The sequence below is a fragment of the Leptodactylus fuscus genome, chromosome 1 (genome assembly GCF_031893055.1).
Source record: "Leptodactylus fuscus isolate aLepFus1 chromosome 1, aLepFus1.hap2, whole genome shotgun sequence".
NCBI classification, from domain to species: Eukaryota; Metazoa; Chordata; class Amphibia; order Anura; family Leptodactylidae; genus Leptodactylus; species Leptodactylus fuscus.
In genome coordinates this window covers 98,615,584-98,687,672 of record NC_134265.1, presented here as the reverse complement: position 1 = coordinate 98,687,672, position 72,089 = coordinate 98,615,584, and positions in this window count along the sequence as shown.

The following is a 72,089-nucleotide window of genomic DNA, read 5'->3' as shown; positions in this document are numbered from 1 at the left end:
GGGTTCACACGGTGTAACATGCCGCAAAATCACGTCTGCAAACTAGCGCAGCGCATACGATCCCCGCTCCCATTGAAATTGTACGGCCCGCAAAAGGTCACACGGCGTCTACGTGCCACATCACGCCTCACGTTACACCGTGTGAACCCTCCCTAATAAAAGATGTTACTTTGTGACAATACTGTGAAGTAATATTGCCTTACAAAGTGAATTGTCTCATAACAAACAGTACAGACCAAACGTTTGGATACACCTTCTCATTCAAAGCGTTTTCTGTATTTTCATGACTATGAAAATTGTAGATTCACACTGAAGGCATCTGTCACGATATGAGTGGATACGCAGGAGGCCAGTGGTCCAGTTTCAGTACTTTATTGCAAATCTGACACAGGATAGACAAGCAGACAGTGAGGGCCGGCTGAGAGCGGGAAGGCGGTGCGTAACCAGGCAGAGGTCAAATGGATGTCAGGGCAGATAGAGTCTGTCGGTGGATGGGAATCCCGGAGAGCGGACCAGGTGGACAAATAGGCACCGGGGTCTTCAGCGACAGCAGGCGCAGACCTTTTGCACTTCCGTGCGGGCAGCGGAGTCGCCAGGTGCAGCAGCTAAGCTGAAGGACGTGTGGTCAGGTGACTGGGTCGGGGAGCCCAGCAGGGGTACAGCAGAAAGTAGAGATGATCCTGAGGTGGACTGCAAGACCCAGCAGGATTGGGGAACCAGCGGGATAAAGCCAGCTCCAGGAGCTTGAGGACAGCCAGAGGAAACTCCAACGGAATACACAAGCAATGTGCAGAAGATACCACGCCCCTTAAAAGGCATGTGACCAGAGGCATGTGACCAGGAGTCCAGCCCAGCTGCAGGAAACAGGAAACTTAGTTCAGCGAAGCCCTTCCCGCCATCTTGCTTCAGGGCACCTGATTCCAGTACACACGGTATACAAGGCAGAATCCTAACAGTACTCCCACCCTAAGGACGGCCTCTGGACGGCCCAGGACCTGGCTTCCTAGGGTACCTCTGATGGAACTGAGTGATCAGACGAGGGGCGTTGATGTTGGCTGGTGGCTCCCAGGAGTTGTCTTCAGACGGGTATCCTTGCCACTTGATCAAATACCGCCGCACCCACTAGAGCCACGACCCTGTAGGGACCCATGAATTTTTGAGCCAACTTCCTCGATGGGACCTTGAGTTTTAAGTTCTTGGTGGAAAGCAAGACCGCATCGCCCACCTTGAACGTCGGGGCCGGTCGCCGGTGTCGATCTGCTGCTCTCTTGTAATGTTCCTGGGCTGCAAACAGTGTTTGTTTCAGGACCTCCAGCTCCTGCTGCAATGTAGCCACCCTCTCCGAAACAGCGGGAACCGGACCATCCACAGTTAGTCTTGGCACGACCTTTGGATGATATCCCAAGTTCGCATAAAATGTCGACATCTTCGTGGAAGAACTCTGTGTATTGTTATAACAGAACTCTGCTAAAGATAGTAGCTGGACCCAGTCATCTTGCAGCTGTGAAATATAACAACGTAAGTACTGCTCCAACGTCTGGTTCGTCCGTTTTGTCTGCCCGTTGGTCTGCGGGTGGAAGGCAGAAGATAGTTGTACCTGAATTCCAAGAGCTGCACAGAAAGCCCGCCAGAACCTCGCGGTGAACTGGACCCCCCGATCAGAAATTATGTCGTCCGGGACTCCATGAAGACGAAACACGTTTTCTACAACTAAATCCGCTGTCTCTTTGGCTGATGGTAGCGCTGTGCAAGGAATGAAGTGTGCCGCCTTTGTCAGATGGTCCACCACCACGAGGATCGTGTTCCTCCCCTTGGAAACTGGAAGCTCCACAATGAAGTCCATAGATATAGACCCCCAAGGACGTGAAGGGACCGGCAGGGGTTGTAGGAGGCGCGTACAAGCGGATCGTGGCACCTTGTTCCTGGCACACACTTCACAGGATTTGACATACTTCTTAACATCCCCTAGGAGTTACGGCCACCAGAAGAATCGCCCGACCAGCTCTTGCGTCTTCTGAGTTCCCGTATGCCCGGCCAACCTGGAATCATGAAGAAATTTCAAGACCTTCAAGCGTGCCCCTTCTGGAACATACAGGCGCTGCCCCACCATCCATACGTGGTTCTTGAACCTTAATGACATGTCCGTAGATGGCTGAGCAAGGAAGGGGTTCGTCTCGTATGCCTCCTTAATGTTGTTCAACAGGTCCTGATCATGCAACACTGCCACGAAATTAGAATCTGGAACAATCGTCTTCGTAGGGACCTCCGCTGTGGCTTCCTCTGCAAACATACGGGACAAGGCATCTGCCTTCCCGTTCCGCGAGCCTGGCCTGTAGGAAATCAAGAAATTAAAACGAGTCAAAAATAAGCTCCACCGCGCCTGCCGGGGAGACAAACACCTGGCGGACCGCACAAATTCTAAATTCCGGTGGTCTGTTAACACAATAATCTGCTGAGAGGTCCCTTGCAGAAGGTGCCTCCACTCCTTAAAGGCCGCAATGATAGCTAACAGTTCTTTATTCCCGATATCATAATTCTGTTCCGCCGCAGAAAGTTGCCGGAAGTAGAAAGCACAGGGATGCAACAACTCCTTCTCCCCGACCCTCTGGGACAGTATGGCTCCGACAGCTGAATCGGAGGCATCCACCTCGACTATGAAAGGGCGAGACGGGTCAGGGTGTATCAATACTGGTGCCGATGTGAACTTGTCCTTAAGTCTGTCAAAGGCCTCCTGGGCTTGTGGAGTCCAGCTGAAAGATGCTGCTTTTCTTGTCAGTTTAGTGATAGGGGCCACAATTTCCGAAAAGTTCTTAATAAAGCGTCTATAGAAATTGGCAAAGCCAATGAACCGCTGAATCTCCTTGATGGATTTGGGAACCGGCCAGTTGAGCACAGCTTGGACCTTGCTATCGTCCATGCTAATACCTTGAGGTGAAAGGATATAGCCCAGGAATTGAACTTTAGTCGTGTGGAACTCACATTTCTCCAATTTAATATACAACTTGTTCTCCCAGAGGCGCCTCAAGACCGTCTTGACATGCTCCTGATGATCGGCAATGGAATCGGAAAAAATCAGGATATCGTCCAGGTAGATGATGACGAAACAGTCCAGTAAGTCTCGAAAAATATCATTGGCCAAATGCTGAAATGTGGCCGGCGCGTTACATAGTCCGAATGGCATCACTAAATACTCAAAGTGTCCATAGCGGGAGCGAAATGCGGTCTTCCATTCATCCACCGGTCGGATGCGTAGCAAATTGTAAGCCCCCCGGAGATCTAGTTTGGTAAAGATCTTGGCATGCCGGACCCTCTCTAGAAGTTCGGGAATCAGGGGTAACGGATATCGGTTACGTACCGTCACTTTATTAAGGTCTCTGTAATCAATGCACGGTCTTAAGGACCCGTCCTTCTTCTTGACAAAAAATATCGGGGCCCCAGCCGGGGACGAGGAAGGACGGATGAATCCCTTGCCCAAATTCTCCTCGATGTAAACTTTCAAGGCCTCTAATTCCGGCCCCGCAAGCGGGTAAATATGTCCAAATGGAATAGCCGCTCCAGGTAGCAATTCAATGGGGCAGTCATACGGCCAATGTGGAGGCAGAGAGTCTGCCCTGGTCTTATCACAGACATCTGCGAAGTCCGCATACTCCGGGGGGAGAACACCAGCAGTATTTAACTCAGCAGCCAGTACCTCGGTAGCTGCTGTATTCACTAGGGGCAGCGTTGGAAAGGTCACCTGCCCTGTTCCCCAGTTAATTGAGGGATTATGCGCCTGAAGCCAGGGGAGCCCAAAAATGATGGGGAAGTGAGGAGATGTAATCAACATGAAGGACAGCGTCTCCTTATGTTCCGGTGGGATGTAGATCTGTAAAGGTTCTGTTTCTAGATCCACTGGACCCGAAGCTAGGGGGGAACCGTCTACCATCTCCATTAATATAGGAGCCTGTCTTTTCTTGATCCCGATCTTATTCTGAGAGGCAAATGTGGAGTCCATGAAATTTCCACTGGCCCCGGAATCAATCATGGCCGATGTCTCCAACCAGTCAGATCCCTTCTTAATGCGGACGGACACAAGGCAATGCGTTCTCTTGTTCCCGAGCTGAGGAGGAGGCAGCATAGAGGAAACAGTCTGAATAATTGCGTTTAATGGTAGATTCTGATCTGAACTGACAGACTCCTCATCTGATAACTCGCGATCAGCTACCACGGCTACCATTTTAGGAAGTCGTATGGGACAGTTCAATAACATGTGACTGGGATCACCGCAGTACAGAAAAAGTTTCTCCCGCAGCCGGTGCTCTCGGCGGTCATTCCTCTCGCGATGCTGCAAGGAGTCGACCAGCATGGGTTCGGCCTCCGGCCGCTGGGAAGGCTTGCTAGTAACCTCCCTTGGGAAACCCCATGAGGATGGGTCACTACTGCGATTTAGAGCATTCCATCTCTCCAGCCGGCGCTCCGACATCCGGGCGTCAATCCGGACACAATGATTAATGAAGTCATCCGAATTGTCGGGAGCCTCGGCCTGGGCCAATTCATCTTTCATAGCTCCTGATAAGCCCTTACGGAACAACGGAAGTTGGGCATTGGCGTCCCACGTGGTGTCCACCGCCCATCTCCGGAACTCCATGACATAATCGATAACCGGACGTCTACCCTGTTTGAGCGCCAATAAGGTGGTTTCTGCCGTAGCCCTCCGGTGGGGGTCATCAAATATCCGTGTCATGGCGGCTAAAAACTGATCAAGGTTGTTGAGTCGAACGTCGTCTGTCTCAATAAGGGGGTTAGCCCAAGCAATAGCCTTGTGGGTTAGTAATATTATTATGCACAGCACCTTAGAGTGATCTGTGGGAAATTGTGCTTCATGAGTGCCGAAATATAAATGGCATTGATTGATGAAGCCCCTGAACTTGTCCCGATCGCCGCTAAAGCGAAACGGGGGCAACTTAGGCGAGATTGGTGCTGGAGGCGTAGTAGGGCCCCTGGAAACGTGATGCTCCAACGCCTGAGTACGAGCGCTTAAGTACCTGTAAAGCAGTTCCAATCTGCTGCGTCTGGGCACACATCTGCGCATTTTGGTTGACCTGTACCTCCAGGAGAGCCAGGCGCTTCTTGACGTCCTGGACCTCCGTAGCCAGCATCTGCGTGAGACTGCTCACCTGTTTCAGGCGAGCGTCTAGGGACTGAAGTGTGACGACCTCCATGATGGCTTGTGTATCCTGTCACGATATGAGTGGATACGCAGGAGGCCAGTGGTCCGGTTTCAGTCCTTTATTGCAAATCAGATACAGGATAGACAAGCAGACAGTGAGGGCCGGCTGAGAGCGGGAAGGCGGTGCGTAACCAGGCAGAGGTCAAATGGATGTCAGGGCAGATAGAGTCTGTCGGTGGACGGGAATCCCGGAGAGTGGACCAGGTGGACGAATAGGCACCGGGGTCTTCAGCAACAGCAGGCGCAGACCTTTCGCACTTCCGTGCGGGCAGCGGAGTCCCCAGGTGCAGCAGCTAAGCTGAAGGACGTGTAGTCAGGTGACTGGGTCGGGGAGCCCAGCAGGGGTACAGCAGCAAGTAGAGATGATCCTGAGGTGGACTGCAAGACCCAGCAGGATTGGGGAACCAGCGGGATAAAGCCAGCTCCAGGAGCTTGAGGACAGCCAGAGGAAACTCCAATGGAATACACATGCAATGTGCAGAAGATACCACGCCCCTTAAAAGGCATGTGACCAGAGGCATGTGACCAGGAGTCCAGCCCAGCTGCAGGAAACAGGAAACTTAGTTCAGCGAAGCCCTTCCCGCCATCTTGCTTCAGGGCACCTGATTCCAGTACACACGGTATACAAGGCAGAATCCTAACAGCATCAAAGCTATGAATTAACACATGTGGAATTATATACCGTATATACTCGCGTATAAGCCGACCCAAATATAAGCCGAGGCCCCTAATTTTACCACAAAAAAACTGGGAAAACTTATTGACTCGAGTATAAGCCTAGGTGGGGAAATGCAGCAGCTGCTGGAAAATTTCAAAAATTAAAATGGTCAGAGTTTTTGGGTGCAGTGGTTGCTGGATGTTGGGGAAGGGGAGGGGGTGTTTTGGTTGTCTGTCTGCCCCTTCTCTGAGCTTGAGGACTGTTTTTTTTTCCTCCCACTTGGAATTCAGCCTGGCTGAATATAGGGTATCTGCAGTGCTCCTATTAACCCCTTCCCGACAGAACAGGAGCACTGCAGATCCCCTATATTCAGTAGACCTGGCACTTTCAGACACAGGAATACCTAATGTGTATGTGTGTCACAGTAATTTTCTACTTTTATATGTATTCTAGGGAAAGGAAGGATTTAGAACTTTTATTTACTTTATTTTCTTATTATATTTTTTTAAAGCTTCTTTTCTTTTTTTCACTATTTTATGGGAGATTCTATACATTACTATTGTGGCTAGTCAAAAAAAAAAAAAAATATATATATATATATATATATATATATATATATATATATATATATATATTTTGCTTGTCTCGAGTATAAGCCAAGGGGGCTTTTTCAGCACAAAAACTGTGCTGAAAAATTCGGCTTATACTCGAGTATATAGTACTTAACAAAAAAAGTGTGAAACAACTGAAAATATGTCTTATATTCTAAGTTCTTCAAAGTAGCCACCTTTTGCTTTGATTACTGCTTTGCACACTCTTGGCATTCTCTTGATAAGCTTCGAGAGGTAGTCACCGGAAATGGTTTTTAGAGATGAGTGAACAGTGATATATTCCATATTCGTTATTCGTTTCGAATAACCCCTCAATATTCGACTATTCGAACGAATATCAAACCCCATTGTAGTCTATGGAGAAAAAACGTTCGTTTCAGGGGAACCCACAATTCGACTCAGGAGGATTACCAAGTCCACTATGACACCTCAGCAAATGATGACAACACCTCTGGAATGCAACTGGGACAACAGGGGAAGCATGCCTGGGGGCATCTAACAAGCCCAAGTCACAGTTTTACCCCACCATCACAGCCTATCAACTACACACTTGCCCCATTCAAAAAAACCTCTATGAAAGTGGTAAAATACCTGGAAAACTTCTTTCCTCCCCAATTGTATGGACAGAAACCCAAATTTTACTGTAATGAAACCTTAACAAGCACCCCTTTAAATCACATTGCCCATGACAACCACAGATGGAATAGGCAATGGGAAATCCAACAATACCCACCCTGAACTGTCATTGTGGATGTGTATGTGTGTGTGTGTGTGTGTGTGTGTGTGTGTGTGTGTGTGTGTGTGTGTGTGTGTGTGATGTGGTAAGACCTTCAAAAATTCACTCTTCTGGCCCTCATCGTGAGCCCTTCCAAATTAAGTTAGAGGCCCATAACCCGTTCGCTGCCAGGCACGTACACTGTACATGCTCCCAAGGTGGCACTTCAGTAGCGGAGGACGTACTTAGTATGTCCTCCCTACTAATGCCGATATCTCTGGACTGCTTCAACATATCTTGATGCTTTAAAATGCATTTTAAAGAAGAGACTCTCATCTTTAAAGTGATATCAAGAACTCGATGATTGGATGCACAGTCTTGGAGCAATTCACTGTTGAAAACACTATTTGGCATTGAGATCCAACTGCAGATCTCAATTCCCAACAGCGTTTCAACAGTGAATTGCTCCAAAACTGTACATCCAATCATCGAGTTCTTGATATCATTTTAAAGATGATATTCTCATCTTTAAAATGCAATTGAAAGCATCAAGATATGTTGATGCAGTCCAAAGATATAGAGCTCCAAAGTGTCCCCCCCCTCCTGTCTAAGCAAGCAATTTGCGATCTAACAAGAAAGGAAGAGGGACACGGAGCAGTGCAGCAGAGAGAGAGAGAGAGAAACGATCTGACCTCTGCATAACTTGTATGTGACAGCAGGAGGGGGGTGGCAGGGACTCTATTGTCCCTATTAACCCTTCTCCTGCCAATTAGAGCGTATACTATACATTTGTCTCTGATTGTCACAAACAGTTATAATGTAATTCCCCTCTGAGCTTTACTAGTGGGGTATTCTTATGTAAAACCCCCTGAACATAACCAGGAAGTTTGTTGGCACTGTGAACCAGACGTTTACCATTGTCCAGGTCGCAGAGCCAAAAAAAAAAAAAAGTCGCACCAAACACTTACACAACATATACATAAAGTCGCAAATAAAGTTTATATTTCACCCAATCCCTGTCCTGTCTATACCTGAGCTTTCTACAGTAAAATACGTCTCTAGTGATGTCCGTTACACACTAAAATAATAGTAATAAGGATTATCACTAGAGATGAATGTATAGATTGCTAAAATTATTATAGGGGGATGGAAAATAACATTTTTATGTAAAGTCCTATTTAATTTGCATGCACAAAATGGGATGGCGCATTTCTGCGATTTTGGCGATTCTTTAACACCCGCCCCTGTAAATATATACATGTGTGGTATGTATGAACTCCTCACATATTGCAGTTTTATGGACAGTACATTATGTTTGCAGAAAGCGATTTCTTGAGCTGCACTTTAGTGGCAAATTTGAATTTTTGCGCAATTTTTGCTAGCAATCTCTGTTTACGGCAAAGTTGAATGAAGGTGGTTGTATATATAAACTATTAAATTGTGTTTTTATATACGGTATGCTGTGTACTCTGAAAAAAGTTAGATTTTGGTATCACAGTCACAGTTTGGTAGGTGCAGTATAGCTTTTTAACATATTAGTGAACAACAGCAAAATCCTGCTTGTCTTCTGTATTCGTGTTTTTGGGAGTCCAAGCTCTTGTAGTTGATGTTTGCGGTACATATAGTATATATACACATTGTATACACCATAATCTATTATTTTAAAAGTATTTTGTATATGAATGTGAGATTGAACATGAGTTTTAGGTGCAAATATGTGTTTTAGCGTATTTTTTCAAAAAATTATTTGTGTTGGTCCAAAGTTGCATGAAGGTGGATGTGGCTATCGATGACCCATTAAGACATTTGTAATCTTCAGGTTGTCTACTTTCAAAAATATATAGGGTTTAGGGGTTCACTTACTTTTCATGGTGTGCAATCTCTACATTTTATAGGATGATACTTTTTTAACATTTCCAGCTTCAAAGCAGATTTTTGTTCCTTCCAGTTCTAGCGATTTTCTGAAGACACGTGCATGCGAGTTCAGGCCATACTGATATGTATGAACTCTGCACATGTTGAACTCTTATTTTTAGGAGGTTTGGTGCATTTAATTTTTTGTTTGGTTTCCGCTTTTAACAACTAATATACATTTATTTGATTTTTTCATAAAACATTCACTTTAAATCAAAATTGCATGAAGGTGCCTGATCATATACAGTACCAAGTGGCATTCTGACAATGCTGCAGGTGTCTACTTTAAGAAAATATATAGGTATGGGGAGTTGGATGCTTTTTTAATGTTGCAATTTAGGTTTGATTTGTCCATCTCAGAACTGTGAAAATTGCTCTGGCTACTGGAGGTGCAAAATTTCCAGAGACCCTTGGCAGCGAAAAGGTTAAGCTGAGCTACCAGCAGAGATTGAGGCCCTTTAGGTCACTTCAGCCTTTTACCAGCAGTGTTTTAGTCCCTTTAACTTAGTTTAGCCTTGGACCAGCAGAGTTTTTTCCCTTTGGGTGAGTTGAGCCTTGCACCAGCAGAGTGTTAGCACCTTTAAAATTGTTAGTCCCTAAAATGGTTCCAAAACCATCACTGTCATTGTGTGGGATTGATGCAGTGGACTTGACCACCGACACGTGGACAAGTGCATACAGCCAGGTACGCTGCATCTCAGTCGCGGCACACTGGCTGAATGTAGTTGAGGCTGGGACCGGGTCACAAACTGTGGCGGCCTGTCTTGTCTCCCTGCCCAATATTCCTAGCAGGAGTGCTGAAACACCACCCTCCTCCTCCGCCACTGCCGTTAAATCAACCCCAGCTACGAGCTGGAAACGCTGCAACACTGGCGTAGGGAGATGTCAGCAGGCCGTGATGAAGCTCATCAGCTTGGGGGACAGACAGTACACTGCCTCCGAGGTGAGGGATGACATCCTGGATGATATGGCAATGTGGTTTTCGCCACTGCACCTGGGCCCAGGCATGTTGTCATGTGTGATAATGGCCGGAACCTGGTAGCGGCTCTGGAGCTTGCCAGCCTCCAATACGATCCATGCTTGGCCTACGTTTTCAACTTATTGGTGCAACGGTTTTTAAAAATGGACACTTTCCACTGGACACTTTACAAACTCACTAGAACCTCTATGAAAGTGGATAAATAATTTGAAAACTTCTTTCCTCTACATTAATATGGACAGAAACATAACTTTAAACCGAAAGAAATATTAGCATGCACTCATCACAATTCCTAATATGACAACTGCATTAAGCAGGGTATAAAGCAGACCAGGCGCGAGCACCAGGAACAGGTATTACAATGGCTAGCAGATAATGCTTCCAGCTGCTTTTCCAGCAGCCCTTCAGCCACTACCTGCAGTTGTGTTCATACCCACGAGTCTGCCCCTCCTTCCTCACAACATGCCCAATCTTTCCAACAGAGTCATCCCACTCTCCCAGTATCTTTTTTCGGGTCCTTCTACTGTCTCTCCCTCTGTTGAACCACTTCCCAAATCACAGGAGCTACCAGACGACTTTGCATGTCCTGATGCCCAAATACTGGAGCATCCGCCATTTCCTACCAATTTTCTGGTTGTGGGCCTGCAACGGCGTTTCTCGGCCTCAGTGATGATGATGAGACACTGTTGCAATCAGGGCATGCTGTGGTTATCTGCAGTTTGCAGTAAGAGGAGAGTGAGCAATTGGAAGAGGAGTTGGTGGACGACGAGGCCACCGACCCGATATGGACAGGGGTGATGTCTAGCGGGGAAAGCAGTGTAGATGTGGAGGCAAGCTAAGCAGGATAAAAGGTGGCTACAGGCAGAGGCATGGACAGGGGTGATGTCTAGGGGGGAAAGCAGTGTAGATGTGGAGGCAAGCACAGCAGCAAAATAGGTGGCTAGAGGCAGAGGCATGTCCAGAGGCAGCAAGGCCAAAGATTTTCCGTGTGCTAGCCACTTGTGCAAAACTCGCTCATGTTGACAGACTTATGCGAGATCTTGCGTGTCTTTGAGGAGTCCACGAAGAGGGTCAGCTGTGACGACGCATTAGTGACTATAACAATCCTGCTCCTGTGTTTGATGCAAGAATCCCTCATCGCCATCAGGGATAACGCATTGTACGCTGAGGAGTCGGGCATAGGAGTAGAACCATTCCAAAAGGATAGTCAGTGCACACTCCTGTCCGCTTCACAGCGTATATTGATTGAGTAAGAGGAGGATGACGAAGTGTCAGATGATCTCATTGTCAAACAAGAGGCTAGCAGCACCCCCTGGCCAAACTACCGCCACTGAGGGGCCTAGTGTCACCAGGAGGGACAAGTATAGGTGCATGTTGTGGGAGTACCTGGCCGACCACAGCTCTGTCCTCTCTGATCCCTCTGCGCCCTACACTTAGTGGGTCTACAAGTTGGATTTGTGGCTGGAACTTGTGCTATACGTCTTGGAGGTCCTTTCCTGCCCTACCGCCAGCGTGCTATTGGAAAGGGTCTTCAGCGCAGCTGGTGGCATCATCACAGATAAGCACAGCCGGCTGTCAGCTGACAGTGCTGACCGGCTGTCTTTCATCAAAATGAAAAGCCAAAGGATAGACCCATCATTTACATATCCACCAGTGTTAAGCACCCCGACATGAAGTTTCATGTGTGTGCTCACCCTCTACAATTCCTCCTCCTTTTACTCCTCCACCATGAGCATTGCACAATTCTGCTGCTACTAGGCTCAATCTACCCTGATTCCCCTAATTCTGCTGGTTAAAAGCTCTTTTGAAGTTATGCCAAGTAACACACTGGCACACATGGCTGACTTCATGTTGGGTTGCTTTTCAAGAGAAAAGGGCATATTTCACATCATGGAGAGCAAAAAATACTGGATTTTTGCAATCCTCAACCCCCGGTATAAGTAAAAAATCTCATCCTTTGTTCTGGTAGGGGAGAGGAAAAAAATCGCAAAAATGATATGTAGATATGGAGGCAAGCTAAGCAAGAAAAAAGGAGGCTAGAGGCAGAGGCATGTCCATAGGCACAGGACAGCTGCTTCACAGAAGCCAGGCCTGAGGGAGCAAGGCCCAAGATGTTCCCTCTTCTAGCCACCCGAGAGAAACTCCCCCATTGAGGCCATGTTCCTCGATGGTGTTGAGATTTTTCATACACGGAGGACAAATTTAGTGTGGTTTGCACACTTTGCAAGTCTAAACTGAGTAGGGGCTCTGAAAAGAGCAACCTTACCACCTCTTGCGTGCGCTGTCATTTGGAAGGCAAGCCCTGGGCTCAGTGGCAGAAAGCAAACGCAGAACAATTGTCACCCTGCGTTGCCGACACTGCCTCTTCCACGGTTTACAGTGCTGGTCCTGCAGTCCAGACCACCAGCCTGGACACCTCCATATCTGTCTCTGACACTTTGGGGAAAGCCTCTCTGAAAGCCTACTCCTGCACTGCAACCTCAACCACACCTGCGACCTGTAAGTGCTTCAGCACTGGGGTGTGAAAACATCAGCAGGTCGTGCTGAAGCTCATCAGCTTGGCTGACAGAAAAAACACTTCCCCCGAGGTGAGGGATGCCATCGTCACTGAGACAGCAATGTGGTTTTCCCCGCTGAACCTGGGCCCAGGCATGTTTGCATATGTGATAATGGCCGGAACCTGGTAGCAGATCTGGAGCTTGCCAGAGTCAAACATGGTCCACACATGGCTCATGTTTTTAACTTGTTGGTGCAAAAGTTCTTTGAAACCTACACCATTGTGCTTGATATACTGGTCAAAGTGCGGCCATTTTCATAATTGAAAAGTAGCCTCTGCTAGGCTGAAAACATACTGAGCCACTCTTCTACTTGTAACTGCATGATAGAACCTGCGTGTGTATGCTCTCTTGAGTTAGAGATAGATTGGGGCCTCTGCATTTTAAGTGTATGCCCCATTCAGCTTCAGCCCATAAACAAAGATGTTATTTTGTGCCCATTAGTGCCAATTCAGCCGTGCCACCCCCAGGATTAATTCTTTTACCCCTCTTTTGTAGATGTCACTTGCACCAGCAGCGTATAGAGTGTCAGGCCCACCATTCAACTTCAGCCCTTAAACAGAGATGTGATTTTATATTTAGCTGTATACCACTTTTATTTGGGAATGGAATACAACCAGGAAAGCTGGATTCAGTGTATATAGACTGTACTCAGCTTTTCTGTATACCACTTTTTGGGGGTAGACCCTTACAAACTGGATTGAGCGTATATAGCCTGACTGACTTGCTGTGTATCCCACTTAGCTTTTGGGGGGTACAGCATTAAAAACGGGATTGAGCATATACAGCCTGACCGAAATGCTGTGTATCACACTTAGGGCTCGTTCCCATCTGCGCCTGGTCTCCGTTCTGCAGATTTGCGTTTCCTGCACAAAACAGAGGCAGGATACGGAAACCTGCAGGACTCTTTCTCACCTATTCATTTGAATGGGTGAGAAAGCTGTCCGGCCGTGAGCGGCGGTGAGTGTTTTATGTTCTCCGCTGCGAAACCTTTTTTTTTTTTTTAAATCCAAGCACAGAGTCGGACATGCAGTACTCTGTGTCCAGATTTTAAAAAAACGGTTTAGTGGCAGAGAGCATAAAATGCTCAACGCCGCTCACGGCCGGACCCGGTCTGTGGTTTCCGTCTTCTTACACGCAGAAGACGGAAACCACAGAACGGAGTGCCGAACGCAAGTGTGAACCTAGTATTAGCTTTTGGGGGCTACAGTATTAAAAACTGGATTGAACTTGTATGGACTGACTGATTTTCTGTGTATCCCACTTAGCTTTTGGGGGGGTACAGCATTACAAACTGGATTGAGCGTATATAGCCTGACTGAATTGCTGTGTATCACACTTAGCTTTTGGGGGTGGACCCTTAAAAACTGGATTGAGCTTGTATGAACTTACTGACTTGCTGTGTATCCCACTTAGCTTTTGGGGGGTACAGCATTACAAACTGGATTGAGCTTGTATGGACTGACTGACTTGCTTTGTATCCCACTTAGCTTTTTTGGGGTACAGCATTAAAAAATAGATTGAGCATGTATAGCCTGACTGACTTGCTGTGTATCCCACTTAGGTTTTTGGGGGTACAGCATAAAAAACTGGATTGAGCTTGTATGGACTGACTGACTTGCTGTGTATCCCACTTAGCTTTTGGGGGTTACAACATTAAAAACTGGATTGAGCTTGTATGGACTGACTGACTTGCTGTGTATCCCACTTAGCTTTTGGGGGGTACAGCATTAAAAACTGGATTGAGCGTATATAGCCTGACTGACTTGCTGTGTATCCCACTTAGCTTTTGGGGAGTACAGCATTACAAACTGAATTGAGCTTGTATGGACTGACTGACTTGCTGTGTATGCCACTTAGCTTTTGGGGGGTACAGCATTAAAAACTAGATTGAGCGTATATAGCCTGACTGACTTGCTGTGTATCCCACTTAGCTTTTAGGGGGTAGACCCTTAAAAACTGGATTAAGCTTGTATGGACTGACTGACTTGCTTTGTATCCCACTTAGCTTTTTTGGGGTACAGCATTAAAAAATAGATTGAGCGTATATAGTCTGACTGACTTGCTGTGTATCCCACTTTGGCGTTTCAGGGTAGACACTGTGGAAAGCTGGATTGAGCGTATATAGCTTGACAAGTGCTGTGTATCCCACTTTGGTGTTTGGGGGGAAACATCGTGCAAAGCTGGATTGAGCATACATCGACGCCTCTCCCTGCAGTATATAGCTCTGAAAAGAGCTGTTGTTCTGCTTCAGTTTTTCCCTGCCTAGCAGAAGCTAATTTCTATCTAGCCCTCAGGAGATCTCTCTCCCTATCTCTCACCGCAAATGTGACGAAGATGGTGCAGACTATTCTTACGAATCCAAGGTCACATGTTTTCGGCAGCCAATGGGTTTTTTCAATTTTTTTTTAATGCTTACGTTGTCATAGTTCCTGTTACTGCGTTTGCCGCGTGGTATTTGATTGAAATCGAATACCTCGAACAGCCTGATATTCGATCGAATACCAATTCGATCAAACGCGTTCCCTCATCTCTAATGGTCTTCCAACAGTCTTGAAGATTTTCCCAGAGATGCTTAGCACTTGTTGGCCCTTTTGCCTTCACTCTGCGGTCCAGCTCACCCCAAATCATCTCGATTGGGTTCAGGTCTGGTGACTGTGGAGGCCAGGTCATCTGGCGTAGCACCCCATCACTCTCCTTCTTCGTCAAATAGCCCTTACACAGCCTGGAGGTGTGTTTGGGGTCATTGTCCTGTTGAAAAATAAATGATGGTCCAACTAAACGCAAACAACATGCCACTGCAAGATGCTGTGGTAGCCATGCTGGTTCAGTATGCCTTCAATTTTGAATAAATCCCCAACAGTGTCACCAGCAAAGCACCCCAATACCATCATACCTCCTCTTCCATGCTTCACGAACCAGGCATGTAGAGTCCATCCGTTCAACTTTTGTGCGTCGCACAAAGACACGGTGGTTGGAACCAAATATCTCAAATTTGGAATCATCAGACCAAAGCACAGATTTTCACTGGTCTAATGTCTATTCCTTGTGTTCTTTAGCCCAAACAAGTCTCTTCTGCTTGTTGCCTGTCCTTAGCAGTGGTTTTCTAGCAGCTATTTTACCATGAAGGCCTACTGCACAAAGTCTCCTCTTAACAGTTGTTGTAGGGATGTGTCTGCTGCTAGAACTCTGTGTGGCATTGACCTGATCTCTAATCTTAGCTGCTGTTAACCTGCGATTTCTGAGGCTGGGGACTTGGATGAACTTATCCTCTGCAGCAGAGGTGACTCTTGGTCTTCCTTTCCTAGGTTGGTCCTCATGTGAGACAGCTTCTTGGGAGCGCTTGATGGTTTTTGCAACTGCACTTGGGGACACTTTCAAGGTTTTCCCAATTTTCCGGACTGACTGATCTTCATTTCTTAAAGTAATGATGGCCACTCACTTTTCTTTACTTAGCTACTTTTTCTTGCCATAATACAAATTCTAACAGTCTATTCAGTAGGACTATCAGCTGTGTATCCACCTGACTTCTGCACAACACAACTGATGGTCTCAACTCCATTTATACGGCAAGAAATCCCACTTATTAAACCTGACAGGGCACACCTGTGAAGTGAAAACCATTTCCGGTGACTACCTCTTGAAGTTCATCAAGAGAATGCCAAAAGTGTGCAAAGCAGGAATCAAAACAAAAGGTGGCTACTTTGAAGAACCTAGAATATAAGACATATTTTCAGTTGTTTCACACTTTTTTGTTAAGTATATAATTTCACATGTGTTAATTCATAGTTTTGATGCCTTCAGTGTGAATCTACAATTTTCATAGTCATGAAAATACAGAAAACGCTTTGAATGAGAAGGTGTGTCCATATTTGGAGATAAGATAATCCTTTAATAGTCCTACTATGGGGAAATTCAGTGTGTTACAGCAACATGGATAATACAGTAATATACTGTTTCCCCGAAAATAAGACAGTTTCTTATATTAAATTATCTAACAAAATATATGACCTTTCTTATTTTCGGGGGATGTCTTATGCAGCGGCTGGAGCGGGGAACAATCGGCAGTCATGCTGATGCTTCCTTAGCGGAGCGCCGGCATGACTGCCGGTTGTATGTGTTCCAGAAGGTGAAGGGGGGGGGGGGTCTTATTTTCAGGGAAACAGGGTATATTACAAGAAAGAACACATACAAGCTCATATCACATAGAAAAAAGATACTAGGAGTCACAGCAACTAAAAAGAAAAGACGACTTCAGGATCATTTAGTTCTCTGTGCGAATTGCTCTTCGCTTGGCCTGATTTTGATTATACAGCCCGACCGTGGTTGGGAGAAAAAACCTCCGATAGGGCTCCTTCTCACACTTGGGGTGAAGCAGTCGGTCACTGATAGTACTGCTAAGTGCTGTCATGGTCTCATACATGAGATGGGAATTATTCTCCAGCATGGAGCTCACCACGGACAGTATCCTTCTGTTATCTACCACCTGAACCGGGTCCAGGGGGCTCCCCAGCACAGAGCTGGCCCTTCTAACCTGCCTGTCTTCTATTTCTGTCCCTGTCTGGTTTGCTACTCCTCCAGAAGGCCACATCAAAGAAAATGGCTGATGCTGCTACAGAGTTGAAAAAGGCTCTAAGAAGTGCCCCCTGGACGCCAAAGGCAGTTTACTCGGCATTCAACGAAGAGCCCTTAGAACTCATCATAATGTTGTGGTCCCGTCAAACAGCTGATATATGGAGATTCCTTGCCGATCACATACTGATGACTTTGCCTAGGAATAGGTCATCAGTATGTACATTACCTCCTAGGAAACCCCTTTAATTCGTTTGATAAATGTTACAACAGTAGTTAAAAATATTCACAATCATTTATAGTAATGGAAGTATAAAAAATGAAATAATACAGTTGAGATAAACCTGATCATCATGTAAAACCGTGCACGTGTCACACTGTCACATATTCCCCTGTGAAGGTAATAACAAGATCTCTAATTAAGGTACAATAGTCAAGCATAACACATTCATTAGTAAATAATGGTCTGCCTGTAATGCTCAGCTAGGAGTTTATACAAAGCTGTACGATATGGGCTATGGATACCTCTTTTGCAGGAGATGGATTATTGTTCTTTTTTACTAGTGTATTATAATACTAATAATAAGCTTCATTTCTTCAGCAGCAATCTATTCTACAGCGCTTTACAATGGGAGGTGGCAGTAATTGACATCATTAAATATATCCGGTGAGGCAAACGGAGACTCCCTGTTATTTTCACATCTCAGAAAGCTGGATATTGCAGGTGATATATGAAATATGATATACACAATTTTATGGTGAATATTGATGATTTAGACTTAGTGCTCATACTACCAATGGCCTCCACACTGTCTGGTTTCTGTTGCTTTGTAACTGCAACAATAATGAGGGCTGTGGTGGGATTCTGGCCATAAATGAAACAACATGAATAGCTGACAATATCCTGATGTTCCCATTATTATTCAATGGATCCAGCAGGATTCATTAACCCATTAATTACACAATCTAGTTTGACACTTAAAGGGGTTGTCCCATCACAAGGATCCTATCTATACTGCTTGTTAATGTGGATGTAAGACTTTTCCTAAATACATTGCTTTAGCAAAACTGCTTTGTTTGTCCACTATCTTACTTTATTCAATTCTTTGTGGCCACAGCCCTGACTTATCTGCTCAAAAGTCAAGTGATGTATCTGCTGCTCTCAGGGGGGAGGGAGGAGGGGCTAAGTGCAGGGAGCCAGCCTGTGTATCTAGCTATTCCTGTTTCTACACCATCTGACCTAGCTTCCTGTTAGCAGATAGGGGAGAGGAGCTGCTTTCATTTCTTCTGTTCTCCCAGTTATCAGGCTAGCTAACTCATTTGTGTTCATTATAGCAGAGACAGGCAGTCTCTGTATGTAACACAGAATGGAGTTGCTACTGCCTGTACTTCATAGTCCAATATGAATTTGGGGGCAGAGCTTGCATGTGAAACCCCGCCCACCAAATGATGCAAGAAACCAGGAAGAAAGAAGATTTTACAGCAGTAAAGTCTGATGAGAATGTGAGGTGGGAATACCCCTTTAAGGACAAGGTTCCTTTTTTTTCCCATTGTCACATTCTAAAAGCCATAACTTTTACATTTTAATGTTGACATACCTGTATAAAATACCAGCCAATGACAATGAGCCAAATGCACTCTAGGGAATAATCCTCATATGCATAAATTACAACAGATATTATCTCAGGAAATCCATACACTGTTGCATATTAAAACTTAACATTTATTAAACACCATTTAAAAGTATAAAATGGAAGGTACTATTGCAATTGTTCCCCAAAGTTCTTTGGGATATATACATAGGAAGTAAATAAAGGTGACACGTATTTAAGGTGGCACCATGTATCACAATTGTCAGTTATGGTTACAAGCAAAAAATATTAAACGGTTTCACCATTTGTTGAGGGTAGGGCAGGAGAGCATCAATTGAAGCCAGGCATATCACAGGAGGTTCCGTTTAACAATCCCTGTTCTCAACCTGCCGATAGCCCTTATACCCAATATGACTCCCGCCCTTACAAGGGAAGTCCTATGCTGTCCCTAAATGGTAAGACCCTAGTAATCCCTAGTCCCTATGCATTTCTTGGTATATTGGCGCACCAGTCATCAGGGGACCTGACTTAACTGACTTGTGGCTAAGGACAGCAGCCCCTCCAAGAGGAGTCAAAAGCCCACAGTGGTAGGACTTATTGAAAAGGCCAACTTCCCAGCTCTAACTTAGCACTGACTTCCAAGTGGTGACATTGGCAGTCAATGAAACCAAGAAACGCGTAGGGACTGTTGGCAAAATTTTATAAAGTTTCTTGTAAGGGTGATGAGGGGGCGATCATTATACCCCTGGTCACCATAGCAATGAATTAGAAGCTTAGGAGATCCTTTATACCTATTGCTACTACTGTATATAATGGCTCTTTGTGAGGTAGGATGGCCAATTGATTACCAAGGGATTAAGAGGAGTATCGGACTACAATGTTATATCTGTATGAACAGATATGTTTTTACCTATACTCTGTGTTTATATGCTGATGTTCTCTTGTACTGATACAGTACTAAATTTTCCTTTCAGGGTTAATAAATTTCTATTCAAGTCAATATTAGAAATCTCATCAAGAACAGTATTACACCTTTATCTATAGACACAATAAACATGCACATATAGACAGCCAGGAGAAAAAGCCATCCAGCAGAAGAAAACAATACTGAAATCAATTACTGTGCACTCATATGTAAGTTATGCATAATTATGTGTTAATTAAGAATTCATAGTACAGAGGAAGTAAAAGTAGGTCACCAAGTGGTGTAAACAATAAAAAAAAAACACTTCTAGATTATACTAGGCCAATTCTCTTATGTAATTGTATGAACTTGAAGACCATTTAGCAGGTACCCCCACCATTTTAACCGGTTAAGGACCCAGCCCAAAAGTGCATTAAGGACCAGGCCTTTTTTTCACAACTGACATGTGTCACTTTAAATGGCAATAACTTTGAGACGCTTTAACTTACACAAGTGGTTTTGAGATTGTTTTTCATAACACATTATACTTCATGTTAGTGATAAACACTAGAGATGAGCGAACATCGTTCGACCGAATAGGTATTCGATCGAATATCAGGCCGTTCGAGGTATTCGTTCCCAATCGAATACCACGCAGCATACGCAGTAAAAATTCATATCCCCTTCCACCTTCCCTGGCGCGTTCTTTGCACCAACAACTGTGCAGGGGAGGTGGGACAGGAACTACGACAACGGAGGCAGTGAAAACAATTGAAAAAAACCATTGGCTGCCGAAAACATGTGACCTCCCATTTATAAGAATGCCCGCCGCCGTATTCGCCATTTTTGCGGTCAGAGATAGGGAGAGAGAGAGATCTGCTGAGGGCTAGATAGGGTTTAGCTTCAGATAGGCAGGGAAAAACCAAAGAACAACAACAGCTCTTCTCGGAGCTATACAGTACACTGCAGGGACAGGAGTCCAGCTTTCCACAGACGGTGGAAAACAGGGATACAGAACAGTTACTTCTTGCTACATACGTGACAGCTTTTGTTAGGGGTCCCCCCCCAAAAAAGAAAAAAAAAAATAGCAGGAATCCACAGCAGGCAGTTCTTGCTATTTACGTGAAAAACATCTTTTCTCTGGGGTCCCCCCCAAAAAAATAGCAGGAATCCACAGCAGGCAGTTCTTGCTATATACGTGAAAAACAGCTTTTCAGGCACTGTGTAACCCCAAAACAGGGATACAGAGCAATTAGGTCTGACTATGTACGCTCAATCCAGATATCCAAGGTGTATACCCCCAAAACCTAAGTGGGAGACACCGAAATTCAGTCTGGCTTTGTACGCTCAATCCAGATATCCAGGGTGTGTACACCCGAAACCTAGGTGGGAGACACCGAAATTCAGTCCGGCTATGTATGCTCAATCCAGTTTTCATGGTGTGTAACCCCAAAACCTAGGTGGGAGAGACATAAATTCAGTCAGGCTATGTACGCTCAATCCAGATATCCAGGGTGTGTAACCCCAAAACCTAGGTGGAAGACACCGAAATTCAGTCTGGCTGTGTTCGCTCAATCCAGATATCCAGGGTGTGTACCCCCAAAACCTAGGTGGGAGACACCACAATTCAGTCAGGCTATGTCTGCTCAATCAAGTTTTTCAAGGTGTGTAACCCCAAAACCTAGGTGGGAGAGACAGAAATTCAGTCGGGCTATGTGCGCTCAATCCAGATATCCAGGGTGTGTACCCAGCGCCGCACCTCCCATGAGGCAACCTGAAGCGAGCGCTATGCCAGGGCCCCAGGGAGGGCGGCATTTTTGATTACCTAAGCAAGTCCAGGACAAGCTGTCCTGGACTGGCTTAGCACCGAGCGGTGGTTTGGGGAGGCCACTGGAGCAGCGCTAAACTGCGCTAAGCCCCGCCCCCCTTTGCTCCACCACATCCCTTCACTTGGTCACGCCCCTTCGCTCCACCCCCTCCTCCGGGGGGGGGGGGGGCTTTCTGTAGTTCGCCTCGGGCAGCAAAAGGGGTATGTACGCTCAATCCAGTTTTTCACCATTTGTAACCCCAAAACCTAGGTGGGAGAGACAGCAATTCAATCAGGCTATATCAGCTCAATCCAATTTTAAAGGAACTACCCCCCAAAGCTAAGTGGGAGACACAGCAATTCAATCAGGCTATATCAGCTCAATCCAATTTTTAAGGGTCTACCCCCCGAAGCTAAGTGGGAGACACAGCAATTCAATCAGGCTATATCAGCTCAATCCAATTTTTAAGGGTCTACCCCCCAAAGCTAAGTGGGAGACACAGCAATTCAATCAGGCTATATCAGCTCAATCCAATTTGTATGGGTCTACCCCCAAAAAGCTAAGTGTGATACAAAGCAATTCAGTCATGCTATATCAGCTCAATCCAATTTTTTGTTCAATCCAGTATTGTTTTCTCTCCATGATGTAAACTATGCCTTTGTCTCTTGAAAAGCAACCCAACATGAAGTCAGCCATGTGTGCCAGTGTGTTACTTGGCATGACTTAGCTGCCCCCAACTGTAAGGGTCACTCTCCATTTCCTCCATTTTCCATTTCCCTTCACACCATCCGTGCTGAAGCAATGGGACGCACTGAACTTCTCCCTCAAGCCTCATGTGGGACAGTGACATGAAATGCCACTTCATCCCCCTCATCTTCCTCCTGCAGCCAACGGTGCGAAGATGACAGGAGTGTGCTCTGAATGTTTTCAGCCTAGCAGAGGCTACTTCTCACTTACGAAAATGGCCGCACTTTGACTATTATATCAGGCACAATGATGTAGGTCTCAAAGAACCTTTGCACCAACAAGTTGAAAACATGGGCCATGTGTGGACCGTGTTTGAGTCTGGCAAGCTCCAGATTTGCTACCAGGTTCTGGCCATTATCACATATGCAAACATGCCTGGGCCCAGGTACAGCAGGGAAAACCATATTGCCATATCATCCTGGATGGCATCCCTCACCTCGGAGGCAGTGTGCTGTCTGACCCCAAGCTGATGAGCTTCAGCACGGCCTGCTGACATCTCCCCACACCAGTGGTACAGTGTTTCCAGCTCATAGTAGGGGTTGAGGTTGCAACGCAGGAGTAGGCTTTCAGAGAAACCCTGCCATGAATTTTGGGCTGGGAGAGGAGATAGGTTACCCCAGTTTGTACCCTGTGCCCAGACTCCACTACATTCACCCGGTCTGTCATTAAAGATAAGCAGCATCCCTGACTCCAGGCGCTTGTCGATGCGTCGGTGGTCAAGTGGACCTTACAGCAAAGGGTGGGACTTTGGGCCCGACTGATGTTATGGGACGCGTGCAGGTGCAAGGCGGGGACAGCACACCAAGAGAATTAGTAACGGCTAGGCCGAACATAGGGAGATGCCCCAGCTGCCATCTGGTGACGGAAGGCCTGGGTATCCAGAAGCATAAACGCCAACATCTCCAGAGCCAGCAGTTTTTAGATGAGGCCGTTAAAGGCTTGGGCATGTGGGTGGCTTGCGCTGTTCTTCTGCCTGCAATGAAATGCCTGAGAGATGGGGAGTGGCTGGGAAGAGTCCCATGATGGTGCAGGCCAAAAGGGCGGATGAGGGTGAACTCCCCAATGTGTCAGAGACAGATGTGTAGGTGTCCAGGCTGGTGTAAACAGTGGAAGAGGCAGTGTCAGCAACACCGGGCGACAATTGTCCTGCGTTTGCTCTTTCCCACTGAGCCCAGGGCTTGCCTTCCAAATGACAGCGCACACAAAAGGTGGTAAGGTTGTTCTTTTCAGAGCCCCTACTCAGTTAAGACTTGCAAAGTGTGCAAACCGCACTAAATTTGTCATGTAACTGGTGACACTAGGCACCTCAGTGGTGGTAGTTTGGCCAGGGGGTGCCGCTAGCCTCCTGTGTGACAATGTGACATCTGCCACTTTGTCATCCTCTTCTTCCTTCATCAATATACGCTGTGAAGTGGACAGGAGTGTGCACTGACTATCCTTTTGGAATGGTTCTGCTTCTATGCCCAACTCCTCAGCGTACAATGTGTTATCCCTGATGGTGATGAGGAATTCTTGCATCACACACAGGAGCGGGATTGTTAAAATCACTAATGAGTCATCACAGCTGACCCTCTTGGTGGACTCCTCAAAGACACGGAGAGATATTGCAGTCTGGTAACATGGGTGAGTTTTGCATGAGTGGCCAGTACATGGAAAATCTTTGGCCTTGCTGCCTCTGGACATGCCTCTGCCTCTAGCCACCTTTTTTCCTGCTTAGCTCGCCTCCACATCTACACTGCCTTCCCCGCTATACATCACCCCTGTCCATTCCTCTTCCTGTAGCCACCTTTTTTCCTGCTTAGCCTGCCTCCATATTTATATATCATTTGTGCGATTTTTTTCCTCTCCTGTATCAGAACAAAGTATGAGATTTTTAACTAATACTGGGGGTCGAGGATTGCAAAAATCCATTATTGTTTGCTCTCCATTATGTGAACATGATGTGAACTCTTGAACAGCAACCTAACATAAAGTCAGCCATGTGTGCCAGTGTGTTACTTGGCATGACTTATAATGAGCTTCTAACCAGCACAGTTGGGGGAATTAGGGTGGATTGAGCCTCTAACCAGAAGAGTTTGTGGGCATTAGTGTGAATTGAACCTAGTAGGAGCAGAATTGTGCAACACTGATGATGGAGGAGTATGAGGAGGAGGAAGAATTGTAGAGGGTGAGCACACACATGAAACTTCATGTCAGGGTGCTTGACACTGCTGGACATGAAAATGATGGGTCTATCCAGTGGCTGTTCATTTTGATCAGCGTCATCCGGTCAGCACTCTGTCAGCTGACAGCTGGCTGTGCTTATCCGTGATAATGCCACCGGCTGCGCTCAAGACATTTTCCGATAGCATGCTGGAGTCAAGGCAGGCAAGGACCTCCAATGCGTAGAGCGCAAGTTCCAGCCACAAATCCAACTTGGAGACCCACTAACTGTAGGGCGCTGAGTGATCGGAGTGGATAGGGCCAGGTACTCCCGCAACATGCGCCTATACTTGTCCCTCCTGGTGACACTAGGCCCCTCAGTGGTGGTAGTTTGGCCAGGGGGTGCCATTAACGTGTCCCAGACCTTGGAGAGTGTGCCCCTGGTGGGTGTGGACCGGATGGCAGTTGTTAGCCTGTTGGAGGAATTAGTCTGGCAACATGGGCAAGTTTTGCATGAGTGGCTAGTACACAGAAAATCTTTGGCCTTGCTGCCTCTGGACATGCCTCTGCCTCTAGCCACCTTTTTTTGCTGCTGCGCTTGCATCCACATCTACACTGCTTTCACCCCTAGACATCACCCCAGTCCATGACTCTGCCTGTAGCCACCTTTTTTCCCGCTTAGCTTGCCTCCATATCTACACTGCTTTCCCCGCTATACATCACCCCTGTCCATTTAGGGTCGGTGGCCTCGTCTTCCACCAACTCCTCTTCCAATTGCTCACTCTCCTCTTACTGCAAACCGCACATGACAACAGCATGCCCTGATGGCAACTGTGTCTCATCATCATCACTGAGGACGGAAAATGCTGGTTGTGGGTGCACAACCACAAAATCGCCAGGTGATGGCGTATGCTCCAGTGTTTGGGCATTAGTACACACAATTTCATCTGGTAGCTCCTGGGATTTGGGAAGTGGTTCAACAGAGGGAGAGACAGTAAAAGGACCTGAAAAGAGATCCTGGGAGGGGACAAGGGTGAGATGACTCTGTTGGGAAGATTGGGCATGTTGGGAGGAAGGAGGGGCAGACTCTTGGGTATGAACACAACTGCAGGTAGTGGCTTTGACTGGCTGGTGGAAAAGCAGCTGGAAGCATTATCCGCTAGCCATTGTAACGCCTGTTCCTGGTGCTTGGGCCTGGTTTGCGTTGTACCCTGCAACCTACTTAATGCAGCTGTCATATCAGGAATTGTGATGAGTGCATGCCAATGTTTCCTGTCCAGTGGAAAGGATGGGATAGGATTTCACATAAGTTTGCCACCCATGGAAACTCATGGTGCAGACACTGAGGGAGCTGACTTTGATGAACCCTTGTGTTTTGTAGATGCAACTTCATCAAAGGTCTCTGCTGCTCACATACCCTGCTCAACATATGGTATCTAGGGTTTAGGCGTGTGGTAACCTCGCACAACAGCCTGTGCTTCAGGCAGATGTAGGCGTTGCTGGAGTTTATTGAGGCTAGCACCAGGTACTGTAGACTTGCCAAAGTGGGAGCACAAGCGCTGCACTTTAACCAGTAGCTTGTGTAAATTGGGGTACGATTTTAAAAACCGTTGCACCAATAACTTGAAAGCGTAGGCCAGGCATGGACCGTGTTGGAGGCTGGCAAGCTCCAGAGCTGATACTAGGTTTCGGCCATTATCACACGAAAAAATGCCTGGGCCCAGGTGCAGCAGCGAAAACCACATTGCCATATCATCCAGGATGGTATCCCTCACCTCGGAGGCAGTGTGCTGTCTGTCCCCCAAGCTGATGAGCTTCAGCACAGCCTGTTGACGTCTCCCCACGCCAGTGTTGCAGTGTTTCCAGCTTGTAGTTGGGGTCGATTTAACGACGGAGGAGGAGGTTGGTGTTTCAGCACTCCTGCTAGGAATATTGGGCGGGGAGACAAGGCAGGCCGCCACAGTTTGTGACCCGGTCCCAGCGTCAACTACATTCAGCCAGTGTGCAGCGACTGAGATGCAGTGTCCCTGGCCGCATGCACTTGTCCACGAGTCAGTGGTCAAGTGGAACTTTGTGCAAAGCGCAGAACTTAGGGCCCACTTGATGTTACGGGACACGTGCTGGTGCAAGGCTCAAATCACCCTAAGGGCCAAAAACACTGCTGGTGAATTTTATTCAGTTCCAAAGGACTCTGTGTTTAGATTTGGCTCAGTCGCAGATCCAGAACATGCATTTGAAGGCAAGGTTTCCTTTAGTGGCTCCATCTCAGCAGGATGATGATGATGATGATGATGATGATGATGATGATGATGATGAAGCAGCTTGGTTAAATCTGGTGTCGGATGGGAAAGTGGTTTCTGACTACATCTAAAGTACTGGAGCATGTTGTTTGGACTATTAACACCTGATCAGAACCCTGTAGAGGTAATGTAGAGTCCGATATTAGAGGACCATTACCGCTAGTAGTGTTTGCAGCCAATTCTCCACCTTTGCGGTCCTCTAAATAACAGTTAGCCCCAGGACTTGATACCAAAATGTTATTAATTTCCCAATCAAAATCAAGGTCAATGTCTGGGTCCTCAGTCCAATCCACTGCATCAATCCCAGACAATGAGAGTGATGGCTCTGGAACCACCGTTTTAGGAGCTAAGAATTTTAAAGGGGCTAACACTCTGCTGGTACAAGGCTCAACTCACCCAAAGGGCAAAAAACTCTGCTGGTGCAAGGCTGAACTAAGTTAAAGGTTCTAAAACTGTGCTAGTAAGAGGTTGAAGTCACCTAAAGGGCCTCAATCTCTGCTAGTAGCTCAGCTTAAGGGCCTCTAACTTAATTTGGAAGAGATCTTGTTAAGGGCCAGAAAAGTGAATTTTTGAAGCTCTTACCACATCACACACACACACACAATGACAGGTCAGGGTGGGTACTGATGGATTTCCCATTGCCTATTCCATCTGTGGTTGTCATGGGCAACATGATTTAAAGGGGTGCTTGTTAATGTTTGTTGAGCTTTAATTGGGGTTTGTGTCCATCCATTTGGGGAAGAAAGAAGGTTTCCATGTATTTTCCAACTTTGATAGAGGTTTTTTTGAGTGCGGAAAGTCTGTAGTTGATAGGCTGTGATGGTGGGTAAAACTGTGACTTGGGCTTGTTAGATGCCCCCAGGCATGCTTCCCCTGCTGTCCCAGTTGCATTGCAGAGGTGTTGTCATCATTTCCTGAGGTGTCATAGTGGACTTGGTGACCCTCCTGAGTCGAATGGTGGGTTTCCCTGAATTGAAGCATTTTTCCCCATAGACTATAATGGGGTTCGATATTTGATCGAATAGTCAAATATTGAGCGGCTATTCGAAACGAATATCGAATATTTTACTGTTCGCTCATCTCTAGTGGTTAATAATACCTAGAACACTCTTGTAGGAGTCAGTAAAAGGGAAAATGGATGGTGTAGTTAAAATGAATAGGGGTAGCCCAACCTGTTAGATAAGGAGCACAGGTTCTACAAAATAGGACCATCAAAGTAACTTTAGTTTGAACTGTAAATATCATTGTTAAAAGGAATAGTCCATGGATTAGCATTCTGAATGGGTTTAATACAATGCAGCAAAGATATTTTCCTGATTTGTATAGTAATAGTGCTCCATCCGAGCAGAAGGGTTATTGCTAGAAATTCTGCAATGTAGCCTTCTGGTATTCCAAATGTGAATAAAAATAATTAACCAATTAAATTCAAGTGCAGTTTATAGCATTTTAAAAACTTGCAAGTTAATTAAAGCGACGTTTGTGGGCAAAACGCTAAAAATATTTTGGCAGTAAAATGGCTTTACTCATTAGTGTACACTTTCTGGATATAACTCATTTGTTGAGCATTTCTTTCCACTTGGTTAAGGACAATGTGTGTTAGTGAGAATTTTAAAACCCACTGCAAATTGTTAGTGTATCAGACGACCTGCTTTTAGTACTGAAATTAAGCCAAGTCTCGCATGTGATATGTCACTACTCCAACTGCTTAACCCCTTCCTGCTCAGCGCTATACTATTATATCGCCAGAAGCTGTGCCTGCAGCATGACTTCCAGGTTACCGCTGTATTACACAGCTGGTGCAGCATCCCAGAAGGGCTTCTGTTAAATATGTTTGTCTATTGTACTTCTGGGTTATGTTAGTCTGGCCCTGGCCAATTACAGGCCATTGGGTAGAGAAGACTTCTAAAGGTAGGTAAAGAATAGCCTTTCTTAAGGCTATTCCTACGTATTAGTAATAAAATATGGGATTCTTATGATGCAATCCTTTAAAAGAGTGTGTGGATACTTATCTTTATAAAGACAGCATACCATGCTGTTTTCAAGGCTAGGAGATGCCAGATACATGCATGATACACAATGCATGAATATGATTCTCTTACAATTCTAAATTAAAGGGATTGGCCACTTTCAGACCAATATTGAGAGACTATTGTTTGCATAATGAAAAATTGTACAATTTTCCAATATACTTTCTGTATCGATTCCTCATGGTTTTCTAGATCTCTGCTTGCTATCATTCTGCTTTCTTCCAGTCAATAACAACCAGTCCATGGTCATGTGATATACAGTCCATGGTCATGTGATAAGCACACAGGCGCACAGCTCATTATAGACTGGTAATGACCTGAACACATGTGTGTTTATCACATGACCATGGACTGTATATCACATGACCATGGACTTTTTTTTATCCAGTGGAAGTAAGCAGAATGAACAACATCAAGCAGAGATCTAGAAAACTGTGAGTAATTGGTATAGAATGTATAACGTAAATTTGTAGAATTTTTCATTATACAAACAATAACATTTGTCTCTTAATATTATTCTAAAAGTGGCCAACCTCTTTAATACACATGTAAACAGATACGCTGATAATAAGGCATAGAAACTCTGGAAAGAATAGGGAAATAATAATAGAGCGACAGTACAGCCCTTTGTTACTGCAAATAGAAGACCCAATGCAGAGCATAGAATTATCAGACTAGTGTTTATGTCTAGTAGAGGGATTGTTTAATAATGGAATAGATTAAAGGAGTTTTCCAAGCAAAATGTATTTTTTTTATTTTTTTTTTTAAACAAAAGGTCTGTTAGTGCTATTAATAATTAATTAACAAGTGAACCCAAATACATTTAGCAGTGTTTTCAGTGATTTCTAGGTTTCTCTGGGAGCTCCTGGCATCTTCTGCACTTGTTTACATGGTGTAGCTTCTTGTTGTCTTAGCTAATACAATGCATCATGGTACTTGTAGGCTGACTCACACTACAACCCTATCATTATCACCCCCTCCCTATCTCACACCCGCAACCTGTCTCCCTAGCTATCCTGCCCATTACAATCCCTTCCTAACCAACTCTCCCGCATAGTAGAGGTGGACTGCCAGACACAGTACAGAGCCAAGACTATTGCAGAATCAAGGAAGAGAAGGAGCCGTCTCGCAGAAAGAAGTCTGGAAGGAAGACAGGTAAGTATGATGGGGTGGGGTGGGGGGGTATTGGTGACGTTCCGCTTCTGGAAACGGGGAAACGGAACATCACCTAATAACCAGAAATTGCCCAGGGGGGATATGGGTAAATATAATTTTTTGCTAAATTATGACATTTAGAAAGTAGGCGGGGGAGGATGTTTAGATTTGTCCGTTTCATTTTATGAAACTCATAGGGGAAACCTCTATTGGGCTGCATATGTTCTCTCTGGTGCACTATGGAATGCCCGCTCCAAACATAATAAACTAGATTACATCCATGACCTTTTCATTCTTTATGAATTTTAATTTCTCGGTCTCACAGAAACTTGGCTGACACCCTCAGACATCATCTTCCCCGCCGCCCTCTTCTATGGAGGTCTGGAATTCTCACATACTCCCCGCCCCAACAATAAACCTGGTGGAGGTGTAGGCGTCCTCCTGTCAGACAATTGCTCATTCGCTCCTATCCAAGTGCTTCCTGCCCTCACCCTCCCCTCCTTTGAAGTGCACTCTGTTCGTATCTACTCACCCTCCAACCTCCAACTGGCCGTCATATATCGACCACCGAGACCTACTGCTGCCTTCATCGACCACTTCACCACCTGGCTCACACACTTCCTATCCACAGACACCTCCACCATCATCATGGGTGATTTCAACATCCCCATTAACGCAGACCATCCCCCCTCTTCCAGTCTCCTGTCCCTCACCACCTCCTTTGGTCTCTCCCAATGATCCTCCTCTGCCACCCACATAAAGGGGCACACGCTAGACCTCATATTCACCCACCTCTGCTCCATATGCAGCCTCTCTAACTCTCCATCCATGCTATCTGACCACAACCTGCTGACATTCTCTGCTCTCTCCTCTCCAATAGATACCCCAACCTCTAAACCAACACGCCCCCACAGGAACCTCAAACACCTTGACACCTGCACCCTCTCAGACTCTCTCCTACCACTCGCTGACATATCCTCACTCCAGGACACAGATGCCACTGCTGCCTTCTATAACGCCACCATTACTTCAGCCCTTGATTCTGTAGCCCCCTACACAAACACTAGAGCCCGATCGATCAATAGGCAACCCTGGCACACCGACCTGACTAAAAAACTGGGACGTGCCTCGCGGGTTGCAGAACGCTTCTGGAAGAAAAGCCACTCCCAGGAAGACTTCCTCAGTTACAAAGAGGCAGTTCTCACATTTAAGAATGCACTCACCTCTGCGAAGCAGGTCTACTTCACCACACTCATATCTGCACTCTCTTGCAATCCCAAACAGCTATTCACAACCTTCAACTTCCTCTTCCATCCTCCTGCACCCCCTTCGACGTCACTTATCTCAGCTGACGACTTTGCCTCTTACTTCAAAACTAAAATTGACACCATCAGAGACAGTCTCACCCTACACCCCCGATAACCCCTCCACCCAACTGCCCACTGCTCATCATCCTTGACCTGTTTCTCCACCATCACTGATGACAAACTCTCCTCTCTAATCTCTAAATCTCACCTCACCTCCTGTGCACTTGACCCAATCCAGTCACATCTGATCCCCAAACTCACTGAAGTCATTACTCCAGTCCTAACCCATCTCCTCAACCTATCTCTAGCCAATGGATCCTTCTCTGCCTTCAAACACGCCACAGTCACACCTATACTTAAGAAACCGTCCCTCAACCCATCCTCTCCAGCCAATTATCGTCCCATCTTACTCCTCCCGTACACCTCAAAACTGATTGAGCAACAAGAACTCTCCACTCAGAACTCTCCTCCTATCTCTCATGCAACCTGCTCTTTGACAGACTACAGTCAGGCTTCAGACTCCGTCACTCCACTGAAACTGCCCTAAAAAAGTCACTAATGACCTTCTAAACACCAAAGCCAAGCGCCATTACTCTGTCGTCCTCCTCCTCCTTGACCTCTCCTCTGCCTTTGATACAGTTGACCACTCCCTCCTGTTAGAAATTCTCTCATAACTTGGTATCTCAGACCTGGCCCTTTCCTGGATCTCCTCATACCTCACCGACCGCACATTCAGCGTCTCCCACTCGCACACCAGTGGCTCCGTCCTAGGACCCCTCCTAGGACCCCTCCTGTTCTCCATCTATACCCTTGGCCTGGGCCAACTCATAGAATCTCATGTTTTTCATGCCGATGACACCCAAATATACATCTCTGGACCAGACATTACCTCCCTGCTGGCCAGAGTTTCAGATTATTTAGCAGCTGTAGCCTCCTTCCTCTCCTCCCGCTTTCTCAAACTCAACATGGAGAAAATGGAGTTCATAATCTTCACCCCACCCCCGTATGGCCCCTCCTCCTGACCCATCTATCAAAGTTAATGGAACCACAATTACCCTGTCTCTTGGGCCCGATGCCTTGGGGTAACCCTGGACTCCAACCTATCCTTCAAGTCACATGTTCAAACCCTCAACACTTCCTGCCGCCTCCAACTCAAGAACATCCACCGAATCTGCTCCTTCCTCACCCCTGAGACCACTAAGATGCTCGTCTAGGCCCTCATAATCTCCCACCTAGACTACTGCAACACCCTCCTCCATGGATTCCCAGCAAACACCCTCACCCCTCTCCAGTTCACCTTAAACTGCTCTGCTCGTTTAATTCACCTCACCCCCCGATCTTCATCGGCTGCTCCCCTCTGCCAGACCCTCCACTGGCTATCCATAGCTCAGCAAATTGAATTCAAGCTACTAACGTTAACACATAAAGCCATTCACAACCAGTCCCCTCCATATATCTCCAACCTAATCTCCCGCTACCTGCCCACACGTAACCTCAGATCCTCCAATGACCTCCTACTCCGCTCTGTTCTCATCCGCTCCTCACACATCCCCCATACTCTGGAACTCCTTATCAAGACACATAAGACTGACCCCCACAATCACAGGCTTCAAAAAGGCCCTGAAGACTCACCTATTCAGGAAGGCCTACAACCTCCAATAACACTGGTCAACAGCCAAAATGTTTCGGGCATCAAACCAGTTGTTCTTAACTAATTTTGGGGTGCTGAGATTGAAATTGCTGCTAAAATTTTAAAATTGGCTTTACTTTTCATGATATAGACGTGCATTTTATATTTCTATTTAGTTAAGAAAGCCTACCATCTGTATTTTGGCTGCAAAATAGGCGACCAGGACAAGAGTTGGGCTCCACACATATGCTGTAATACATGTTCTTCAAATCTCAGACAGTGATTGAACCGGAAGAGACAGTCTATGCCGTTTGCAGTGCCAATGGTCTGGAGAGAGCCATCTGACCATAGTGACAATTGCTACTTCTGCAAGGTGCCTCCAATTGGGAAAGGAATTTCAAAAAAGAAAGAAGTGGACTTTACAGTATCCGAATATTCCATCTGCGATACGCCCAGTAGCTCATTCTGAAGAATTGCCAGTTCCAAATGCTCCAGAAACATTCTTGCTCGATTCCACTGACGAGGAAGAAGAAGGAGTTTGTCATGAACCATCTACCTCGTCAGATCCAGACTTTCCTGCATCACTCTCCACTGAACCGCACCTTATATCGCAAAGTGAACTTAACGATCTTGTTAGAGATCTAGACCTGCCCAAGAGTAAGGCCGAGCTCTTAGGTTCCAGACTTCAACAGTGGAATCTGTTGGCAGATGATGTTCGAATTTCTTTCTTTAGGAACCGTCAACAGTCTCTTGTCCAATTCTTCTTCATGGAGAGTGATCTTGTTGTATGCAATAACGTTTGTGGTTTAATGGATGCTCTCAAAATCAGCTATAACCCCGATGAGTGGAGGCTATTTATCGATTCATCAAAGCTAAGTCTTAAAGCTGTCTTACTTCACAATGGCAATGCACTACCATCAGTTCCAATTGGTTATGCTGTTCACATGAAGGAAACCTATAACAACATGAAAGAGCTCTTGAGATGCATAAACTATGATCAACATGTGGTGCCTCTGTGATGACTTGAAGGTGGTAGCGCTAGTGCTTGGTCTACAGGGAGGATACACCAAGTACTGCTGCTTCCTATGTGAGTGGGACAGTCGTGCAAGATCAGAACACTACAAGAAAAGAGACTGGCCACTCAGAAAGTCACTGCAGCCAGGGACTAAAAATGTGATGCATCCAGCACTTGTTCAAGCAGGAAAGATTCTGTTACCTCCTTTACATATCAAGCTTGGTCTTATGAAGAATTTTGTAAAGGCAATGGATAGAAATGAAGAGGCATTCAAATATCTCCTCTGTAAGTTTCCAAGGTTGAGTGAAGCGAAGATAAAAGCAGGAGTCTTTATTGGTCCTCAGATTCGTATGCTTCTTCAAGATGACGAGTTTTACCATTTGCTGCGTGGCAAAGAAACGACTGCATGGGAAGCATTTAAGTTAGTCATGACTAATTTCTTGGGAAACACCAAAGCAGATAATTATGAAGAGTTGGTTGAAAATCTCCTGAAGGCATATAAAAGCCTGGGATGTAACATGTCTTTAAAGATTCATTTCTTACACTCTCATCTAGACTTCTTTGCACCAAACTGTGGAGCGGTGAGCGATGAACATGGTGAACAATTTCATCAGGAAATTGCGACTATGGAAAAGAGATATCAGGGTAAATGGAACCCATCAATGCTTGCAGACTACTTCTGGACAATTATCAGAGACAATCCCATGTCTGAATACAAGAAACGTGAGTAAAGGAGCCGAATAGCAATTCAATAAGGATCTACGTTCCAAAGTTCAATAAACATACTTCATTTGTAAAAAATTCTTAGATATGACTATAAATTATAGTTGATTTTAGATAGAACTAAGTTTCCTAAGAATATATTTCCAAAATTTTAAAAACTGTAAACTTGCACCTCTATTATTGCAGAAGTAATAAATAAATATGTATCATATTCTATACAATTCACAAAACAGTAAAATGAGAACTCTTCGATATCATAGAAACTAGAGCCAATTGACAGTTTTCCTTGTGATATTTGAATTCAGCACATAAAAATCATTAGGGAATGACTCATTTCATTTCAGAAACAAACAACTTTTGAAAATTTGTTGACCAGTGTAACACTATCACCGCACTGCCATCTGAACAGTCTCCCCCCTCTCCTTCTGTCTCTATCCCCCTTCCCTCATAGATTGTAAGCCCTCACAGGCAGGGCCCTCTACCCCACTGCGCCAGTCGGTCATTGTTAGTATTATATCTATCTGTATATTTTGTTTATTGTATGTAAACCCCCAAATTATGGTCTACCTCAATAATTATTCCCTAATACTGTACTGAAAATATTTATGTTTTATATAAAAGTTATTGTTTTAATATCATTGTTCAATGTTCCCAAATATTTACAGTGCTACATTATAAAAATACTGCAGTACTTTGCACTGGGGGTCAGGAAATCCCCGATTAAAAACAAAGTTAAAAAAGTGGAAGAGAAAGGACGCATTCACACGGGCACAGAGGGGGCGGATTATGGAGCGTAATCCCCCTCACAATGGTCGTCTATGGAGACCGTGAGGCTACTTTTTTCCGTGAGCGGCCACAAGCGGCAAAGAAGTGGCAAAGAAGCGAGCTGCCTTTTACCATCGTCACGGGCAGGGATTCTTTACATTAATAGCAGTGAGACTATGGAACTCACTGCCACAGGATGTGGTGATGACTGTTATCTTGTACATAGGGGGTCTGTATGCCTTTCTTAAATGAAAAATATCACAGATTATGGGAACTATAGTTGTTGGCATAAAATATCTAAGATAAAGAAAATAATCTAGGGATTTAGTCCAATTGCCATATTTGTCATCTACCTTATGGTGTTTCTTACCTTCCTCTGGATCAAATTGGCAGGTTTATAGATTTAACATGATAGACTTTATCCAACCTTATCATCATTATCTGTGTCACATCATTAACGTCTTTTTGCAATATCCAAAGTAATTTAATAACTGGGGTAGTACATTTGTCAAAATGTAATGTAGGGTCCTAAGGCAAGTTTAAGGTGAACAGAAACCTAGTGTGGAAAAGAAGGGTTATTTATCCCATGTGTATTTATGTGCTGTGAACCCAGCCGATGTGTTAATAATATGAAACATAGAATGAAATTATCATGTTTTGGGGTCTTTTTTGAGCGAAGGGCCCAAAAGAGGTGGCGAAAGGTGAATATAAATGTTTATTTTATTTTTTTCATGTTCCCTAAAAAGTTGTCTACCAAAAAATGTGTCATAAATTTCAATTATTTTTAGTTGTAAAGTTAGCCAACAAATAGTTGGTGTAAAGTTAAACTACACATCCAGTATCAGCCACGGGTATAAATGTGGCACATTTTAAAACTGTATAGTCTAAGGTTACTCTGTCTAATTCAGTGTTTCCCAATCAGATGCAGGGCACTCCTAGAAAACAAAATTCCTTGAGGCACGTCTTACAAATAATTTTTATCACAAAAGACAAAAAAAAAAAAAAACGACAGCCTTTAAGCATTTTTCAGAGTACTTTTTGAATTTACAATAGAAACATGGAAACCAGAAGAAAACTGCATGCACAGTGTGAATGTACCATCAAAGCTACACCATCTAATACTTCCCACTCAGCACATATAAAAATTCTCCTTTTACCATCACTATACTCCCTTACTGACCCCCACATAAAATCATGATCTACAGTGGCCTGACATGAAGCATATGTTTCCCCAGTGGTGCAACACAGTGTAATGCTCCACAGTGGCCACTCCAGGCACATAATAATGCTCCCCAGTGGAACTCAAACACAAACATAGCTACATATTGGCCCCCATATACCTAATAATGCTCTGCATTGGCCCCATAACCTAATAATGCTTCCTAGTGGCTCTAAGCACCTAATAATATTACCTATTGGTCCCCAGACATTTAATAATACTGCAAAGGGGCCCCTGATATATAATAAAGCTACCTAGTCATCCTCAGACAAATAATAATGCTCCATAGTGGCCCCCCAGACATCTAGTAATGATCATCAGTGGCCCACCAGACACATAATAATGCTCCCCAACTGCCCTCAGATAAGTAATAATTAGGGTTGAGCGATCGGGTTTGGAAAAGATCGGATTCCGATTGGCGATTGAGTAAATTTCACGATTGCAATCGGAATTCCGAACCTGATCTTTTGTGGCGGGATCGAGTTCAGAGGTTATGTTCCCACAACGCTTGGCTACTGGCCAATCATTGTGGGAACAGCTAACATGATGCCTGAAACTCAGGCACCATGTTAGCTAAGAGGAGTAATTTCATTGGTTGTCGGCAGCATCATCAAACTCCTATATAAGGGCGTTGATGATGCTGATTCCACCATGTTGCTGCACATCCTAGCTAGGGAGAGGAGCTCAGTTGTAGCTAGGGTCAGTGTAGGCAGGTGTTTAGCTGTGCTAGTGATGGTTTTATTAGCTCTGTCCTCAGACTATATATACCTTTGCCAAAAAGGTATACGTTCATTTCTGACAACCAGCGGCTGTCCACATCCAATAGGTAGCTCTGTCCTCAGATTTATATACACCTTTCACAAAAAGGCATCCATTCATTTCTGATAACCAGCGGCTGTCCACATCCAATAGGCAGCTCTTCCTCAGATATATATATACCTTTGTCAAAAAGGCATCCGACCAGACATTATATTCTAGTGGTAGCGCAGGTGCTTAAGATTGAATAGACTGGTGTTTGAATCTTATGACAAAAAAAAAAAAAAAAGGCATCTGTTCATTTCTGATAACCAGTGGCTGTCCACATCCAATAGGCAGCTCTGTCCTTAAACTATACTCGCCTTTGAAAAAAACGTATATCTACCTTTTTTTCTAAAAAACAGAGAGGCTGTTCCCATCAAAAAGGGGAACTCTCCAGTCACTGAACTAAATAAAAACTGCTTTTTCACTTGAAAGTTTCTATTATATTAAAAAATATGCCCCCCAAAATGAAAAAAGTAAAAAGGACCCAACAGTGGTGCTCTGGCCAGTGCTCAACCACCTGCCGTGAAAGGGAAAAAACAGGCGTCAGTATTGCTGATGTGTGGCAAATCCAGTATTCTGAATGCTGATAAGCCAGTCCACAGAGAACTTATTACTTCATATATTGAAGCATCTTCTTCTGGAAGGAATTCCTCCTCATATTCCATTGAACAAAGCTTTGGGTCATCTGCTGTGCAAAATGTTCAATGGGGATCCAGTTCACCCCTTTCTACATTAACCTGTCCAACAAATTTGGCAGAAGCTGAGGGATCTGCTGCATTATTTGATCATTCAATATCCAAGTTCACAGACATACTGCTGTCATCTGACGATGATGAAACACAAATTCCAGATACGGCTCCCTTCACCATCATCCAGGCCAGTCCATGCGATAGTGTGGAAGATTGTTCAGAAGAGCCAGTGGATGATGACTATGTTGACAAACTTGGTCTCCGCGTGAAGAGGATCAGGGAACTACTTCTGATGATGTTCAAGTTTGTTTGCCAGTGCCACCAAAATGTCATCCAATTAATGCAGAAATCCCAGTTATAACACGCACACCAGTAAACGCTACTCCCGCTGGCATTGTGCGACCCAAAGCGCCTAAACGTGCTAACCTGAAAAAGAAAGGCTCCAAACAAACTGTGTGGTTATATTTCACCAAAGATGAAAAAGACCCAACAAGGGTGATATGCAAGACTTGCAAGCAGTGACTTAGCCGAGGAAAGGACACTAGGCACCTCAATACAAATGCTATGCCGAGGCATTTGAAATTTTGCATGCCAATTGCTCCAACATGTTCCTCTCTTTCTGGCTCTAATATTCAGCCCACCCTCCAGCAAGTAATGGAAAGGAAAAAACCTATCCAGCCACACATGAGCGTGCTAAGCTGCTTACCTCCAGCATTTCAAAACTACTGGCCTTGGAAATGGTCCCTTTTTGCTTTGTGGAATCAAAGGCTTTTTGCTCCCTGATGGTCCATGCTGTGCCCCAATATGTTGTACCCAGCCGCCATTACTTTTCACGAAAGGAGGTCCCTGACTTGCAGGAGCATGTCAAGCAACAGTTCAAGCGTGCCCTAAAGCAATCTGTTAGTACATGTGTCAATTTGACAATGAACACGTGGACTAGCCAGCATGGACAGAGTCACTACCTATCTCTGACCGCACATTGGGTCAACATGTTTGACCCTTGTCAAAATGTTGGCAGCAGTTTGTCATCTGTTCTTCCAACCTGAAGGAGGGTCGTTCAGAAGTCATTGGGGGTTCCAACTTCCCCTTCAACAAATTCGGAAACTTCATTTCCTGAGTATTCCGGGGACAGAATGAGTTCCACACCAGAACCTCCACCAAATCATGGGGCTGTAAATGCACCTCATTTGTATCGGTGTGTTAATGGGCAAAGGCAGCAAGCAGTACTGAAATTATTTAGTTTGGGGGAACTGAGTCACACTGCTGAAAGCATCAAAGATGCTGTACTTGCTGAAACTGAGTTATGGTTTTGTCTGCTAGACCTCAAAATAGGCAACGTGATTTGTGACAATGATAGAAATTTGGTGGCTGTCCTGAATTTGTTCCCATTGACACATTTACCTTGCCTTGCTCATGTATTCAATTTGGTGGTGCAAGCTTTCTTGAAACACTATTCCGATCCTGCACCCCTGATTGACAAAATATGAACATTGTGTGCCCATATATGACGGTCCAAGGTAGCTTAATCTCTCATGGCTCAGTTTCAGCGCAAACACCGCTTGCCCATTCACAGGCTCATATGTGATGTCCCCACCAGGTGGAATTCGACATTGCATATGTTGCAGAGGTTTGTCGAAGCCAGCAGTAATAGATCTTTTGATGACGAGATGGGCCCAACGTACAAATGTTGCCTCGGTAAACCTCCATCTTATGGCTGTTGAGTGGGCACAGCTGCATGACGTCTGTTTGGTTCTTCAGTGTCTGGAATACCGCACAAAAGTGGTCAGTGCAAACAACACCAGTGACAGCATGACTGTGCCACTTTTGTGCACATTGAAGGACAGTCTCATAACTTTGGGGGATCAGGTATGTCCAACAGAGGAGGAAGAGGATATTTTCTTGCAAGACAGCCAGGACTTGGAAGACCAACATGGCCAGCATGACTCCAGGGCTGGACGGACCAGGCAATGGTTGGAGACTGGAGTAACAGACTCGAATAGCCTCTGTGGGTACTTATTCAGAGGAGGAGGAGGAGGAAGAGGATGAGGACGATTTGCATCAGGAGATTGATATCACTGTGGAGGAGTCATTCCCGCAGTCCCAGTCAACAGGCATTGTGAGTGGATGGGGGATTCAGAAGAGACTATAGTCAACTTAGATGAGTTGGACAGTGATAAATCACCACCAGGTACATTGGCACACGTGTCATTTCATGCTAAATTGTCTTATGGAAGATAAACGTGTCAAAAACATGCTTGCCGATCCTGAATACTGGGTGGCAACCCTTCTTGTTCCTCGCTTCAGGGATAAAGTTCCAGGCTTCATTTCCATTACACCACAGGCTTATAGGGATATCGATATGTACCATCAAAAACTGTTGGAGGACTTAATGGACACATTTCCTACAAAAAGCAGTGAGTCAAGATCATCTACAACTCCTGCACACCTTTCACAACGCCATGGTGGTCCCAGAGACAGAAGCACAGCCTGTTGCAAGGGAAGTGTGGGCATAATGGATAATGCTTGGCTGTCTTTGTTGAGGCCTACTACAGCAACATTAAATGTAGAGGTGTCAGACCGGAGACAGTATTTTTTTGTTGCAGGTGCAAGACCATATAAAAACCCACATAGACATCTTACCACAAGAGTCTTTTCTGCTGGACTACTGGGTGTCGAAGATGGAAATATGGCCTGAACTTGCCCAGTATGCCCTGGGGTTACATTCCTATCCAGCAGCTAGTGTCTTTTCTGAACAACTGTCGATCACCTGAGTTTAATAAAGATGAACGAGACCTGGATTGAGAAGGGCTATAACACAACATTAGCATTATAAAGAAATCAATGTTGTTACAAAATGTCTCATCGATTTTCTGTAGCTCCTCCTGCACATAATTTTTTTTTTTAGGTTACAATTCTTCGGAGGCTCATGTGTTTCAATTTTTGGACTCCATGCTGTGTAGTCATGAAAATATTATATTTCACCGGCTATGCCTCCTTTGGAAGAGGTTGTTCATGTGACTGAGGCTCATATGCTTCAATTTTTGTACTCCACGCTACTGAAAAAACTTTATTTTAAGGCCTATGCTTATTTGACTGAGGCTCATGTGCTTCAATTTTTTGGACTCAATGCTGTGTATTGATTAAAAAAACAATGTTTTATGCCATTTAATTGTTCCCTTGCTCTTTCTATGCATTCTAAGAACTTGTATGTATTTTTTGGTAACTTTTTTTAGCTTTTAAAAAACGATCTTAGAAAAAAAAAATCCCATTGTCTTGCATTAGGATCGGAATTGGGATCGAGATCAGGTTTGAATTGAAAAGATCGGAAATCAGATTTCAAATTCGATCCTGAAAAGTCAAGATCGACTCAACCCTAGTAATAATGTTCCCTAGTGGCTTTCACACTGTAACTCTACCATATAAGTAGTTCCTACAAGTCTCTGCTGCTTTCCCCCTTTTGTGTGCAGACATTACTAGTAGATGCCCGAACGGTGGATCAGAATGCATTCTAAAGACGCAGATGTAGTTTAAAGAGGACATGCTGTCATTTTTTCAAAAGCACATTATATTTATATTGATGTCTAAATCTCTTATCTCTTACATATATAAAAATGAGTTTCTGTCTGTCTATCCTCAATGCGTGGCAAAATGACTGGAACAATCTTCATCAAAGTTGGCACACAGATACGTCAGGTGTCCGGAAAGGTATTAGACTGGGCCTCTACTCTGTCTTGAGCGTACCATTCTGGAGATACAGTATTCCCAAAACAATGACCGGCATTAGTCAATACAAACCTGCAAGTCTTTCACTCATATTCCAACTGCCATACACACGGTCACTCCACATGCAAACAGCATTACTCCAGGTGTATCCAACACTGATATCCAGCACTGATATCCAAACTGAGATACTCGCATCAGAGGATTAGATACACAGCTCAGCACATAGTGTCACACATCAGAGGATTAGATATGTTAGATATACAGCTCAGCACACAGTATCACACATCAGAGGAATAGATACACAGATCATCACACACCATCACACATCAGAGGATTAGATACACAGCTCAGCACACACCATCACATATTAGAGCTTTACTCGAGGTTTCCATAACAAACCAGCCATTTTTCTTCACTACTGTAGTTCATCTTTAACCGGTTAAGGACCGGGCCCAAAAGTATGTTAAAGACCAGGCCTTTTTTTTCAAAACTGACATGTGTCACTTTAAATGGCAATAACTTTGAGACGCTTTAACATAGACAAGTGATTCTGAGATTGTTTTTTCGTAACACCTTGTACTTCATGTCAGTAGTAAATTTTGGTCAGTATGTTATGTCTTTGATTATTAAAAAATATGAAATTTGGCGAAAATTTGGAAAAAAATGCAGTTTTCAAACTTTGAAATTGCATGTCTTTCAAATAGAAAGTCATACCACCCAAATTTTTTCATAAATATAATTAACCATGTCTTTCATTTATGTAGCAATCAAATTTTAATCACTTTTTTCAGATATTATAAGGCTTACAAATCAAGCAGTAATTTTCAAGAATATTTCCAAAACACATTTTTCAAGGGACCAGTTCAGTTCAGAAGGGAAATTGAAAGGCCTCTGTAATAAAAACCCCCATAAGTCACCCCATTCTAAAAACTGCACTCCTGAAAGAATCCAAAACAGCAGGTAGAAAGTTTTTTTAACCCTTTCAGCATTTCACAGCAATTAAAACAAAATGGAGGTCAAATTTACATTTTTCAATTCCTATCACTAATATATTCATTTAGCCCTAGAATTTACACATTTACTAAGAGTTAAAAGAGGAAATGCACCCCACATTTTGTTGCACAATTTCTTCCGAACACGACAATACCCCATAAGTGCTGTTACCCTAATGTACGGGCACACAATCGCTCTCAGAACGGATGGAGCGCTAATTGGATTTTGTAGGCCAGATTTTGATAAAATAGTTTGCAGGCACCATGTCCCATTTGCAGAGCTCCCAAGGTGCCAAAATAGTGGAAACCCCCCAAATGTGACCCCATTTTGGAAACTAGACCCCTCAAGGAATTTATCAAGGGGTATAGTGAGCCCTTTGACCCTACAGGTGTCTCACAGATTTTTTTACCATTTAGACGTGAAAATGAAAAATTACTTTTTTCATAATAAAATGTTACTGTAGCCCCAAATTTTTCATCTTTACAAGGGGTTAAAGGAGAAACTGCACCCCATATTTTGTTGCACAATTTCTCCCGAACACAACAATACCCCATATGTGCTGGTACCCTAATGTACGGGCACACGGTCGCTCTCAGAACGGATGGAGCGCTAATTGGATTTTGTAGGCCAGATTTTGATAAAATAGTTTGCAGGCACCATGTCCCATTTGCAGAGCTCCCAAGGTGCCAAAACAGTGGAAACCCCCAAAATATGACCCCATTTTGGAAACTAGACCCCTCAAGGAATTTATCAAGGGGTATAGTGAGCCCTTTGACCCTACAGGTGTCTCACAGATTTATTTACCATTTAGACGTGAAAATGAAAAATTACTTTTTTCGTAATAAAATGTTACTGTAGCCCCAAATTTTTCATCTTTACAAGGGGTTAAAGGAGAAAATGCACCCCATACTTTGTTGCACAATTTCTCCCGAACACAACAATACCCCATATGTGCTGGTACCCTAATGTACGGGCACACGGTCGCTCTCAGAACGGATGGAGCGCTAATTGGATTTTGTAGGCCAGATTTTGATAAAATAGTTTGCAGGCACCATGTCCCATTTGCAGAGCTCCCAAGGTGCCAAAATAGTGGAAACCCCCCAAATGTGACCCCATTTTGGAAACTAGACCCCTCAAGGAATTTATCAAGGGGTATAGTGAGCCCTTTGACCCTACAGGTGTCTCACAGATTTTTTTACCATTTAGACGTGAAAATGAAAAATTACTTTTTTCATAATAAAATGTTACTGTAGCCCCAAATCTTTCATCTTTACAAGGGGTTAAAGGAGAAACTACACCCCATATTTTGTTACACAATTTCTTCCGAACACGACAATACCACATATGTGCTGTTACCGTAAAGTACGGGCACATGGTCGCTCTCAGAACGGATGGAGCGCTAATTGGATTTTGTAGGCCAGATTTTGCTAGAATACTTTTCAGGCACCATGTCCCATTTGCAGAGCTCCCAAGGTGCCAAAACAGTGGAAACCCCCAAAATATGACCCCATTTTGGAAACTAGACCCTTCAAGGAATTTATCAAGGGGTATAGTGAGCACTTTGACCCTACAGGAGTTTCACAGAATTGGCCCAGCAAATTGGAAAATGACATTTTTTGCTATAAAATGTTGCTTTAACCCAAAATTTTGCATTTCCACAAGGGGTTAAAGGAGAAAATGCACCCCACAATTTGTTACGCATTTTCCCCCAACTACAGAAATGCCCCATATGTGGCTGTAAAGTGATGTATGGGCATGCTGTGAGGTCCAGAATGTAAAGATCGCTATTGGGATTTTGGAGGGCAAATTTAGCTGGAATATCTTTCAGGCACCATGTTGCATTTGGAGAGCCCCTGAAGTGCCAGAACAGTAGAAACACCCCAAAAATGACCCCATTTTGAAAACTAGACTCCTCAAGGAATTTATCAAGGGGTATAGTGAGCACTTTGACCCTACAGGAGTTTCACAGAATTGGCCCAGCAAATTGGAAAATGACATTTTTTGCTATAAAATGTTGCTTTAACCCAAAATTTTGCATTTCCACAAGGGGTTAAAGGAGAAATTGCACCCACATTTTGTTACACAATTTCTCCCGAACGTGACAATACCCCATATGTTCTGGTAATCTAATGTACGAATGGATGGAGCGCTAATTGGATTTTGTAGGCCAGATTTTGCTAGAATAGTTTGCAGGCATCATGTCCCTTTTGCAGAGCCCCCAAAGTGCCAAAACAGTGGAAACCCCCAAAATATCACCCCATTTTGGAAACTAGACCCTTCAAGGAATTTATCAAGGGGTATATTGAGCACTTTGACCCTACAGTTGTTTCACAGAATTGGCCCAGCAAATGGGAAAATGACATTTTTTGCTATAAAATGTTGCTTTACCCCAAATTTTGCATTTCCACAAGGGGTTAAAGGAGAAATTGCACCCCACATTTTGTTACCCAATTTCTCCCGAACGTGACAATACCCCATATGTGCTGGTACCCGAATGTACGGGCACACGGTCGCTCTCAGAACGGATGGAGCGCTAATTGGATTTTGTAGGCCAGATTTTGCTAGAATAGTTTGCAGGCATTCAATAAGTGCTTTAGCATCTTCTTAGAGTATCCAGATTTTTTGTGAAATGTTGAAAAAGATGCAAAAAAATGTAATTAGTATTTTTGTTCCCCAATGTATTCATCTAGGGGTATAATTTAGGGAATTTAGAGTTTATAACAATAGGAATTTGCAGGTTTATGCAAAAGATGGGGCTTGGTGGCAATCACAAAATTAGAAGTGGAATTTTCTGGGGAAGAGATCTAATAATGAAGAACAGTGTGGTATCTCTCAAAGCAAGGGACAATACACAGGCCTGGTTTTGAGGGGCATGAGGGACAATGGTAACGGGTATCTCTGCGTCGCCCATTTTTGGTGCAGACACGGCATTTTTTTTGCGCGTTAGCTCGTGTTGTTGTGGAGGGAAGTAGACTAATAAAATGCCTTTCAGTGAGTCGTTTGACATCTTCAGACTGGGGGGTCTCTATGGGGTCCTGAGGGTCAAAAAGGAGGTTGTGAATTATTTTTTCCTGGAAATCCAGATATTTGTCGGTGCCTCCCTTCTTTTTATAAAGTAAAAAGGCATTTTGGATTCCAATTTGAAAGAGGTAAATGGCCACTTTTTTATACCAGGTTTTGGTTTTTCTTTTTACTAAATAGGGCTGTAAGATTTGATCACTTAAATCCACCCCCCCCCCATGTGTTTGTTATACTCGGACACACTTATTGGCTTATGCTTGTCTGCTGTTGCCCCTCTTTCCCTCACTGCCACTGTTCCTGTGGGGTGTATTGTGCTCAACAAATAGACATCTCTCCGATCTCTGTATTTCACCGCCAACAGCTCCTCACAAGAATAAGAACAGGACTCCCCCTTTTGTATGCCCTTCCCCACTAGCTGCTGCGGAAAACCAATTTGGTTTTTGCGCATGGTTCCACATGCTCCTGTGCTTGCACAATGCAAGTGTCTAAATAGGGCCACACCTGAATAGAAGTTGTCACAATACAAGTGGTACCCTTTGTGTAGCAGGAGCTGCATTATCTCCACCACTATTTTACTACTGATGGGAAAATTTGGGGGGCATCCTGGGGAATTAATTTTTTTATCTCGTCCCTCATATATTCTGAAGGCGGCGGTGTAGCCAGAACTGCTTTCGCAAAGCTTATATAGCTTTATGCCATATCTTGCCCGTTTGGAAGGGAGATATTGGCGAAAGCTCAGTCTACCGTGAAAACTAAGGAGGGATTCGTCCACACTGACGTTTTGCTCTGGGGTGTAATGTTGTAAAAAGGAGTGGTTCAAATAATTTATGAGGGGTCTCAGTTTGAATAACCGATCACGGTTTGGATCATCACTTGGGGGGGCCTGTGAATTATCACTGAAGTGAAGGAACCTCATTATTCGCTCATAGCGAAGCCTGGACATGACTGCCGAATATATTGGGGTTGACTGTGCGGGACTTTTTGACCAATATGATCTGATTGAGGGCTTTTTTACAATACCCATATTTAGGGTGAGGCCCCCAAATTTTTTCATTTCCACCAGATCTGTGGGTGTCCAATCTTTGGCATGGGCAGAGGAAGGTTTTTGGGTTATGTACTGGGTGGCATATAAATTCGTTTGAAGGACAATTTCATTGAGGAGGTCATCGCTTATAAATAAACTAAAATAATTCATGTGGGTAAATTGGGAATCATCCACTGTTATGCCAGGAGATGCAGTAAATGGGTGGACTCTAGGGGCAAAAGATGGAGCAGGTGCCCACTGGAGGGAACGCACATCAATTAGTGGGAAAGTGTCACTGTCTGCTGCCGCACTGCTAGTTCCGGCACCTTCACCATCTGAAGAGTCAATGTCATCAGGGAGAACGTCCCCTGAAGACAAATCTGAAATGACACTTGTATTGTCATTTTCATTGTCTGCAAATGTTTCAGTGTCAGACGCATCTGATGCATCTGACCAAAGAATGGCGTATGCCTCCTCACTAGTATAAAACCTCCTCGCCATAATGTCACTGATTGCGAGCCCTCTTTGGTAGAGTGGCTGTAAAGCGCCGCAGAATATGTTAGCGCTATACAAGTCACAGATATATATATATACCTATATATATATATATATATATATATATATATATATATATATATATATATATACCTATATGGTGGGTATATATATATATATATATATATATATATATATGTATATATATATCTAAAATTTATACGGTAGATATATATATAGTGCTAGAGAGCTGATTATTGTGAGCCCTCTTTGGTAGAGTGGCTGTAAAGCGCCGCAGAATATGTTAGCGCTATACAAGTCACAGATATATATATATACCTATATGGCGGGTATATATATATGTATATATATATATATATATCTAAAATTTATACGGTAGATATATATATAGTGCTAGAGAGCTGATTATTGTGAGCCCTCTTTGGTAGAGTGGCTGTAAAGCGCCGCAGAATATGTTAGCGCTATACAAGTCACAGATATATATATATATATATATATATATATATATATATATATATATATATATATATACCTATATGGTGGGTATATATATATATATATATATATATATGTATATATATATCTAAAATTTATACGGTAGATATATATATAGTGCTAGAGAGCTGATTATTGTGAGCCCTCTTTGGTAGAGTGGCTGTAAAGCGCCGCAGAATATGTTAGCGCTATACAAGTCACAGATATATATATATACCTATATGGCGGGTATATATATATGTATATATATATATATATATCTAAAATTTATACGGTAGATATATATATAGTGCTAGAGAGCTGATTATTGTGAGCCCTCTTTGGTAGAGTGGCTGTAAAGCGCCGCAGAATATGTTAGCGCTATACAAGTCACAGATATATATATATACCTATATGGCGGGTATATATATATATGTATATATATATATCTAAAATTTATACGGTAGATATATATATATATATGGTGCTAGAGAGCAATTTATTGTGAGCCTATAGGGTACGGTGACTGACACTTTCTGTAAAGCGCCACAGAATATGTTAGCGCTATACAAGTGACAGAAATATATATATATACCTATATGGTGGGTATATATATATATATCTCCCTATCTAGCTCTGATATACACAGATATATATATATATATTTATTTTTTTATATATATATATATATATGATCTATATATAGATTTGGGGATAGGGGATTAGGAATTAGGGGATCGATGGGTTTGGGGGCAGGATCGGGCAGTGGAAACTGTGTATATGGGTGTTTTTTAGCAAGCAATGTCTCAAGTCTCTCTCCTTCTTCTCTTCTCCTCACAAAGTAACAATGTGTAAGGAGAAGAGGAGAGGGAGGAGACTTGAGACGCTGCCTGTACTGTAAATAAAAGAGATCGCTGTGACTTGCTGTCACAGCGATCACATGACCGGGGACCAATCAGATCGGTCCCCGGCATCTTCACCAAGTCCCGGGCTAGAGGTAGGGGCGGGACTGTTACCAGGGGGGGGCGCGATCTGCTCCGAAATGGCACCTAAAGACCGGACGTATTTCGACAATAGTCCGGTCTTTAGGTACCAGCACATGAGGCCGTAAATTTACGTACGGCGGTCCTCATGTGGTTAAAGAGGTAGGGTGCTGTGGATGACACTGTTACACAAGGTCACATTCACACAACTTTATTCCAGGTAACTATAACAACTGGTTGCAGGTTTTTCACTGATATCCAAACTGTGATACACATGATGCTTATGGACACACACAAACAACATATAAAATACACCAGTGCAAAACTGGGCAATTCTTATGGGGCCACTACACAAGCAAAAATGAAATATGTCTGTGCGAAGCTGGGTCCTCCTGCTAGTTATTTGATAAAAATTGTGATACAGCAGTATACTAGACATAAAACAATACATAGTACAGGGAAGGGAAAGTAGAGATTTGGAACTAAACTGATCTACTTCTTTGCGTTAATTCCTTTTATTGCAAAGAGAAGGTATAACACCCACATCCCCCCCCCCCCACATTCCTCTGAGTGTTTAAAAGGTCCACATGAAAAGGATTGCAACAACATTTCAATAGCATTGGTTTCCTCACAGCAACAAGACACATATGAGGCAGTATTAATGTAATGAAATTATCGCTTTGTACCTCAGAACTCTAACATTTAATTTGCGTACTATATAAAAGTAATGTTCCTGAGAGTTAACAGGTTAAGAATTTTGTGTCTTACTCATGCACAATGCACTGCACTGCTCTAAGCATATATATATTGATTCAATGGACCAAGGCCTGTCCTTGGCTGGAATCTGTCTTGAAATTGGCTCACTACTCTAGATCGTGTCTCTCCAAAAGGTGAACAGTAATTACATTTTCATCATAAATGAGAAGACTTGCCCAGTCCTCACTGTAAATAGGAAGATAATCAGTATTAGCAGAGTCTAATGGTTCCGCGGCTTTCAATTCACGAGCCTGACAAATGGCCAGACATTTTGAAGTTTGAAAGTCACTGCAAAGAAAAGGATGTTTTTTGACAATAAGCTTAGATAGACAGATCCTTTGTTATATACTGTATTATATTGACAGGCTGGTAAACTCATGGCATTGTATTTGCATTACAGCTAATATTCCTTTTAAGAACCCTCTTCACCCAGAAAGAAAAAAACATTTGAGGGTATGTAGATAGCAATTTTTATGTGCTATCTATAAAAAAAAAAGGTGTCTTCATATGCTGTAGAAAGAAACTTGGTCTCTCTGAGGCTCCAAGGCCTTGTGGCGATTGCTACCTCTGCACCCCCCCCCCCCCTCCTCCCGTATGGCTACTCCCCTACTCTCAACATGATAGAGCACTTAAAAGACTCCAGTTACTAACATAACCTTATTAATAGCAAAGCTGAATCCTTCCTTGCCAGAAAGGTCAAGCAGGCATCTCTTAAATCCTGCAAAGCCTATCTGTTTGACAGTCTGCAGATCTACACATAGTTCTACTAAACCTTTTCTTTGTGGACTTGTTTTCTATGTGGGACATGTGTCCCTATGTATTTACTATTTTTATACTTTTTGCTGATAAAATTTCAGTAAACATGTATTGAACCATAAAATGAAAATAATACCATTCCACTGGTACAAACTCCAATCTCAAATCACAAAATATGACGCTAATTGCTCTCCCCTATATTGGAAAAGTTGGGAATTATATGCGCATTTGGGATGACTATTCTATAGTGAAAAATGTTCATAGTTACACAGTATATGTACTGCCAACACTGACTCACCAACACTGACTTCCCCCTTTTTAGATCTCACTGATCTTTCTATATTAATTAAAATGGTCGGCCAGATTCTATTAGTGGCCAGATTACTCATGGCTGTAACATGGAAATCAACTAATCCACTTACGACTAAAGACCTGGCTTCCCTGGTCCAATTTAAACATTGCATGGAAAAATGTTTGCTTCCAGAACTCAATGCTCCGATAGTCATATGGCCCACTTGTCTTGTAGTGTTGTTGTTTGCGCTGTTAAATTTGAATTTTCTTTTGGCATTTGTGTGATCTATTTATTCTTTCTTCTTTGGCCAAGGTTCCATATTTGTAGTTCCATAAGTCAAGGACATTACAGTTACTAGACATTAGATACTACTTAGTTATTATAATACTCTAATGGAGTGTGAATAAAGAATTACACCTTTCAATGATGTGAACTTTTTGGTTCAGAAAGTAAACTCATGCAGTGTCTCAAGTGAGCAGTACTACAGGGTTTCTTGATCACCTTATCATGGTTTAATATTGATTGACCTGATTGCCCAAAATGCAAGTCTCATTTCATTATTGTCCCTCACCTCATGACATCTGACCCCTTTTACTGGAACAAGGCAAAAGATAAAACTGGTTCTTAAACACTGATATATATATATATTATTGTCAGGGTCTGGGGTTGCTAGGTGGGGTGGCATAGACACAAAAGTCCAGTTCCTTTAGTCCAAAACAAAGATAGAGTTTATTTTCACTCAAAAAGGTAATGCAGCAACAAAGGGCAAAAGAGTTTCTGCAGAAAAATAGACACAAGTTCTCTGATCTACCAGGGCGTACACACCTGATAGAGTACCATGTAGAGACAGAACCTGGGAAGAAAGTAAACCTCAAACCCTGCAGAATACCGGAGACACGTAGGGAGGTAGTGTCAGCTGAGGTTAAACGTATGCTGGAGTTAGGTATAATTGAGGAATCCAAAAGTGAGTGGTCTAACCCAATTGTATTGATACCAAAGCCTAATGGTACTTGGTGGTTCTGCAATGATTTTAGAAAATTGAATGAAATTTCGTATTTTGATGCTTATCCCATGCCCAAGGTTGATGAGCTGATTGAAAAGTTGGGTAATGCCAGGTACATAACCACACTGGACCTGACAAAAGGTTACTGGCAAATACCTTTGTCTAAAGAAGCCAAGGAGAAAACTACCTTTGTTGTTCCAGAAGGGCTGTTCCAGTACAGGGTTATGCCATTTGGTTTGCATGGAGCTCCTGCTACCTTTCAGAGGTTGATGGACAAGATCTTGCAGCCACATCGTGACTACGCAGCGGCTTACCTGGACGATGTAGTCATTCATAGCCCAGACTGGGGAAGTCATCTCTGTAAGGTGCAGGCAGTACTGGACTCCATAAGCAAGGCAGGCCTTACTATCAACCCTGAGAAATGTGCTTTAGGGCTGGAGGAAGCCAAGTACCTGGGCTATGTCATTGGCAAAGGGGTAATAAAGCCCCAAACATCTTCATGGAGTTTGTATGTTCTCCCTGTGCGTGTGAGTTTCCTCTGGGAAGTCTGGTTTCCTCTTACAGTTAACCAATGCCAGTTAACCAATGCCTAATGAAAAAATAAATAAATAAATAAATAAATAATAATAATACATTTTATTTATATAGTGCCAATATATACCGCCGCACCCTACAAAATAATAAAATCTTAAGTCAAAATAAATTCCCACAGTAACATACCATGCCATATATTTCTCTGAAAATTTGAAAATTTATACGTCAGGACAATAAACTGTAAAAACACTAGTTTTCATGTGTCCTATTTTCTCCTGGGTTTTATTCTACTGGGATTGACTTTCATGAGGTCTGTAGGTCTCACAGCCGTGCAGACACTGCTCAGTAATTTCCTCTTTATAGTAAAGAGGGCAATTTGAACCACCACAGGCTTATAAGGGATTATGTCCTTTGGAGCACAATTTATTCAGGCATGAGATGACTACAAAATATGTAAGGCTTTCCTTTATTATTAACCTGTTTATAATTGTTATAGAAGTCATGTAGTGTATCTCACTCACAGATGAGAAAAACAGTGTCAAAAAGACAGGATCACTTGTAAATAAAGTACAGATATTTATTGAAATAAATAGAGACAATAACACACAATATTCAATGATATATTAAATATGGGAAGGACCAATATGAAATATATACCATAGTATGGGAGGCTAGCATGATGTAGTATAATGGTGGTAAGACTGAGCTGGGTCATATATAAAGAACTGTGCAAACAACATGCAATCAGCTAAATGAGCCAAAGTACCACTAATATAATGAGCCTACCCAGCTATGGGCGCTCCATAGCTGGGTAGGCTCATTATATTAGTGGATTATACTCTGTTCTGGGTCCTTATACTTTTCACCATTGGGTTGTATTTTTTACTGTGGTTGTATGTTATGTGCTACACTTTACCACTGGTATTTTTATGGTACTTTGGCTCATTTAGCTGATTGCATGTTGTTTGCACAGTTCTTTATATATGACCCAGCTCAGTCTTACCACCATTATACTATATCATGCTAGCCTTCCATACTATGGTATATATTTCATATTGGTCCTTCCCATATTTAATATATCATTGAATATTGTGTGTTATTGTCTCTATTTATTTCAATAAATATTTGTACTTTATTTACAAGTGATCCTGTCTTTTTGACACTGTTTTTCTAACAAGAAATATATACCATAGTATGGGAGGCTAGCATGATATAGTATAATGGTGGTAAGACTGAACTGGGTCATATATAAAGAACTGTGCAAACAACATGCAATCAGCTAAATGAGCCAAAGTACCATAAAAATACCAGTGGTAAAGTGTAGCACATAACATACAACCACAGTAAAAAATACAACCCAATGGTGAAAAGTATAAGGACCCAGAACAGAGTATAATCCACTAATATAATGAGCCTACCCAGCTATGGAGTGCCCATAGCTGGGTAGGCTCATTATATTAGTGGTACTTTGGCTCATTTAGCTGATTGCATGTTGTTTGCACAGTTCTTTATATATGACCCAGCTCAGTCTTACCACCATTATACTATATCATGCTAGCCTCCCATACTATGGTATATATTTCATATTGGTCCTTCCCATATTTAATATATCATTGAATATTGTGTGTTATTGTCTCTATTTATTTCAATAAATATTTGTACTTTATTTACAAGTGATCCTGTCTTTTTGACACTGTTTTTCTATACTGTATAGTGGATTTACTTTTTCAGCCTTATTTGCATTTGTGTTTTCACTCACAGATGGTAGCATGGTGCATTATATTGTTCTATTGTATGGAGGGGAAAATTGTACATGTTAATACATATAGAATTAGACTAAAACATACATCTATTAAGAAAATAAATCTCATGGCTGTTTACTAACCTTAAGAGTTTCTAAACTTAACAGGGTTATCAATAATAGATCTACAACAGCACAACTTCCAGTAATGTTCACATTTCGAGAGCTGTGCTTCTCATTCACCATTCACTCATGGGGAGACAAACACATCCAAGTGGGCCCCCAACTCAAAAATACCAATATTATCACTATATAGTGACAGTAAAGTGGTAAATACCGACTCTACACAGGGCTCTGCAGACCATTTAGGTGAATACAGCACAGAAAACATTTAGTTACTTACAGGTGACACCTCTGACTATAATCATACATGTTTCATCTCCTCTATCAGGACGGCCATGACCACTTGTCTCTGTTACTGTTAGTAACACAGACATCTTTGGCTCCACACTTTTTTAGGCACTTGACCCACATTGTGCATACCTACATAAAGTCTCCATCCTGGTGCTGCCTCTAATCATTAAATATATAATAATATAATATAATAAAGTCCCTGTGTGACTCACATGTTATCATATCCACCTGTTCTGGAAAGCAGACATCTTGGCTGTGCTCACAGTTCCTTGTAAGCACAGGCCTGAAGTGCTTGTGTATAAGTTAGTTAGAGCTCAGCTCATCATTGAACAAGGCAATAATTATGGGCTGCTCAACACCTTCGAAGTGCACCCCACATAGTACTGACACCTCATTATTTCCCAAATCCCCCAATTGTCACAAGTTGTATCCTCCAAAGATAAGCATAGAAACATAAGGCATTAGCTAATATGCTTTTTCAATAAACTATGTTTTTAAACAAACACATGCGTGTATCTGATATAATAAGAAAATATTTTTCACATATTAAGAACTTATAGGAATGGAACATGTTCTATATGACAGTGCACAAAGGCTCTAGTACTAGGACACCCAGTCTCCATGCAGAGGGTGACATTACAGTATACAATACAGCACTGCTTCCAGAGAAGAATAATTCTGTATATCTGAAGTCTGATGGAACATACCACAGTTAGACAGAATGTGACAAAAAGACCCTTTAAGTCTCTATATGATATTGAAAGGATGTGAGGATACATTAGAGACCATGTTATGATTCTTTACCAAATGTAGCTGCAAAATGACCATGTGCATGAGCCCTGGAACCTTTGGGTTTTCTTTGGGTCAAAGAAAATACGCATATGTTACTACAGTCGGCGCTTACTAATCTGTACTGGGTCTTTACTAGCATTAATCCCTTCCCCCCCTGGTTGGCGCGGCATTTTAGCCGGCACTCCAGAAGGCTGGGGAACGATATGCTAAACACTATTTAGAGTCCCTTGCAGGATTAATATTGTGAGTTAGTCCGGCTGTAAAGGGTCAAAGAAAATACCCTTTTTTTTTATTATAGTCGGCGTACCTGTCTGTACTGGGTCTTAAACAGCATTTAACCCTTCCCCCCCTGGTTGGCGCGGCAGGTGGCCGGCACTCCAGAAGGTTGGGGAATGATATGCTGAGAATTACTGAGAGTCCCTTGCAGGAATTAGATTAAGAGCTAGTCCGGCTATATTTGGGAGTTAGTGTGATTGGACACTTGTGTCATACTCTCTCCCTGGTATCAAGTTGTGTCCCACAAAAAGGTGTGTGTTGTTTGTGCTAAAGTTTTAATAGCATACATTAATAAAGGTTATATTTTATCATTTTTTAATCCTATTTTTGAGATTTGATCAATCTCTTCAGAGAATATAAATGGATGCTTACCTTCACTAGTGTGTTTTTGTTTCCTAATAGAATGGATTAAATTTTTGAATAGTTGTGACAAATGTGTTAATAGTAATAATTATTATTCCAAATATACAGTAAATACAAATCCCTGATAATCCTCCTTAATTGTTTGTCCAGGAATTAGATAATCCCCATGGAAGCCAGGGAACATGTAACATAAATAATACCTCATACTCACCTGTCCCCAGCTCTCTGTTGTCTGTTGTGAGTGTACATTCAGTCCTTGTGCCATGTCCTTGTCCCCTGAAGTCCTGTGTACCATATGACCACTAAGACCACCAATAGCCTCAGCAGTGGCTAGTATGGAACCAGTGATGTATGTGAGTGATGTCACCAGTCCATCTGTAGCAACCAATGAGGCCTGTGATGTGGGTCACATTACTTCTAGCGATGAGGACAAGGCACAAGGACCAAATGTACACAAGTGGTGGACAATGTTTTCTTTATGTCACAACTTTCAATTCCTGAACAACCCCTTCGATGAGCTGTATAAACATTGATGATTATCTTTACTACCTTTTCTGCACACAACTATTTTATTATTATTATTATTATTATTATTATTATTATTATTATTATTATTATTATTACATTCTCCTTCCATCTACAGTTTTATTTCATGGAATCATTTTGACTTCTAATTTATAATGGTACTACTCCTCATACTGTGAGAAAACCTTAAGCCTCCATTCACATAAACCGCTTGGTTTCTTTTTTTTTTTTGGCATTAATGCATAATATGAACCCAGCCAAAGCGCAAAGTGACTTGTGCTGTTTAATTTCAACCTACAGCATATCAATTACGATAAGGCTTTTCCCCACAGCTTTGAATTGTTGAACCCGGTGGTTTTTGCTGTAGGTCAACTGCTGGAATTGCTGTTGGTTTCCCACAGGGTTTAACCTTTGAATTGCAAATGTTAAAAGCCACTGGTGAAACCCATAGCACTAATTCACATAGTGCTGATTTCAAACTTGCAGTGCAGATCACTTTCCATTGTGGGTCTTAGATGCAGCATAGAGTATGTATGAGGTTTGCCAGTAGTAGCCTAACTGGCGGTGAGTTCTAGCTAAATATTGCTTGAGAGTCCCCAACCTTAGGCCCCACATCGCAGAAACACAGTGTTTGGGGCTGTTGTGGAAACACAGCAGAAAAAAACTACATTTTACACTACCAGAACAGTAAATTCTGGTTAATCTCATCCGCACAGTATGGGAAAAAAAAAATGTGGAAAATATTTAATAAGGGAAAAATAAATGCAGAAAAAAGCACAGTAAAAATGTAATGAAAAATGCTGCAGAAAAAATTCACACAAACTCAGGGAGAACATACAAACTCCTTGCAGATGTTGTTCGTGGTGGGATTTGAACCCAGGACTCCAAGGCTGTAGTGCTAACCACTGAGCCACGGTGTTGCCCCTTCTATTTTTTTCTGCAGCATATACAGTATAACTGTGTTTTGCTACTTAATAAGAAACCCCTTCCTATCTGTGACCCCTTCCTGTCTGTGACCCCTTCCTGTCTGTGTTTACATTTAGCAGCACCCATCTCTGTGGCTGAGAGTATTATTAATTATTATTATTATTATTATTATTATTATTATTATTATTATTATTATTATTATTATTATAGTCTATGAGGAAATAGGGAGGGTAAGAGATAAGAGGGCATGTTTGGTACAATGGTCCAGGCATCCTTTAATAAATAAGGTCATATAACTGAATCTGTATGAGCCTGTCACTAGCTGATATCTGTGAATACAAAGATACTAAGTACATGCTGTGCAGAGTAACTTCTAGATCGATCAGAATCTGAGGAGTAGAATAAAAAATGATAACTTAGGATAAGAAATGTTAGCTTAGTGTGTGGAGAACAATGTGATAAGGTCATGTGGTAAGCCTCCCTGAACAGATTTGATTAAAGGGTACGTCTGAAGCTGCCATAGCTGGGTTTTAATATAATTGTCCAGGGTAAACCATCCCAGTGCACTGCTGAAGCTTGAGAAAAGTCTTGTAAACAGTAGTGGGATATTTAAATAACAGAGGATACAAGTCTAAGGTCGTTGGCAGAACAGAGAGGATGGTTAGAGTGGTAGACAGTGACAAGGGAGGAGATGTAGGGAGATGCAGCATCATGGATTGATTTAAGGGTGAGTGTAATAATTTTCTATTGTATTTTGTGGTAGATTGGCAAACAATACATCAACTGAGGCCTCGTTCACATCTGCATCGGAAATCTGTTCGGGGGAGTTTAGAGATGAAGAGGGGGGTGGGGTGGAGATGGATTGATATGTAGCAGCACAGTGTGGGTCTAAGGAAGTTTTTTCCATAGTGGGTTTATGACAGCATGTTTGAACTAGGAGGAAAAAATTCTCAAAGAAAGTGAAAGGTTAGAAATTTTAATAAGGTGAGCTGTAACAGCAGAGGACAGACCAGAGGAGGGGAGTGACAGAATAAGGTCGCTTGTGCAAGTAGTAGTGTTGGAATGAAATCAGCTGAGAAACTTCTTCTATTACTGGGTCAAAGAATGAAGGTTCACGAAAGGAATGCATGAAAAATAAAAGCCTAGAAATAAACCTTTAAATAGACATGAAAAACGAAAACTTCATTAGCGAATGAGAGTTTCTAGATATATAAAGTACAGTATTCCTGACTTTTGAGATGTCTTTAGAAAACCTGTAAAGATAGTGTTTTTTTCTCTTTTGGACATCAAAACCATCGAACAAGCACAGAGGTGATGTCAATTAGGCAGTTTATTCTCATTATGATGATGAAGCACTTCGTACATCACCTGTTGTGACTGGGCACAGCTAGAAGACAGCAATCAATACACTATGGATGTTCTTATTTAAAGTAATCAATAGGTTAAGAAAAGCTCCCCAGAGAACTAGAATAAAAGTAGAACATCTCACTTCAGAAAAACTTTAGAGAGGCGAAGGAGGCTTTTGTCAGACTTGTTTTTGTTCAGTGAATACACAATACAACTCCAATATCTATTGTGTCACTTATCGTTCACAGGAAATAGAAGTTAGAATGAAATATTTGTTCTGAGATATCTTCCTTTTTTACTTTGGAGCTTTTAGCTTTGTCTCAAAAGACCTTGCTGCGAAGTCCAGTATCATTCCATCGTTTCATCTGGTGAAGGAAGGAAGGCCCAAGCTGTTAGCAACTCAGTTAGTGTTCAACAAAAGCCATGACAGCCAAAGATATTATTCACACTGACATCACTCTTAAAAATTACTAAAATATTCAGACAGACTACTGAGATGTTTCAAGAATTCAAGGATTTGAATAAACAATAGAAGATGATATTGCTTTCACGTAGTCCATTGGCTTTACAAAGGCATTCTGGAGCATCATGTTTACGCTCTTGAATATATAGACATGTTCCTATCATTCCAGTTATTCTGGTTGGTTATGATAGAGAGGTTTCATAACAGCTCTTCAGTTCCAGTTTATTTGCTAATACAGTACCTGTTTCTACAGACATTGTAGAAGACCTCGAAATGTTGCGAAACAACTAATTCTTTTGGGAGAAAAAGTCAGCTATAGGCCCATATGCCTAAAATGATGGGATAGGGGCCACACGGTGGCTCAGTGGTTAGCACTGCATCACTGGGCCCTGGTGTTCAAATCCCACCAAGGGCAAAAAAAAAACATCTGCAAGGTGTTTGTATGTTCTCCCTGTGTTTTCATGGATTTCCATCCCATATTCCAAAAAGACATACTGATAGGGGGAAAAATGTACATTGTGAGTCCTATGTGGGACTCACAATCTACATTAAAAAAGAAAAATGATGGGATAAAAAGTTGCTTCACAAAATCTCAAAACTTTTGGATGCCCCCACTGGCCCCAAATAAATGGGTTTGTTGCCAAGCAGGGAGGGGAAATTCTGTAAGGTTCCTTTAATCTTTCTGGGGGCAAACATTTTGATGTATTACCCCGTTGTCACATATATAGTCTATGCAGAATCACCCTCCTCCCTGTACCTCTGTACTCCCCATGTTACTGTTTTACTTTGCTATAGTTATTCCTACTTTTTCGATTATATGATGTGAGGGCTATAGGGACCTGACTGTTTATAGACAAACTAGGTGGTAGTGACCAGAGAGCAGGAGATTCTGATATACGCACATGCAGAACTTTTGAAGAGGTTTCCTATTGAGAGTTAGTGAATCTTGAGGGGACAAAAGCAATATTGCTTTCTTCATAGCTTAAAAGGCAAACACAAGTAAGACATTTAGATTCTCTACTGTTATTCCTCCTAGGAATAGTAATCCAGTAAAAGTCCTTGTGTAGTCAATATTTATAAAAGCAATTACTGCAGCCTGCTTGGGAGGATATTGAAGGAGGCACACTGACACTTTAAGTTTTTGTAGCCAGGATTTTATCAAGCTTTGTGTGTGTTTCAGTATTCAGCACAAAGTGGCGGTTGCAGTTTCTCTGCTTCTCCATACAATACTTTAACAGAACTGAAATAAGTATCTGTGCAGCTATTCTGTGGATTCATGAATTACAAAAATAACAAGAGTGTACATGTCTTGCTTTGGCTACAAGTTTATTCCCATTTAGAGATAGTGTCAGGGATTTTTTTCTTCCATTAGATATGGCTCAATGTATAAATTTAGCTCAGTTTGTCAGTTTTTTTGTACAATTCTATTCCTGTAGCTTTAAATCAGTTCCTGGATCCTGGATGAAGGTATTTTGGATCATTCCTCTTTACAAAACAATTCAAGTTCAGTTAAGTTTGATGGTCGCCGAGCATGGACAGCCCGCTTCAAATCATCCCACAGATGTTCAATGATATTCAGGTCTGGGGACTGGGATGGCCATTCCAGAGCATTGTAATTGTTCCTCTGCATGAATGCCTGAGTCGATTTGGAGCGGTGTTTTGGATCATTGTCTTGCTGAAATATCCATCCCCGGCGTAACTTCAACTTCGTCACTGATTCTTGAACATTATTCTCAAGAATCTGATGATACTGAGTGGAATCCATGCAACCCTCAACTTTAACAAGATTCCCGGTGCCGGCATTGGCTACACAGCCCCAAAGCATGATGGAACCTCCACCAAATTTTACAGTGGGTAGCAAGTGTTTTTCTTGGAATGCTTTTTTTTGGACACCATGCATAACACATTTTTGTATGACCAAACAACTCAATCTTTGTTTCATAAGGACAGGACCTTCTTCCAAAATGAAGCTGGCTTATCCAAATGTGCTTTTGCATACCTCAGGCGACTGTTTGTGGCGTGCTTGCAGAAACGGCTTCTTTCTCATCACTCTCACATACAGCTTCTCCTTGTGCAAAGTGCACTGTATTGTTGACCGATGCACAGTGACACCATCTGCAGCAAGATGATGCTGCAGCTCTTTGGAGGTGGTCTGTGGATTGTCCTTGACTGTTCTCACCATTCTTCTTCTCTGCCTTTCTGATATTTTTCTTGGCCTGCCACTTCTGGGCTTAACAAGAACTGTCCCTGTGGTCTTCCATTTCCTTACTATGTTCCTCACAGTGGAAACTGACAGGTTAAATCTCTGAGACAACGTTTTGTGTCCTTCCCCTGAACAACTATGTTGAACAATCTTTGTTTTCAGATCATTTGAGAGTGGGTTGTCCATGCTCGGTGACCATCAAACTTAACTGAACTTGAATTGTTTTGTAAAGAGGAATGGTCCAAAATACCTTCATCCAGGATCCAGGAACTGATTAAAAGCTACAGGAAGCGACTAGAGGCTGTTATCTTTGCAAAAGGAGGATCTACTAAATATTAATGTCACTTTTCTGTTGAGGTGCCCATACTTTTGCACTGGTCAAATTTTGGTTTAATGCATATTGCACATTTTCTGTTAGTACAATAAACCTCATTTCAATCCTGAAATATTACTGTGTCCATCAGTTATTAGATATATCAAACTGAAATGGCTGCTGCAAACACCAAAATATTTAGAACTAAAAATTATTACAATTAATAGGGGTGCCCAAACTTTTTCATAGGACTGTATTTGTTAAGGCAATTCCTAGGTTGCCTCCAGTGTTGAGTAGTGGAAGTACAACAATATTTCAGAGTAAAAGAAATAGCGGCCACTGGTGGTAGATTAGCAAAATACACAGGATTCTGACACCCTGTCTACATGCTGTATGTATGTCACAAGTAGGGTTGAGGGATCGTGTTTGCAAAAGATCGGATTCCGATCGGCGATCGAGAAAATTTCACGATCACCATCAGAATTCTGAACATGATCTTTTTATGTGGGATCGAGATCAGTGATCTTTTCCCACAATGCATTGCTTAGCCTTCACACTGAGTATACGCTGTATACTCAGTGTGAAGGATCCGCTGCAGTTCCATAGGAATGAATGGAAGCAGCCAGCACACAGCCTTAACCCCCTGCGCGCCGGCTGCCTCCATTCATTGGAATGGGAGGCTAAACTAAACATCTCTAGCAGCTACTTACCTCTAGAGATGGCTGCTCCGGTGCTCTCCTTTTTCTTGCCTCGCTGACCTGCCTCCCAGGTTAGTGTTTAAAGCGCTAGGTAGGCGGGGCTTGTGGCTTAGGAGAGTGTGGGCGGGTACAGGGCGTGAGGTTTCCCCTCCCAGTACCCGCCCACACTCTCCTAACCTGGCAGGGAGGGGGCAGGGAGAAGCGTGGAGCAGCAGCAAAGCAAAGAAGAAGGAAGGCACCGGACCAGCCATCTCTGGAGGTAAGTGGACAACAGGGAGGACTAAGTAGCCAGAGGATTAAAAAAAATCCTCTGGCTACTTTAGTGATTCACTACACAGCGTGGATAATAACAATTGTTAGATTCCATGCTGTATAGTGAATAGGATTGCTTTTAAAATCCGATCTCCGATTAATTAAAAAATCCCATTGACTTGCATTGGGATCGGAATTGGGATCGAGATCAGGTTCGAATGAAAAATGATCGGAAATCAGATTTTAAAATCGATCCTGAAAAGTCAAGATCGGCTCAACCCTAGTCACAAGTTACTTTTTAAACTTTTTTTTTTTTTTTGTTTAAATGTGATCTGTGTCTATGTGCGGGGAAAACTTTGGGTTTTGATTTATGTCCTTATTCACATTTCAGATGAGTTAATTGCAGTTACAGCAACACTTTAGTGTATATAATGACTCTGAAGTTTTACAGGTTATAAATCAATAAAGGAAGAAAGATCACAGCCTATTATCTTCTAAATCACTGTACATAATTCCAGTGAGTCCAAATTGGTGAGGGAGGGGGGAGGGGTAGTAAGACCTTTTCTCACAATTGAGAGTAAATGTATATGTGATTTTCACATATGGAGAAAGATGGTTCAGTTTATTTGATGTTAATGTAATGAGAAGATGATCAGTTGCACCCCTTTGCACCAAATAAGTACACTTGACTACAACAAAATATTATTGCAGAATGTCTTTGAAACAAAGTATATTCGCTTTATTCACAGGCAGTAGTGACTGAAGATAGGATGATATATAATGTGTAAGAGGAATTTTATGATCTTGAGATTAGAATCCTAGAGGGTGCTTGCCCATTTCCATGTTGCTCTATTCCTGTTCTCAAATTGCCTCTAAAGTAGTTAGCAAAACCGCAGGAACTGACAGATAACAGAGAGCAGTACAATAAGCGACTGTAAGCCGATGGCTGGTCAGGTAATGGAGCGGGTGTACATCTCACCCAGACTACTCAGGTGGGTGAGATGAGAAAACTCCAGGAATGTTTGTTCTCAGCAGATTTTGGTAAATGCTCAGTACTGGGCTGGATTTTTAGGAATGGCTGGTAGGTTGGTTGTGGGACCTGTCATTCCACCCCCCCTCCAGTCCACACTTTGTGGATGTTCCGGCAGCGACTCAGCTGCAGAGAGTCTCCTCGTCAAGGAGGCTTAAGAAGTTGCTCCAGCAGCAACACTTTCGCAGAGTTTGGCTGGAGAATGAAAGAGAGAGGTCATATTTTTGGAGCTGTGTCCTGAATGACTCAACTGGCTTTTGATTTCTGTTATTCTAGGTGAGGTAACCTATTCTATGTTTAGTTAGAGCCTAGCCTGGCAGGAATTTATTTTTATATTGTTTCCTTTTGTTTCTGCACTACCTTTTGAGTGAAAATAAACTCTACCTTTGTTTTGGACTAAAGAAATGGGGCTTTTGTGTCTATGCCACCGCACCTAGCAACCCCAGACCCTGACACTACGTAAACATTAGACTACCCTGGCTGGAGTCTAAGGCTACCCTGACCTCTTCAACAGTGCAAGCCATGAGGTTGGATGGGCTTAACAGGATCAGGTTCCAAGTTATCACACCAGAAACTAGTGTAAAAAATAGGTGCACTGCAGACTAAAATCAAACCAGGAAAACTGCAGTAAAAACCTCACCTATTCCAAGGAATATTCAAATCCAAGTGAAAAATCAAGTCTGAGAGTTCAAAGTCAAAGCCAAATCAGTAAGCAAGTAGATATCTAGTCAAATTCAGAAACCAGGAATACAGCAAACAGATATGTGCAGAGCACAGTAACCAAGCTAGTAGCAATTAATTAATAGTAGGTTATTAAACACACTAAAGAGACTTTAAATATCCCTCCTCAGCTGTTGAATGAAGCAGCATTATTATTATAGGCTTAGAATCTCAGAGTCCTGACTAGCTGCTAAGCCAGTGAAAGCTTCTCGTGTTGGAAAACGTAAAGCAACAGTAGTGAGCAGCCCTGAAGTGGAGAATACATCCTAACATTTACCCTTTTTGGAGACACATGAGTGTGGTCAGCACCGGTGATGCCATATTAGCAAATGAGAATATAGAAAATGTACTTGAGTAATGAAAATAGGACAGGGGCACTAGAACCTCCTCATATATAAAGGTAGGATTGTGTAAATTTTTTTGTATACACCTACGAATCCCACTTTTTTTAAAAAATAAAACATAACTTTTAATAACGTTTTCTCTAAAATCTTTCTGTATATTTTAAACAATAGGATTGTGTAAAGCCATATTTTGAACCTTGCTATAAGTATGACGTTCCCATATGTACTCTATGGCGTATAACTAACCATCAGAGAGACCTTTCCTTGTGCTTGCTGATTTTCTTCCAGCTGTGCAACAGAGCACAAAGGTATGCCATAACAAGAGATAAAATGCAATCCAGTATGTGTAATAAATTGTAATACAGATTAAATAAACAGTTGCTACAAATTTTAAAGCTGAGACCCCACATTGCAGAAACGCGGCTTTTATTGTTGCAGGTTTTGCAGCATTTTTTGAGCCAAAGACAAAAGTGGCTATGAAAGGAATGGGAAATATATAGGCAGTATCCCTATTTTTCCCTTCCACTCAATCAACTCTTGGATTTGGCTCCAAAAACCGCAGCAAAATCTGCAACAAATAAAGCTGTGTTTCCGCAACATGGGGCTTCAGCCTAAACTAGTTTTCAGGCCTAAATATCCTAAAAATATGTCATTATCAAATTGGTGGTACTCTGACACCCAGCACCCCCACCAATCAGCTGTTCTCAGTACCTGACAAACGGATATACAGAGAATGAAGCATGAAACACACAGCTATGAGTAATGGACAGATAAGGTAATGTAGACCAAATCCAATTCATCTGAATGGGACCTAAGTTGCATTGATTCTGTTCAGCCACTAGACAGAGAACACAACTATCTTCTTGCTGCTCCATTCTCTGAGCATCAGTTGTCGAAAACAGCAAAATGATGCCGATCTCAGACCTCACAGATCTGATATTAGTGATCTTTTTTTTTTTTTTTTTTTAATTCAGGTTTATTGACATAAAAGTATACAAAAACCAAATCAAATGACAAATCAAAAACAGTCAGGACACAGCCCGGCAGCATTTGAAAATTTACATGAAAGTGCAAATAGTAAAGCACAACACAGATAATGGTACAATAAAGTCAATAAACTCCTTTTTGCATTTTCACAAAAGGGGGAGGGGGGGAGAGGGGGGGGGAGGAAGGAAAGGAAGAAGAAGCAGAAAGAGGGGGGGGGGGGGAGGGGGTAAAAACATATATAAAGATGAGAAATATAGGCATAAGCGTAGCAGAATTCCCGACACAGGTTCTCCTCCAAACACAGGTGTTGAGGGCAGCACACCACATGTGATTTATCTCCATAGGAGACAGCAAATCGACACAGTGAGCGAACCTATCTAATCTCAAGCCAGGGTTGCCAGACCTTCAGATACGAGCTTCTATTCCTCCTGTTCCAGCTCAACATCTCCTCAAAACGGGCAATCTGATTTGATTTGGCTACCCACTCTGACAAGGAAGGGGCTGAGGTTTGCTTCCAATACAACGGTATCAAGGCTTTAGCTGCAGAGAGGAGATGATAAATTAATCTCTGAGTGTGCTTGGGAATATTCGGTAGTGGGAGGAAGAAAATCAGTAATGATGGCGTAAGATCAGGTAAGTCTGGGCAAAGCTCGTTCAATTTAGTTTCCACTGCAGACCAAAAGTCTCTCAACTTCGTGCATGACCACCATAGGTGTAGTAATGTGCCTCTTTCCAAGCCACACCGCCAACAGGTTCCAGAGTCTATCAGACCATGCGTAGCCAGCCAGTCAGGGGAACAGTACCATCTCGAAAGCAGCTTAAAGTGCATTTCCTGAATCCGCACACATGTCGACATACCATAGGACCTAGAGAGAATTATTGCAACCTCTGAAGGGTCAAGTGTGACCTGTAGTTCAGATTCCCAGCTAGATAGGTAGAAGGGTTTAATAACCCTAGGTGGTCTGATTACTTTGTACAACAGGGAAGAAGACTTGTACTTTTTCGGATTAGCCAGGAGGTAAATCTGTTCAAAATATGTAGATCCCCTCTTCTAGTCAAAAGAAGCCTCGAAGGCCTTTCTGCAATTGTCATAGTGGCTTAAATGTAAGAAGGACAGTTTATTGGCAATTTTGCCAAAAGCATCCAGGGAACGGAGTTCATCCGGTTCTGGGAAGTCACCGCTATCGCACAGGGAGATCAAAGGAGTATACAAGAGCACATTCCAAAAGTCTTCAATTTTTCGAGGCTTATTCGGGAGGATATCTGGCACCAAGGCAGCTGGTAAACATAAAGATGGAGTTGGAGCGATCAATGGTTGGTATTTTTCCCATACCGTGAGAGCCCCGCCAAAAATAATATCAGATTTAGAAATTGTCCTCCCTACCGACAGAGAGCTCGGCGAGAGCTATAAGTCGGCAAGAAAGCAGTCACCATAGACCTTCCTAAGCAATCTTCCCAACGGAGAAGAGGGCGACGCAGTCGCCGTCTCTGTTCAAAACTGTAATTGGATTGCCTCATACGTATATAACAGGTCAGGAGCGTCAATCCCACCCTCCAGTCTCCTTCTGCTGAGAGCAGTATATGCCAATCGGGGCCTCCTGCCCCTCCATAGAAAGCGAGAAAAAGAGGACCTCAAATTTTTGAAAAAAGAGATCGGTAGCTTTATCGGCAGCATTCTGAGCAGGTAGGTAATCTTAGGAGCTATATATGTCTTCAACAAACTTCTCCTACCAAACCAGGAGATGCAGGGTATATCATATTTCGCTAAAAGTTTATCTACCTCCTTCAACATAGGGACATAATTATGGTCATATAGATCTTTAAGATATCGAGTTATCTTAACTCCTAAATACTTAAGATAGGAGTCTGACCATTTGAATGGAAATCGTTCTGCTAGAGTCTTCCTCTCAGCTGGGGGCAGTGAGAGGTTAAGTAGTTCACATTTATCCGGGTTAATTTTGTAATTAGACAGAAAGCTATACTCTTTAATCACCTCTATTACATGTGGTAAGCTCGTCGAAGGGTCAGAAAGTACAAACAAGACATCGTCCGCGAAAGCCAAGGAGTGGAGGGACCCATCAGGGAGGGGGACCCCCAAAATCCCCGGATGTTCCCTAATCTTTTGTAAGAAGGGTTCTAACGTTAATATAAAGAGGGACGGTGAAAGAGGGCAGCCCTGTCTCGTGCCATTAGCAATGCAAAAAGGGGCAGAAAGGGTACCATTTACCTTAAGCCGAGCATAGGGAGAAGAGTACAGGGTCATAATAGCAGAAATAAATGGCTTGGGTATCCCAAATCTCTCGAGTGTGGCCATTAAGAATTCCCAACTAACACGATCAAATGCTTTCTCGGCGTCTAAACCGAGAAGGACTATGGGGGTAGATAACGTCTGAGATAAGCGGGTAACATGCAAAAGGCGCATCGAATTCTGCCTGCCCTCTCTGGATTTAACAAAGCCCACCTGCTCTTCGTCAATCAGCTCAGGTAGCAAGGGTTTAAGGCGAGAGGCCAACAACTTGGCCCAAATCTTCAAATCCAAGTTCAACAAGGAAATTGGACGATAATTCCCACATAACTGGGGGTCCCTCCCCTCCTTGGCAATCAGCGTGACATGTGCCTCCAAGGCCTGTTTAGGGAGCGAAGCTCCCGAAAGGGCTGCATTAAGCGACTTAGTCAGAGGCGACACCAGAATATCTTGGAAAGTTTTGTAATATATCAAAGAGTACCCATCAGGGCCCGGGCTCTTATGGGCAGGGAAGGAGGAGATAATAGACCTAAGTCCTGCCTCCGAGATCGGGTCTAGCAGCTGCTCAGCCTGATCTTTGGTTATAGTGGGTAGAGACAGGGAAGATAGAAACTTAGTGATAGCTACTTTCCTCAACTCCACAGCCTCAACTGTATCAGTAGGATTTAGATTATACAAGGATGTATAAAATTCTCTAAACGTCACAGCTATAGAGGAGGTGTTTGACAGAACTAAACCAGCAGAGGTACGAATGGAGGGTACGTACGTCCTTGCCTGAGCTTTTTTAATCAGGGAGGTCATCATACGGCCCCCCTTATTACCATGTGAGTACAATTTCTGTTTGTAGTTCAAAAAATGTTTAGCCGCCTTTGCTGCCAAAATATCCTTTAACTCCGTCCTAAGGTCTGTCAACTTCTGAAGTTGCAACAGAGTTTGGGTGCGCTTGTGTAATTTCTCTAACTCAGAGATCTGTCGGAGCAGGGAATCAATCTTCTGCTGCTGCAGCTTTTTCTGTTTTGCTCCCTGTGCGATCAGGATACCTCTTATATAGTGTTTGTGGGTTTCCCACACTACCGTGGGACTGACTTCTCCAGTGAGGTTTATATCAAAAAATTCCGCCAGATGTTTGGATATCAGGTCCCGCACTTCAGCTGAATCGAGAAGTCTCTCATTTAACTTCCAAGAGAAGTCTGCACGAGGAAGGGGGAGAAATCGGATGGTACAAGAAACTGGAGCATGGTCTGATAGGGAAATCGGGCCAATCTGCGCCTTCTTACAATAAGGGACTAGCTTCTTAGAGACAAATACATAATCAAGTCTCTGGTAGGAGGACCTGGGATTCGAATAAAAGGAATAATCCTTGACTGATGGATGTAAAAGTCTCCATATGTCAACTAAGTCTAGTTCTTGGAGAAGTAGGTGTAGTTTCCTAAGGGCTCTTTGCGACAATTGTGATTTTCCGCTGGAAAAGTCTAACAGTGGATTCAAAGCTATATTTAAATCAGTACCAAAAACAATAGTTCCTTCCGCAAACAATCGTAATCTTTCAAAAATCTCCACTAGCCAAGATATCTGGCCTGAGGTCGGAACATACATGTTTATAAATGTGTACGTATCCATGGCAATTTTCCCCTTTACAAATAGCGCTCTCCCATTAAGATCTGAATAAACTTGTTCGCATACAAAGGGAATTGAATGGTGAAAAGCGACAGTCACCCCCCTAGATGCTCCAGAACTACTCGAATTATGGTACCATTTAGAAAAGGCAACTTGGGAATTCTACCAGTTTTAAAATGTGTTTCCTGTAAAAACACTACCTTCGTATTCAGCTTTTGTAGCAGGAGAAGAACACTGTGTCTCTTCTCGGGAGCATTCCAGCCATGGACATTATAGGAGGTCACCGTTGTCCCCGCCATAAGAACAGAACTCCGGAATGGAGGGCCTGTCCAAGAACTCTGCAAAAGGAGAACAAGGGAGGAAGAGGGAGAAGAAGGAGGAGAAGTAGTCTAGAAAGAGAGATATAAGAAGTAGGAGAATAAACAGGGGAACAGTAGAAGTAGGACAAGGGATCAGGGGGCAGGAACGCAACAAAAACAAACACACAAACAAGGGGGTATCACAATAGGGTAGGGTACAGAACAATCAAATAAAACAAGCTATTAATAAAGATGACCAACTGGTCTTCAAAGAAGCGCCCCGGCCTGTACGGGCGCAGCTAATGAACAAATACTCCCTATCTAAAGGAAGTATAGCCAACTAGATCTCTGGGCGCAAACTACCCAGAGACGAGTGACTATGGGGAAAAAGAACTTGGTGCGGCAAGCACACATAGCGTCTCAGTGAAAGCCATAGAAATGAGATTAATAATCAAACCTGCAGGATATAAGGACACAATAGTAATAGTTATATAGCTAACGTAACAGATAACAAGGCAGGCTCCTAGAGCCGGAACACCAAGCATCAAAAATTGAAAGATTGAGAAACTGGGAAGGTGTCCAGAGCTAAGTAATCTATAGATAACATCTATCTCTTAAGTAAGCTGGAATAAATAAGCAACTCAATCTCAACTCAATCCCGGAACCAAAGTATCCGATAGACTATCAATGTTGAATGAATAACCACCACCCGTATTATAACTGAGCTCCCTGAACTCGGGAGGAAAAGTAAGCTGGGCAAAAGTCTAAGCCAACGTGTAATAACAGATATTAATATCAGCATAGTACATGAAAACAACAAAAACGGCGATCTCTTCACCGGATTACAGATGTAAATGAGGTTATTCATGTCTCAAATAAGGTTGTATCTCAATACAAAAATCGGGTCCCGATGTCGAATCCCTCTAAACAGTGCACAGGCAGTGCGAGCAGGATAAAGATAGATGTAAGTCGTTAGACTACAGCCAGTCCAACATATCTGCCTGAATAATCCCTCACACCGAGGATAAGGACTTGTGCAGCGCCCTTCTAGATTTCGGTGACTTAAGTCGTGAAGCAGGCGGCCATGTATCGGGAGGGGGCAGCTCCGGAAGCTTTGATAAATCAGGTGTAGGGAGCCAAGATGGTATGTCCAACGGAGTTATATTTAGGCTTTCCCAGACTACTGTAAGATCAGCAGGAGATTGTACAATCAAACGACGTCCCTTAAACTGGATAGACAGTCCGAAGGGATATAGCCAGGAATATGCAATATCCATCTTGCGCAGTACCTCTAAGAGAGGCCTGAGTTGTCGACGTTTTGCCAAAGTAGAGGGCGCAAGATCTTGATAAAGGGACTGTTTATCAGATTCAAAAACAAAATCGGGTTTTGCCCGTGCAGCTAACAATATATCTTGAGTATCCACAAAGGATAAGAGTCCACACAATACATCCCTGGGGGGGTCTCCGGATTTTGGTTTGGGGCGTAGAGCTCTGTGCACCCTTTCTATTACTACAGATGAAGCACGGTCAGGGCCCAAGCGAACAGTAAAGATGGCCATAGCTCTGTCCCTTAAGTCCTCCTGAGCACACTCCTCCGAAATACCTTTTATCCGCACGTTTCGCCTCCTACTTCTATTCTCCTGGTCTTCCAGGAGGGTGAGGGCACGATCTATTTGATCTTTCTGCGAGGCGACCTCCATCTCCAATGCCCTCGCATGCACTGTGAGACTTGAGCAGCCTTCCTCCGTCACCTCTACTCTGCGGCCTAGTGAGGCCAAATCAGATTTAATGTCCGCCAAGTCCATCCTTACTGGCTGGAGAGCTTGTTGTAGAGCACGGTGAAATTCTTTCCTCAGGAAGGCTTTGGAAATCATCGGTGCTGCTCCCTCATCACTATCGCCCTCTCCTCCACTGTCCACATCGGAGCCGAGCACGGGCGCCACAGTATGCACGCCCGCCGGCGCCATCTTGGGAGAGCGGCTGCGAGCGTGCGGGCTCTTCTTACGGAGGAATTTCTGCAAGTCGGACTGCTGCTTCGCTATCTTCGGAGTGCCAGGTAAGTCACCCCCCTTGTCTCTGCCAGTTTTGTCCATTTTCTCCCCAGGAATTAAGCTACGAGACGCCCTATGTGCTTAATATGCAGCGGAGCTACAGGCACATGCTACCACTGCGCTCGGCGGTCAAGCTCCGCCCCCCATCTGATATTAGTGATCTATCATCAAGATAGGACATCAGATTTTTAAGCCAGTTGCACATGACCATATGCTAAGTGTATGCCATTAATAATATTGCCATCCGTGTGCCACGCATGCATCGCCCCTTTCATTCAATTAATAGGCGCTGCGGAAGCAGGGTTGCAAAATCGGACAGGAATAAGACCTGTTCCATATTTTGCGGCCAGGACTGTCAGCTCGCACACGT